Source organism: Arachis ipaensis, chromosome B10, assembly GCF_059453495.1.
Source record: "Arachis ipaensis isolate K30076 ecotype BB chromosome B10, ASM5945349v1, whole genome shotgun sequence".
Taxonomy (NCBI): Eukaryota; Viridiplantae; Streptophyta; class Magnoliopsida; order Fabales; family Fabaceae; genus Arachis; species Arachis ipaensis.
In genome coordinates this window covers 27,565,928-27,635,374 of record NC_142435.1, presented here as the reverse complement: position 1 = coordinate 27,635,374, position 69,447 = coordinate 27,565,928, and the positions used below count along the sequence as shown (strand labels likewise).

Sequence of the window (69,447 nt, the reverse complement as noted above, 5' to 3'; positions counted from 1 at the left end):
TAGTTTACTGGATATTGTTGGACCTTTTTAATTTTTTAATAAAAATTTGAATTTTTTAATTTAAAAGTTCAAAAATTAAAAATAAACAATTTTATAAAATTTTAAATTTTTATTTTTTATTCACTGAATAATGCTGGACTTCTATACTCTTAAGTTTTTTTTGTTATTTTTGGACTTATTTAATAATTTTTAATAAATTAATTTTAAAAGATTATACTTTTATTTACTAAATATTACATAATTTTTTTTATTTTACTATCTTTAGTAAAAAATTTAATTTTTAAAAGTTAAATAAAAATAATTTTAAAATGTTTTAATTTTTATTTTTTATTCACTAGATATTGCTGCCCCAGATTCTTAACTTTTTAATTGTTGAAATTTTTTAAAAATTTATAATAAATTAATTTGAAAAATTAATTTTTTATTTATTGAATATTGCTAGATTTTTTTTTATTTTTCTACTTTTAATAAAAAAATTAATTTTTTTAATGTTAAAATTAAAAAAAATAAAAAATATTTTTATAAAACTCTAATTTTTTTTTTGTGTTTGTTTTTCAGTCATCAGATCATGCAGGCCCTTGGACTTTTGATTTTTTTATTGTTGAACATTTTTTAAATTTTAGAATAAATTAATTTTAAAGATTTATTTTTTTTTCTTTACTAAATATTGGAACTTTTTTATTTTTCAACTTTTAATAAGAAAAAAAATAGTTTTTTAATTAAAATTCAAAAATTAAAAAATTACTTTTATAAAGATTTAAATTTTTTATTTTTTTTATTTCACCAAATAATGTTGACCTCGACCTTTGACTTTTTTATTGTTGGACTTATTTAAAAATTTATAATCAATTAATTTTAATTTTTTTTATTTATCGAATATTGCTGGACTTTTTTTATTTTTTACCTTTAATAAAAAGTTTAATTTTTTAATGTAAAAATTAAATAATAAAAAAATAATTTTCTAAAATTTTAAATTTTTGAATTTTTTATTCACCGGATAATGTTAAATCTCCGGATCCCTGACTTTTTTTAAAATGTAAAATAAATTAATTTTAAAGATTTAATTTTTTTGTTTATTGGATATTGTTAGACGTTTTTTTATTTTTTATTTTTTTAATAAAAAAATAATTTTTGTGGTTAAAAAATTCAAAAATTAAAAAATAATTAATTTTATAAAATTTAAAATTTAAATTTTTATTTTTAATTCACTAGATAATGTTGGACCCGGATCCTTGAGTTTTTTTATTGTTGGACTTATTTAATAATTTTGAATAGATTAACTTTGAAATTTATTTTTTATTTACTGAATAGTGTTGGACTTTTTTTTTTATTTTACTACCTTTAGTAAAAAAATTAATTTTTTATTTAAAATTAAATAATAAAAAATTAATTTTATAACATTTTAAATTTTTTTATTTTTTTATTCACCGGATAATGTTAGACTCCAGACTCTTGACTTTTTTATTCTTGGACTTTTTTAAAAATGTTGTATAAATTAATGAGGTAATGACCAAATCAGTACCCGAAAGATTCAGACGCTGACATTTTGGTACCTGACTATTGTTATTGACAAAATGATACCTGAATGTTTTAAAAATTTGCCAAGCGTGTCCTCGAGTTTGCCGGACCATGGCTCCGGCGAGTAAGATGCTTACGTATTCACCAGTTTTTGCTGACAAGAGAAGTTTATTTTGAGTTGGAATTTGTAATTAAAAATATTATTTCAAACCCTAATCCCTCCCCCTCCCTCATCGTAGCCCCCTTTCCCTTTCCCTTCCTTTCCCATCGCAGCCCCCTTCCCTCTCCCTCCCTCTCATATCATCTCATCTCATCTCATCTCATTTCTGTAATTAAAAAGAACAACAATCTAATTTCTCAAAATTCCATCCTTTCAAAGCAACTACAAACCAAAACTTTCGATTTTCTCTCTCAGATCAGAGAAGAACAGAACGAGAATCTGAGAAGAAGAAGAAGAAGAAGAATGGATCTAGCACTAGAGGAGCTACAATTCCTGTACATCCCAGAAATCTGTTACCTTTTCTTCCTCTTCGCCTTCTCTCTCCACTCCACCGCCGCCGCCGTCTTTACCGTCGCTTCCCTCTACACCAGCAAAGTTGTCTCATTTTCCTCTACTATCTCTGCAATCCCCAAAATCTTCAAGCGTTTGTTCATCACTTACCTCTGGGTCACGCTTTTGATGTTCATATGTAACTTTGTCTTTGTGATTTCTTTGGTTTTGCTTATTATAGCAATTGATACACAGAACTCGTTTCTGCAGTTTTTCACGGTTATTGTGGGTGTGTTGGTCATTGTGAATTTGGTGAGATTGTTGGTGCAGAACATTTTTTACCGTTTGCAAGAGTTACTATCACCAAGGGATTGATGAGAGTGCTTTACATGATCATCTTGGTAAGAAATTTGGGGAGTTTGTAGGTAAATTTTTCTTTTTCTTCTTTTTTTTAATGTAATTGATGGAATATTGTAATACATTTGGAAAGAAACATAAATGGTATTGGTAGATTGTAATTTGAATTGTGATTTTGTGTTCTGTTGTGCATGCTTCTCTCTGTGCCTTTATATGATCTGCGATGGGAGGGAGAGGGAAGGGGGCAACGATGGAGAGGGAGAGGGAAGGGGGCAGCGATGGAGAGACAAAGGGAAGGGGGAGTGTGTTGGGGCTGCAATGGGGATGGAGGGGGAGGGGAGGGGGGCTCCGTTGGGTAGGGGAGGGCTGCGATGGGGAGGAGATGGAGGGAGAGTCTGCATTGGGGAGGGAGGGCTAGGGTTTGGGGGTGGTTTGCCATGTCACCAAAATACGGTGGCCATGTCAGCATTGTGTTTGCCGGAGATTTGCTCCGGCGAGTTCGGGGATACGCTTGTCAAATTTTAAAATCTTTTAAGGACTATTTTGTCAATAACAAAAGTAAGATACCATTTTGTCAGCGCCAGAATCTTTCGGGTACCGATTTGGTATTTACCTCTAAATTAATTTTAAGATTTAATTTTCATGTTTACTGAATATTGGTGGACCTTTTTATTTTTCTTCATTTAATAAAAAAAATTCTTAAATGTTTTTTTATACACTGGATAATACTGGTTTTCTGGGTTTTTTATTGTTAGACTTATTAAAAATTTATAGTAAATTAATTTTAAAAAGTTAATTTTTTATTTATTGAATATTGCTGGACTTTTTTTTATTATTTTTCTACCTCTAATAAAAAATTTAATTTTTAATTTAAAAACTAAAAATTAAAAAATAAATAATTTTATAAAATTTTAAATTTTTTATTTTTATTTTTTATTCAATGGATAATGTTGGTCCAACAGACCCTTGACTTTTTTATTGTTTGACTTATTAATAAAAGAAATTACTGGACTTTTTTTAATTTTCTACTTTTAATATAAGAAAATTAATTTTTTTAATTTAAAAATTTAAAAATAAAAAAATAATTAACTTTATAAAATTTTAAATTATTTATTTTTATTTTTTATTTATTGGATAATACTGGACCATGGCCCTGGAGTTTTTTGTTATTGGACATTTTTAAAAATGTAGAATAAATTAATTTTAAAAATTTAATTTTTCTGTTTGTTGAATATTGTTGTACTTTTTTTTATTTTTTTATTTTTAATTAAAAATTAAATTTTTTTTATTTAGAAATTATAAATTAAAAAATAATTACTTTTATAAAATTTTAAATTTTTTATTTATCGAATAATGCTGGCCGCCGAACCCTTGACTTTGTTGGACATATTTAAAAATCTATAGTAAATTAATTTTAAAAAATTTAATTGTTTTTATTTACTAAATATTGTTGGTTTTTTTTTATTTTTTCTACCTTTAATAAAAAAATTAATTTTTTTATTTAAAAATAAAAAAATAAAAAAATAATTAATTATATAAAATTTTAAATTTTAATTTTTTTATTCATTGGATAATGCTAACTCAGTGATCTTTTGACTTTTTATTTTTGAACTTATTTTTAAATTTATCATAAATTAATTTTAAAATCTATTTTTTTGATTTACTGAATATTATTAGACTTTTTTTATTTTCTACTTTTAATAAAAAAATTTAATTTTTTACTGTAAAAATTTAAAAATAAAAAATAATTTTATAAAATTTTAATTTTTGAGTGAACTACCAACCCGACTCTTGACCATTTTGCACAATGACAAAGCAACCCTTGACGAATATTCTAATCCACTTCGGTTCCTATCCCATGCCTCCGTCCCACAAGCCGGTCCTTGAGGGTGAATCTCCGGTAAGAATGAACGGAAAATGCTGAGCTGGCACGGTGAGCGTATGTGAGTTGGCTGACGTGGACGATTGCTGCATACGTGGACTACTGAAATGGTCGGGGAGTTAGTTGTCCGAGTCCACGTCAACATAAAACGTGGTCGTTTTGAGGGGAGGTGCCAAAAAAGTTTAATTCATAGTGTGCCATTCCATGAAAACCCTTCATTTACCCTTCAGAATTACCAGTAAACCCTAGGAGAGAACGTTTTTACCTTTGTAATCATTGTTTACTTTGGGGAGTTAGAGAGTTGTGTTGACGTTGTTACTGGGGTGGACATTGACGAAGCTGACGTCGTTGTCGTTGACGGAGGTTGACGGTGCACTGACGGCGCTTGGAGGAGTTGACTAACGGTGCTTGTGACAGTCTAGGTAAGCCCCTTTCTCCATGGACCACTTGTTTCTTCTGCTTTATGTGGTCCTATTAACTCACTTTGACACACCACCATTGAGCTTTACAACTCAGTTGTGGCCCTGTATAAAGAAAACATGAAACCTAATTAAGAAATGTCCAACGTGATTAATCAGGGTTGATTATGTATTATTTTAAGCACACATTAGAGAAAGTTAGAAATAGATTCCACTAATTTTGACTGTGGTGAATTTAGGAAAAAATGATTCTCAGATTGTTATGCATGTTTATTTTTCGCAGATGTCTGAATATTTAATCATTCCGGTGTTTCATCATGGGGGGAGATTTTAGAATGATTCTGAGGGAGGTCTATGCTACATGCATGGAAAAGTGAAGAGGTTTCCCCCGCTGGACCTAGATTATGTGAACTTTTTTGACCTGGTGACATTGTTTAAGGAGTTGGGATATACAGGGTATAAAGAGATGTTTTGACTAGATATGAGAGCACCCAACATGGAGGTTGGTCTTCATGCTATGAAGGGGGATATGGAGATTAACCAGATGAGGGAAAATAAGCTTATGAACAGGGACATTGATGAATTGCATATTTATTTTGAACACGAAGTGGATGTGGATGAAGTAATAGAGGATGGTGTGGCCCCTGGTACTGTTGTGGTGAGTTCATCATCATCGTCCTCTGATGATGGATATGAGACAACAGAGGATGAGCCTTATAAGCCTCCTCCTCCTGGGTATGAGACAGATGACAGCAGCAATGAAGAAAGGGTAAGAGCAAAGAAAAAAAAGAGGGTACCAAAGAAATCATTGTCAAATAAGAGAAAAGTGGATGAAGAGGCTGGTAGTTATGAGACAGATGACAAGGGTAGTGATGAGGAACTTAGGACCACAGATGGTGAAGGGAGAAAAGGAGGCTCAGCTAAGAAGAAGGTTGGGGGTAATAAGGCTTCTTCATCTGCTAAGAAGAAGACATCTAAAAGGTATTCAGGTGTGAGAAGAAGACATATACTTAGGGATGGGCTGCATGATGGATCAATGGAAGGCCATAATTCTGGCTGGGCCAAATGTTGGGGCCCAAGAAGAGGTCAGGAACCAACCCCTGTAGGAGGGACAAAGGGTACTGGAAAAAATAACCTGGGGGAAGGGGTTCATCAGTCTGGCTCGGTTCCTACTAATGTGGAGATGGATAGTGATTATGAAAAGCCATATGAGTATGAGAGTGAGGCCTTCAACAGTCCAATCTCTTCAGAGGACAAGGGTAAGACGGCGTATGATCCATTTGATGAAGATACTGAATATGGTGAGGTTGAATTCAAGGTTGGACAGTTGTTTCCAACAATTGAGATTTTCAAAAAGGCACTAAAAGACTACTTCGTGCATGAGAGGAAGGGCGTGTTATACATTAAGAATGAGAAGCATAGACTGAGGGCAGCATGTGCAGCTGATAAATGTCCTTGGTTGATTTATATTTCTTGGAATTCTGCCAGTAGATGCTTCCAGGTGAAGACCTTAATTTATGAGCATTCTTGTGCTCGGGACTATGGTAGTAACATGGTTGACCGTCAATGGGTGGCATCTAAGCTAATTAAAAAACTTCTCATTCAACCTGACATGAAGCCAAGACATGCAATGGAGCATATGATAGAAGAATACAACATCCAGCTGAACCCAAGAATGATTGCTAGGGACCTTAAAGTTGCTAGGAAAGTTGTTATTGGTAATGCAAGGGACCAATATGGAAAAGTGCGTGATTACCTGAATGAACTGCATAGGAGTAATCCGGGCACAACAGCATTAGTGGAGACAATTCCCCAGCCAGTTTCTTTTCCACTGTTTGATAGGTTGTATATAAGTCTGGACGCATCTAAGAAGGGGTTTAAAGAGGGTTGCAGACCTCTTATCGGCTTAGATGGATGCTTTCTGAAAGGGTACTATGGCGGCCAGCTCTTAAGTGCGGTTGGACAAGATGCCAATAACCACTTCTTCGTCATTGCATTTGCAGTTGTCCCCAACGAATGCAAAGACACATGGAAATGGTTCTTGACACTCTTACAGGAGGACTTGGGAGAAGTGACATAGTTTGGCTGGAATTTTATTTCGGACTAGCAAAAGGTAACATGTGTATATTAACTATGTTAATTTTAGTGTTGAACTATGTTCATGGTTGGTAATCATTTGTTTACTAATTTGTATGTATGATGCTTGAAGGGTTTGGAGCTGGCTATTAAAGAAGTTATGCCTAATGCACACCACAGGAACTGTGTGCTTCATATCTGGAAGAATTTTATAAAGCATTTCAAGGATCAGCAAACGAAGAATTTGGTCTGGGAATGTGCACGATGCAGCACATTCCAAGAGTTCAACACTACTATGGAGAAAATGAAGAAAGTTAACATTGGAGCTTGGGAGTATCTTCAAAGGTTTGAGCCTGCAGTGTGGACTAAGGCTTACTTCAGCTATGGACCCAAAGTTGACAACATCACGAATAACATGTGCGAGGTATGTAACGCGAAGATTGTCGAATACCGTAGAAAACCAATTCTTACGATGTGTGAGGACTTACGTTGCTACCTGATGAGAAAAATGGCCACACATAAAAGAAAATTGGAGGCTTGTTTTGGTCTATTGGCCCCTGTGCAACAAAAAAAATTGGACGAATTTATTAAGCCTAGTGCCAATAAGTGGAGAGAAATTTGGGCCGGAGATAGCGACAGAGTTCTATTTGAGGTACATAGGGGAAACCACAAGGTAGGGGTAAATCTGTAGCAAAGAACATGTACTTGCAACGTATGGCAACTCACAGGTAATTCTATGTCCTAGCTCATTACCTCTTCGTCTTGTACACCTGATTATTGCCATAGTAAAACCCCGTACTTTGTTTCAGGAATGCCTTGCAGGCATGCAGTAGCAGCCATGTACAAGATTGGCTTGCAGCCAGAGGATTTTGTACATAAGTGGCTGACAATGGAGTCCATTAGGGCCACGTACAAACATTGCATCAAACCTGTGAACAGTGAGGAGTACTGGATTCCATTTACTGTAGTTCCATGTGATCCTCCACCAATAAAGAGACCTGCACACCGCCCAAAAATGAAAAGAAAAGTGGATCCAGTTGAGAAAGAAATGCACCCAAACAAGGCAAAGAAGACTTTTGAAGTCACATGCAGTAAGCGTGGCCAAAGTGGGCATTACTACAAGACCTGCAAAAATGAAACTAAGAACCCAAACTGGACACCCATGACCAAGAAAGAGAGAAGGGCTGCTAAGTTGCAGATTGTAGTCACCAATGTCCCTAGCCAGAACACACCGCAGGTAACTTGGGGTTTGATTTGCCATATTATAGACATGGTCAGGGTCTTAAGTGTCTGGTTTTATAATGGTCAGGGTTCGATTTGTCTTACTAAACTATTACTTATCCATGTCATTAGGATCAGCACAACAGGGAACTAGTGCAGATGCACCTCAAAGTTGTCCATTGGTAAATATTTTTTCATTTTTAGTCCTTTTCGTAATTTTTGTTATCTGATTGCAAAGTTCTTGGTCTAGGCAAAAGCAAAGAAAAATAAGAAAAAACAACCTAAAGCGATTAGAAGGTCTAATCCTTCACTTAATCATGATCATGTGGATGAGATACCCCTCTCACAAACTGCACCACAAGCAGAAGAGGTACTGTTGTGTGAATATAACTTCTCTTTATCCAATATTTTCTCAATACATAACTGCCTTCTTTTACTGTTTTAGCATGCATTAGATACAATCAACTTGAATCACAGGCCACCACAACATGCCATTTTTACTGAACATGTGAACCAGCTGCAAAGGAGGAAGCACCCTGTTGTAAGGCCCCCAGTGCCTCCCACATCTGCTCCACCAGTGGTTAACCAATCTGCTCAACCAGCAATGGGGTCAGGCCTTCTGCTCCACCAACGAAAAACCAATTTGCTCAACCACCAATGGGGATCAGGCCTTCTTTTCCACCAACACCAAATAGCATATCCACGGAGACAATGCAGGCAGCAAGTTCTGGGACTGCTTCAAGGCTTTTCAAGTTTATTCCAACTCCTGGGTTCATCCCACCAAGAAAGAAATAATCTATACAGGGATATGACAAACTCATTTCATATGTTTTGTGTGTTACTTTTGTGTTGATTTGGCTTTGTTTTGGCAACTTTAGGCCTCAAGTAGAAAACTGATAAATTATGTGTTATCTCGCTTTTGTAAAGGGGCTTTTGTAAAGGGTTATACGCTGCCCCCTGAATATTAGTTGCTACATTTTCAGAACTTTTTTTTTGTGTTGCTTGTGAATGAACCTAATATAATATATGAATTGTGTTTGCTTTTCATAAGCCTATTTTCAGCTTCATATGTCCACAATAATTAACAATAATAACATTAAACAACATCTGTGTTTGATTATCTCCAAATCAAATATCATAACAAGATAACAGTCTTAGCATCAATTCATATAGTCATCCTCTAACTTAATGTCCTAACGAAGTTTGCAACTATAATTCCACAGAAAAATGCAACAACTGCTGCACTACTAAAACACCTATGGTCACTCTGCACATGTTTGCATCTCTTAACTTGCAGTTCTAAAGCATCTACTGTATGCTCTAGCTCCCTCACTTTTCCGCCAAGCATCTCAGCTGCAGCCACGTGCTGATCTTCGGGTTGCTTTCCACTATCAAAACCAAACAATTTGGAGCCTTCAAAATCGAACAACGCCACGAAATCATCGAGCCACGCAAAGTATTTGCAGTGTGACCCTGAACTCTGCAATGTTTACAAATAATGGTAAGAACATGTTACCAGAGGCCACATCAAACGAACTTAATTAAAAATTCAAATCACCTTAAAGTTGGGACATCTATAAAACAACCTATTAGGGTTAAGCTCCGTCGAAGATAGGAACAGAATTGCATGAGTTCCACAATAGCACCGCGGAGCATTGAACCTCTTCTTCTTCGTCGTCTTCCGCGGTCCAACACTTCCAGAAGAGCCGGTGGTTGCACTCCTGCTTTCGTCGTTGACTACGTCTCTTCCAATTTCGTGAACGGACTTTGAAGTATGCTCTCTCATGCTACTCATGGCGAATTAGGGCTTCACAAATTAGTCAGACGGAGAGGGACGAATACCCACAACGAATAAGATGGCACCTCCCCTCAAAACGACCACGTTTTATGTTGACGTGGACTCGGACAACTAACCCCCTGACCATTTCAGTAGTCCATGTATGCAGCAATCGTCGACGTTAGCCAGCTCACACACGCTCACCGTGCCAGCTCAGCGTTTTCCATTCATTCTTGCCAGAGATTCACCCTCAAAGACCGGCTTGTGTGACAGAGGCATGGAATAGGGACCGAAGTGGATTACAATATTCGTCAGGGGTTGCTTTGTTATTGTGCAAAATGGTGAGGGACCAAGTTAGTAGTTCACTCTTAATTTTTTTATGTTTGTTTTTTACTTATCGAATAATGCTAATCTCCGACCCTTGATTTTTTTTAATTGCTGGACTTTTTTAAAAACGTAGAATAAATTAATTTTAAAGATTTGATCTTTTTTTTTACTGAATATTACTGTACTTTTTTTTATTTTTTTACTTTTAATAAAAATATTTAATTTTTTTAATTTAAAAATTGATAATTAAAAAATAACTAATTTTGTAAAATTTTAAATTTTTTATTTTTATTTTTTATTCATCGAATAATGCTGCTGACCCCGACTCTTAATTTTTTTATTGTTAGACTTATTTATAAATTCATAATAAATTAATTTTAAAAAATTATTTTTTTATTTACTGAATATTGCTGGACTTTTTTTTTTTTTAATTTTTCTACCTTTAATAAAAAATAATTTTATAACAAATTATCAAGTAATGTTGGTGAAGTGCAGCTTCGGCTCGACGTAGCTGAAAATCAAGTAAAGCCACATAGTGGCTTCCTTTGTGAGCCGGTTTGCTCTCAGACTGATGGGAGCCATTTTTGTGTTGTAAGTCCAATATGAACCTGGCTCACAGATCCTTTGTAGAATCGCATCCCATGGTTTCTGGTCAATTCGTAGGGACTTCAGTTTCTCACAAGCATCCTTTCCCCGTGAAGGCCGTGGAATATTGAGAAGATTTCTGATATCATCCGGCTTCACGGGAATTGCTTGACCTCGAAGAAACACTTCCTCCATGCCTGCCTCGTAATAATTTGCATAGAACTCCTTGACTAGGCGTGGGCATACGTCCTCCACTGGCCCTTGAGTCGAGAAGTCCCAGCCCCATTTCCTCACCGGCCCATTGACATACTGGCAGATTTCATCATCCACCGCCAACTGACCCTCGTAGTGGAGCTTTCTTTTGGAGTACAAGTTATCATATGACTCCACAAATCGATTTTTGAAGTGAGCAGGATCATTGGTTGAGCGCCCTTTTCCGCGACATCCACGAAAGCCTTAACGCGCTTTTCAATGGTCTCACCACTGCGATCACTTGGAGCCCGGCGACAATTAATCCTGAAAAGAAAGGATTGCGGAAAAAATCAGTCAACTTACAGCCAAAAGGGTTTTAAGGCAAAATGGACAAAGCTAAAGTCAAGCAAACAAGGAGGGAAAGTATAATCAAACAATAATCCAACTGTGCATCAATTGAGGAAGTTCAAATTCTGTGGAATGCGGTTAAAAGCACTAAAATACAGTGAATTTAAAGGTTTGTGACATTGAAGAAAGATAGTGCCACAATTAGAAAAAGAAAATGTCCAATTCACTTATTTTAGTGTGCCTAAGATGCCTTAGAGAATACTCACAAAATAAAACAAATAAAACAAGAGAGCATAAGGACATTAAGGCAATCAAAGAATTGATGCAATTGTAATGGATTGTGCAAAAGAAGAGTTTTAGCATATGATGTGCAGTGATTGAAATTCAAATTTCAAAGAAACCAACATGACATTTACACACAACACATATACTCAAAACTCAATGAGTGAGAAATTTGTTGATCCTTTATCACAAATATTCATCTCAACAATGAATCATGCCAAAGAAAATCAAACATTCTAAGTGCTTGTTTGGGCGCCGTTATTTTGATAAAAAAAGATATTTTTTTTAATGAAAAAAGATCTTTTTTTATTTTTTAGTGTGTTTGGCAAATTTCTAGTAGTAAAAGTAAAAGCACTAGAAAAATAAAAAAATATCTTTTTTGAGAAGCTGTAATTTACATATTTTTTTTAAAAGATCTTTTTCTCTTAAAAAAAGATGTTTTTCATGTAATAAATAAACAAAAAAGTACTTTTATATTGTTATACCCAAAGATAATTGATAGATAAAAAGATCTTTTTGCATGAGATACCCAAACATAGAATTACTTTTACTTTTTTATAAGATCTTTTAAAAAAAGATAACTCGAAAAAAAAATCTTTTTTTAGAAGCTCACCCAAACAAGCTCTAAATCACATGGTAGCTACAACATGCAATTCAAAATGCAAAATAGGCAGAGGCATATAATCGAACAATTGGTGCATGAGATAAAGAAGAATAATGTTAAAATCAGCAGCCTTTCACATCAATTCAGTAATTTCAGCAAGAACGACACAAATTCAGCATCAATATCCATCAAATAATCAAGAATAAACATTTACAATCACATCAATGCATACCGACGTTAATCACTTGCAAACAAACATTGATTTTCAAGCATTAAACCAAAAATTTCATTAAAAACTGAGATATTTTTTTTCGAACACTTAGTGTGCAAAGGCATAAAACAAATCAAATAGCACAACCAAATATTCGTTCAACTTCAATTTACAGAATTCAACATCAATTACACAAAACCAACAGCATATTGCAGAAATTCAGCAGCAAATCAGTCAAACAATCCAAACCAAATGAAATTCAAACACAAGAATCATGATAGCATGATTAATTATATATATAAACCAACACTAATCCTAATCAGTAAATCCTAATTCTAATCTGAATCAACCTAACAGGAACAATTTTTCAACAAAACAGTCAACAACTTAAGAATATTTCCAATTTCTCAACACAATCACACAATTAACCCAATACCTCCAGCAACATATTCATAAAAACCGAGTAGTAAAACAGTGAATCTCCACACTATCAAACAATTTTCATACAATCTCAGCAGCAAAACAACGAATCATAAATATAGTCAATCAATGCAATCAAACAATTCCAAACAGCTCCAGCAGCGATATCCATAAACAAAAAGAGATTGCAAATAATTTCAGCAGTCAATTCTCAGCAAAATCAGCCATTAACATAGCATGTCATAGAGTCAGACAATTAACCAAATGAACTCAGCAGCAATTTATCCATTAATTAACTCAGCAACTCAGAATATTTCCATACACCTTCAGCAACAATCAGAATCCAACAAACTAAATTAATCTAAAATCAACTAAAACAGAAAATTAAACTAAACTGAGCATAAAACTGGTGAAAATTAAAACTAAAATTCTAATTAAACCTAAACTAAATACTAGTTATAACTGAAACAAAGATAAAATTCCAAAGGAGAAGTTGAACTGAAACCTGTTTGAAGAACAGGGAAGGGGAATGCAGAAATAGGGGAAGCTGGGGTGTTCGGACAGGGGAAGAAGACGAACCAAAACGTGAGGAAGGATAGGAGGGTTAGTCACCGTGGCGCCGTGATTCGGCGAGGCTGACGGCGGCGATAACAGACGGAACGACGGAGCAAGAAGAGAGGAGGTGGTTCTGGTTCGAGGGGGAGAAGAAGAGAAAGGGAAGAAGAAGAAGAAGTATCGGCGGTGATGGTGTCCGGCGCGACCGACGGCGGAGGTGATGGTTGAGGCTGGGCGAAGAAGAAGATGGAGATGGGGAGGGAAGGAGGGCTGCGCGAACGCTGCAGAGGAAGAGATTACGGTTCGAACACTTTCCCTCTTTCTTTTTTTCTTTTTTTTTTTTTTTTTAATTTCAAAAATAGGGATCGCGCGCGCGAGGAATCCTAAAAATTTACAATGGACTAAAAAGTCTAATAAATCCAATAAAAAAGGATAATGAAATTAAGAAAGACTATGAATAAAAAGATTTTTTTTTTTTCAACAAAAACAACCTAAACATGCACAAGACTTCTTAACCTAAATATTTACATTTCAAAAATAAATTAAACTCCAACTTAACAATATATTTTTTAAAATTATTCCACTATTCAAACATGCAATTAGCAATGAAAATCTATTAAGGATCACTATCTTTGTTATTAACCATAACATAATAATTGTCAAGAGTTCATCCCGCTTTGTCATCCTCAAGTATTGGAAAAAAGTCAAATAGACATAATTGATTTTTAATTTACAAATCATAACTAACTTACTAATTGAGCTTAGTAAAAAGTTAGTATTAGAAAAGACAAAATCAACTAATAATTCTAAATTACCGATCCAAACTGAACATTAATGACTCAAGATCACCTAATTTTCCAACCCAAGCCAAGAATGCAAAAAGTCTACTCAATAACTAATTCAAGCATTTCATCAAACACTACGAATGCATCAACATAAAGCATCACAAATTGCATGAATTAATAAAAACTACTACTAACCAATGCAAGAATTCAATACTAACAACTCAAACATGCATTAAGAAAATATAAACATCAAATTCATTAAAGGAAATTGAGAATCCAACAATTGTTCATCAAATAACAAAATAGAGATAAGCAAACTAACGTCAAATTATAAGAGAAATATAATGCAAAAACAAGAAAACAAGATAAAAACTACAATTAAAACAAAACTAAAGCCTAAAACTAAAAAGAAAATTAAGCAAAACCTAAGGGATTCTAAAGAGAAATTAGAGCTTCTCTCTCTAGAATTCCACAAAAACCTAAGAGAAAATGTAAAAAAATGGTCTAGAGTATGAATGTGTTCCTCCCCACCATTTTCTTGGCATCCAAATACATCATAATATAGCAATTGGGGACCTTTTGGAAGCCCAAAACGAAGGTGCACATGCTTTAACTAACCAGGCACGTGGAGAATTTTCGCGCACGCGGAATTTTATCGTTCAAGCGAGAAACTTGCTAACTCGAGATTGGGTGGCTTAGGTGGTAAACTCGCCAACGCGAGAGGTTCTAGCTCAAGCGATAAACGTGCCCATGCGAGATATTTTTGCCTACGCGATACTTTAGCAAACTCCAATCCAAATTGCTTCCCAAATTCGCTTTTTCGCTCAATTCTTTTTAATTCTTTGAAGCCATTGAAGCACCTTAATCCTGAAATACTTAAAAAAAACTTATCACAGTATTGAATGGCATAAAAAAATTAAAAAAAATCACGATTAAGAGCATAAAAAGTATATTTTTCATCCATGAGTTCATTGGAAGCAATAATTGAAAAACTCCATGAATTAAGCCAAAATTGTGTGATTTAGTTGATAAACTCCATACTTTTAAGCATAATTTAGAACGATAAAATAAAATTTATCACAATGTTTTGTAAATTCATGTTATCTTGCATTTGTCTTATCATATAATTTTATATTTCACATGGAAAGTAAATATGTGAACATGCCAAAAGAGATTAAAAAACATTGCATCGTGTAGCCGCATATCTGATAAATTCCCAGATGGACAATGGTGACTATCCACAAAAGGTATTGACTTCAAAACCTCATATCTTACATTATGTATATCATTTAAATTGATACCAAAAGAAATCAATTAAATCAATGTATTGAGTTAAGAAATTAACTAAATTAATTAGTGATGACAAACATTATTTTTGGGCAAAATAAATAATTAGTGTTGATTAATTATAATTGCATATTATTAATTATTTATGGTTGCAGGCCAAAATTAAACTTTATAACCCAAATGAAATGAAAAGCAAATGGCAAGGATGGTGGGCTGAAAGCAAAAATAGAAGTCCAAGGAAAAGCAAAGAAAGAAGTCAGATGGGCCAAACGGGTTGCTTAATGGACATCCGATCCAAACCCAACTCAATTTCAAATCCCTCCAATTTGATCCCCTACCAAAGCAACGTTCTTCTCTCCTCTGTCTTAGTCAAATCACAAAACACAGAAAAGTGAGAAAGAGAAAGAGAAAGCTTCTTCCTTAAGGTGATTATCAAAGAAGCAAGAAAGAGAAAGTACAAGATTGAAACGCAGAAGTCCAATCAGAAAATCCAAACCATATCAAGCTTAGGTTAAAGGTAACCCATTTTCTTTTACATGCAACACACTTTCTTCTCTTCATCTTCAACTCTCTGTCACTCCATTTTGAGCTATATAGAAAAGAGAATTTCTGTTCTTCTCTGCTATAAATCTACGGTCTCAAACATGTCTTGGGGACCAAGTTGGTTTTCAAGGGCTCAGATCATGTTGACCATTGGAAGACTCTTGTGGATGCTGCTTTATGACTTTCGATCAAGATGGAGAAGTCAGAAGCAAAGTTTCTACTCTGAGGTAAAATGAGAAAAAGTGAGTTTGTGGGTTGGTGAAGCTCAAGACTCAAGAAGTTGACATAGGAAGAGCAACCAAGCAACATGCAAGGAAATAAAAGAGGTTTGCTGTTCATTCAGAAGCCAAGGAGAGAAAACCAGTGAATCTGAGGTGTATGTTCTGAGAAGAGCTCTTTGAAGAAGTTCATCTAACTGGACAGTGTTTCCTAGTCAAAGGTGCATTCCGTCAGTATGAAGAACTGAATCAGAGGCTTGCTAATATGATTTTTCGCATAGCACAGAGGCTGTTGATGAAGTCAATCTCCTTCATATTTTACAGATTGTATTTTGCTTTTTAATGTTTATCTTTCTATAATTTCTTGCGTGAAAAAGGTATATTGAGAGAGATAAAGAAAAATCCATGAGTGAAAAAAGATTGAGTGAAACACTTGAGAGAAAAGCGTAGAGTTTATTTCAGATTTCTTTAGGTTGATTAAGTGTCTTGTATCTTGTACCTGTTGGGTATCCATTTCTTAGTTGGGTTAGCACTAAGAGTGAAGAGTTAGGTATTACCATAGCCAATGTCAAGTTAGGTTAGAACTTGAGTGTGAAATTGGTGTATGTAATACTTTTAACTATAGTGAAAATTCCTCCATTGTTGTGGAGGAGACTGGATATAGGTTGCATAGCACAAGGCAACTGAACCAGGATATATGCTGGTGTTAGCTCTTCTTCTCTCTGCTGTGTTTTGTTTTCTGATATTCATGAGACAAAAATAAATTGTCTCATAAATTTGTGCTATTGAGTTCAAACAGAATTAGAATTGAAAGTTTGTTTTAAAAAGGGTTATTTCAATAACATAAAAAAAAGGCATAGATTCAACCCCCTTCTCTAAGCCTACCACAACCTTCAATTGGTATCAGGAGCTAAGGTCTCAAGAATCAAGCTTAACCGCTTGGAGCAAAGATCCAATGGCGAACAACTTCGGCACAACCATAGTTGTCTATACCCTCACGAAGGCCAGTCAAATAATCGGCCACCCTTCTTCAACGGGAAGAACTATGCCTACTGGAAAGAGAGGATGAGAATCTTCATCCAATCCATTGATTACAACATATGGAAGATTGTTATGAGCGGTCCCAAGATTCTAACAAAAACAAGTGCTGATGGAGTGGTGACTCCAAAAGAAGAAGCTGAATGGAATGAGGACGATAAGAAGAAGATGGAGCTGAATGCTAAAGTAATCAACCTTCTTCACTGTGCTATTAGCTTCGAAGAGTACCAGAAGGTGTCTAGATGCAAGACAGCCAAAGAAATCTGGGAAAAACTCTAGGTTACACATGAAGGCACTAAACAAGTCAAAGAAACGAGGATTGATATGCTGCGAAAAGAGTACGAGATGTTTAACATGAAGGATGGAGAAAGCATTGATGAAGCGTTTGAGAGATTCTCAATCATAATCAACAACCTTGATGCTATGGGTACAAACTATGCAGAACAAACGTTGGTGAGAAAACTTCTTAGAAGCCTCACAAAAGAATGGGAAACCACTGCCACTGTCCTAACCGAGAGCAACAACCTAAGTCCCATAACCTATGATGAGCTGAGAGGAAAACTCCTTGCCTATGAAACCACACACACAAACACAGACTCAAAGAAAAAAGGGAATAGCCCTCAAGTCACAAATAGAACCAAAAGAGAGTGAGTCTAGCTAGTGATGGTATTTCAGATGATGAGCTTTTATTTTTTGCTAGGAGATTTAGAAGGATGATGAAGAAGAAGGGCAAATACAAGGGTTCAAGCTCAAAGGAGCACAAGATCGACTTGAGCAAGGTGACGTGCCATCATCGCAAGGAGGCTAGACATTTCAAGCTAAACTGTCCAAAGCTCAAAAAGGAGGACAAAGGAAAGAAGGAAAGGAAGAGAGTGCTCATGGCAGCTTGGGAGGATCTTGAGAACGACTCAAATGAAGAAGAAGAATCTGAAGGTGAAGATAAAGACTGCTTCATGGATGGAAACAACAATCTTGATGAGGTAAATTATTATGATTTGACCATTGAGGACTTACATGCTATTATTAATAATCTCACTTTAAACACCTCAAAAATGCTTGACAAGTACAATGAATGCAGATTCGAAAGAGATGTGTTAAGAGCTGAAAATAATTTTTTAAAAGAAAAAGTGAAGAAAACTGAATGTGCTTTGGACATCATTGAAGAAAACAGATTTCTAAAATCTGAACTTGAAAAATTAAAAGGAAAGCACATTGTGGATCCTTCTCATGAGTTAATTGCTGAAAATGAAAGATTAAATGATATGATTAAAAGGCTAAATGGTGACTTAGCAAAATTTGCTCAAGGTTCTAGTAACTTGGACAAATTACTTGCAAGTCAAAGACCATTGTTTGAAAATTCTAGTTTAGGTTACATAGCCAAGGAAGATGCAGTTTCCAATGTTTCCTCTATAAAATTTGTAGCTTCTTCATCAAATACAAAATCCATACCAAACAAATCTGGCATTGGATATGTTCCAACATTTGAAGAAAATTTAATGAAGTATATACTAGTGAAACTGAGCCTTCACCAAGAACCGAACCGAGTCCAAACAGGCCAGGTTTGGGATACATTTTGAAAAATGAGGTTGTTTTCAAGAAACCACCATTTTACAACAAAACCTCATATTCGAAAAGTCCAAATGTTCAAAGAGATTCTGGTGAAAATGCTTTTGCAAAGAGGAATAATTTTAATAAAAATCAGTTTATCAAAAGAAATGCATCTCCTCTAAAAACCAGAAAATTTCAACCCTTTAATCATTTCAAGCAATATAACTCACCTCAATTTCAGCGACACATATCAGAAAATCATTGTGTTAATTGCAAAAAATTTGGTCACTCATATGCACAATGTTTCATTGAAAAAAGAGTTATAGGAAACAAAGTTTACAATGTTGTTTGTGATTTCAATGCACTTGGGCAACCAAGATGGATTAACTTCAAAGGATCCAAATTAATTTGGATACCTAAGGCTACTTGAAACTCTTCATGCAGATTTGCCTAGCATCCAAGAACAAAAAGGACATGTGGTACATGGATAGTGGATGCTCAAGGCACATGACTGGAAGGTCAACTTACTTCATCAAACTAAATAAGTATGATGGAGGTTTTGTGACCTTTGGAGATGATGGTAAAGGTAAAATTATTACTGTTGGAAAAGTAGGTAATGAACAATCAACTTTCATTGATGATGTACTTTTGGTATGTGGCTTGAAGCACAATCTTTTGAGTATAAGTCAGCTGTGTGATTTAGGATATTTTGTGACCTTCAATAGACTTAAATGCTGTGTTGTTAATGAGAAGAAAAATGAAGTGCTTTTTGTTGCCAAGCGCTTTAACAATATGTATGGACTTACTCTTGATGAACTAAAAGATCAAAATGTGGCTTGTTTTCATTCTAAAGTATCTGAAAAGTGGTTGTGGCATAAGAGATTGGGCCATGCAAGTATGTTTCAAATAAACAAACTTGTAAAGAAAGACTTAGTAAGAGGTCTTCCTTTAATTAAGTTTGAAAAAGACATCACTTGTGATGCTTGCCAAATGGGAAAACAAACAAAAAGTTTTTTTAAACCAAAGGAAGACATCTCTACTAAAAGACCACTTAAGTTGCTACACATTGATTTATTTGGTCCAACAAGAACTCAAAGCCTAGGTGGTAAACACTATGGTTTAGTAATTGTGGATGACTATACTAGGTTTGGTTGGGTTTTATTTCTTGCGCACAAAAATGAAGCCTTTTCGGCCTTTGAACCTTTTTGCAAGAAAATTCAAAATGAAAAGGATTTAAAAATCTCTTCTATAAGAAGTGATCATGGAACTGAATTTGAAAATAATTTATTTGAATCCTTTTGTGAGGAATTTGGAATATCTCATAACTTCTCTTGTCCAAGAACACCACAACAAAATGGTGTTGTGGAAAGAAGAAATAGAAGCATACAAGAGATGACAAGAGCTATGCTTTGTGAGAGTAATGTTCCAAAATTTCTTTGGGCTGAAGCGGTTAACACGGCTTGCCACATTTTGAATAGAACAATCATAAGGAAATTTTTGAAGAAAACCCCTTATGAACTTTGGAAAGGCTACCCACCAAACTTAGATTACTTGCACATCTTTGGATGCAAATATTTTATCTTAAATAACAAGAAAAATTTGGGTAAGTTTGATCCAAAGGCGTATGAGTGTTTGTTTGTAGGATATTCCACAATTAGTAAAGCATATAGGGTTTATCATCAAGATGCTAGGATTATTGAGGAGTCAATACATGTTACATTTTGTGATACTAATTTGGTGCAAAGTATTTTGGAAGATTGTGATGCAGGAAATCAAGCTCAAAAGGAAGATGAAACTACTCAAAATCATGAAAAGGAAAATTCTGGTCAAGTTGAACCAGAAACTGCAACTGTTGAAAATTCAAGAGACAATTCCATTTTGTCTCATGAATCTGAAGGAAATCCTGAAGCCAGCAGCACCCAGAATCCCTTGGTATCTGAATCTGCCTCTAAATTCACCAGACCTCGTGAATGGAGATTCTTGAAGAATTATCCTGAGGAATTTGTCATTGGGACGTCTCTCATGGAGTGCAAACACGGTCTTCCACTAGAAAGGCAAATGAAGGATCAAACATTGCCCTTCTTTCACAAGTGGAGCCTCAAAACGTCAAGGAAGCCCTTAGTGATCCCTATTGGGTTAAAGCTATGGAGGATGAGCTTCTTGAGTTTGAAAAGAACCAAGTGTGGACTTTGGTTCCTAGACCAAGTGGAAAGAAAGTGACCGGCACCAAGTGGATATTTCGGAACAAGTTGGGAGAAGATGGTAGCATTGCAAGAAACAAGGCAAGGCTAGTGGCACAAGGATATGACCAAGAAGAAGGAATAGACTTTGATGAATCCTTTGCCACTGTTGTCCGAATGGAAGCCATAAGACTTCTCTTAGCTTATGCTGCATTTTGTGGTTTTAAATTATATCAAATGGATGTGAAATGTGAATTTTTGAATGGTGTGATAGATAGAGAAGTGTATGTGGAGCAGCCTCCTGGTTTTGAAAATAAAGAGCATTCTAATCATGTTTTCAAATTATCTAAAGCTCTCTATGGTTTAAGACAAGCTCCTAGAGCTTGGTATGAGAGACTTAGCTCTTTTCTTTTGAAAAATGGTTTTCAAAGAGACACCACTGACACAACTCTATTTATCAAGAATTCTAATGATTCTTTTATTCTAGTCCAAATATATATTGATGACATTATTTTTGGATCAGCCAATTAATCCCTTTGTTTTGAATTTGGAAAACTCATGACAAGTGAATTTGACATGAGTATGATGGGTGAACTTAATTTTTTCCTTGGGCTGCGAATTAAACAAACTGAAAATGGTATTTTCATTCATCAAGAGAAGTATGCCAAGGAATTAGTTAAGAAATTTGGTATGGAAAATTCCAAACCCATGGGAACTCCCATGCATCCTAATTCAAAATTAGATAAGGGAGAAACTGAGAAAAATGTTGATGAGACTAGGTATAGAGGAATGATTGGTTCTCTTATGTACTTAACTTTCTCTAGACCCGATATTGTGCAAAGTGTTGGATTGTGTTCCAGGTTCCAATCCAAACAAAAGAGTCACATCTTTCTGCAGTTAAGAGGATCATTAGATATGTTCATGGCACATCCAATTTTGGTCTTTGGTATCTTAAGATTGATGATTTTTCTGCAGTTGGTTATTATGATGCAGATTTTGCTGCTGATAGAGTTGATAGAAGGAGTACTTCAGGCCTATGTTGCTTCCTTGGAAAGTCATTAAATGTTTGGTCAAGTAAGAAGCAACCAACAATGGCCTTATCCACTGCAGAGGCTGAGTATATAGCTGCTTCTTCTTGTTGTTCTCAGCTTTTATGGTTAAAAACTCTGCTTGCCGATTACAAGTTAAATATTAAAAATATTCCCTTATTGTGTGATAATATGAGTGCCATTAATATTTCTAAAAACCCAGTTTTGCACTCTAGAACCAAGCATATTGAAGTGAAATTTCACTCAATAAGAGAACACGTTCAAAAAGGAGATATTAGCATTCAATTGTTAAATCAGAAGAGCAATTGGCAAACATTTTTACTAAACCACTGCCTGAGGACAGATTCTGCATGCTTAGGACTAGTATAGGAATTTTGAGTTATGATTCTTTGTTTAATTGCTGATGTGCTTGCTGGAGAATTTTGTCTCATAAATAGGTATGAGACAATTCTGGGCAGATGAAGAACGTTCCCCTTCAATCAACGTGTTCTGGGCGTGTTACAAGTGAAGATTAATCTGGCCAACCTCAAAATTCAGATCATGAGTGGTCCAACGTGTTTCCTTAAATCCAACCATTTCTGGGCCCAAATATGAATGTTACATTTTTGTTTGGTTAATGTTTTTGTTGGCTTGTGTGTTTAAATTCTTTAAAGGGCTTTCTTTTAATGTTTTCTGGTCCAAAAAGATTTTCGGTGTGATTTATTTTTTAAAGGGGTTTTCGAAATTTAAAATTTATTTCCTTCCTTTTAATAATAAAATCAAATCTTTCTTTTATGAGGTCATGTCTTTTCAAGTCTTTTCAAAAGTAATGCAGTTGCATTGTTTGTGAAAAACTGCTTTTGGGTATGGTTACCAACACTCCCTCTCTTCCCTCTATTAACTTCTCCTCAACTCCTCGGTTTCTTCCACTCTCTTTACTGCTTCTCTTCCCTCAAAAGCCTGAATATTACCAAATGAGGAAGAAAACCATTAATAAAAGGCCTCCTCGTGAAAAAATCTACAAGCCTCCCACAAAGCCTTCAACTCGCTCTCACGATCGAACCTTCACACCCTCTCCTTCTCCTCCTACCTCTCCTCCAAGAACTGCTCCCATGGCGCGGACCAAGACCACACCAAGATTCTCTGCCTCTGCCAAGCCGACGCCACCACCAAAGGCTATGCCTTCCAAACCAGGCTCCTCAAAACCTGGTTCTTCAAAACCAAGCTCCTCCAAAGGCAAACATCTGGCGGCTGAGGAACCAGTTCCCGAGCCAACTCAGCCCAAATCCAGGTCGGTTCCTGTGCGCTCTCAACGAGGTAAAGGTCGAGTTCCTCTTAAACCAGTTAAAGAACTAGATATTGGACCTTTTGATCACAAAGCTCATTTTTTGACCTCTCATTCGAACTATAACCTATATAGATTCAAATCTTCCATGAATAATGACTTTTATGAGGGGGTTATCCAGTATCGTACCTTGTGTCCATCTTTTCTAGCCGATTTGCCATCTTTGAAAAGAAAAGGTTTTCCATTTATTGATAACTTGATTTTTCTGGACTGGAATAATCTTTTTGACATCAAAAAGCCTGTTTATCCCTTATTGGTCAAAGAATTTTATGCCAACATGACTTATCATGAAGGCACTGCTCACTCATATGTAAAGGACTGAGACATAGTTTTAAACAATAAAACTATCAATGATGATTTGAAGTATACTGATGTTGGGCCTTGTGCTTACACTTCAGTTAAGTGGGATGATGGTGTTGGTATTTCCTACAATGATGCATTGGCTCATATCTGTGAACATGTTTCTTTAATTGATGGCATCACACCCACTCACAAAGCCCTGGGATATGAGCGTGCTCAGTTGCACCGAATGGTCAACCACATTATACTTCCTCAAAGTGGTTCATATCAAAGGGTTTCCTACACTGATACTCTTGTTTTATATGCCCTTCTCACCAAAACTAAAATTTCATTTGCATATTTGATGGTTAGATACATGTTTGACTATGTTAGGAGTGAAAAAGACAAAGCACTTCCTTATAGTATGTTTCTAACTTGCATATTTGAGTATTTTGGTGTTGACTTGACCAATAAGGATTATCAAAATAGACATTCATACCTAAAAGGGGGTGGTTCAGTGAAACAGCCCAAAGGACCTACTCGATCTGAAAGGGTGGTCTTAGATGATGAAGATAATGACTTTGTTCCTGAGGAATCTCCTTCTCTTTCCACTGAGGGTACATCCATCTCTACTGGGAAGAAATCCGCTCTGTTGAATGTGGTCAAAGATGTTGTTCAGGAGTTTGTTTCCCAATCAAATCACATGATTGCTATGAGCAAAGAGCAAAGGAAATTAGCAAGCAAACATGAAAATTTCCTAAGGAAATCAAGGGATAGAGTGGCGGTTTTTATGACATTCATTGATAACCTTCAAAAGGATGAAGATCCAGCCACTGATGTTGAAGAAGAAGTTGATTCGGAGGGGGATGGTTCTGATGCCTAGGACTGTTACATGAAGCTGATGTGATCTTATTTTTTGTCTCATGAATTCTGCTCATTGTGCTACTTTTGAACTACTTCTATTCTCTTGGATGACTGTAATAACTTTGATACTGCTGCACTTAAGTTTATTTTCCTTTATTTGATGGACTGTGCACTAACTCTTTCTTGCAGGATTTACAGTAGATGTTTTTGTTGGTCTTACCTCTTATCCGCTCTTGATGACAAAAGGGGGAGTAATAGGTTGCTGGGCTGAATTGCATTTGAATTGATTGATTTTCACTGCTGCTGAATGAACTGTATTAACATAACAAATTGAAACTTGCTATTATATGTGTTGTTGGTTATGTAGTATCCCTTAGTCAAGTTACATATTGTACAGTTCTCTTTGTAAGTTTAATGTAAACAGGAACAAAGAGAAAAGCCTAAATCCAGGGGGAGCTACTCTTGAAAAGGAAAGGGGGAGCAACACTAAAGCAAATAACATCAAAGGGAAGTTCTCTAACTTTATTAAAATTTAATTCCTTTTGGGTTATTGCTTGATTATGTTTGTCATCAAGGGGGAGATTGTTGAGTTAAGAAATTAAATAAATTAATTAGTGATGACAAACATTATTTTTGGGCAAAATAAATAATTAGTGTTGATTAATTATAATTGTATATTACTAATTATTTATGGTTGCAGGCCAAAATTAAACTTTATAGCCCAAATGAAATGAAAAGCAAATGGAAAGGATGGTGGGCTGAAAGCAAAAATAGAAGTCTAAGGAAAAGCAAAGAAAGAAGTCAGATGGGTCAAACGGGTTGCTTAATGGACATCCGATCCAAACCCAACTCAATTTCAAATCCCTCTAATTTGATCCCCTACCAAAGCAACGTTCTTCTCTCCCTTGTCTTAGTCAAATCACAAAACATAGAAAAGTGAGAAAGAGAAAGAGAAAGCTTCTTCCCTAAGGTGATTATCAAAGAAGCAAGAAAGAGAAAGTCTAAGCTTGAAACGCAGAAGTCCAATCAGAAAATTCAAACCATATCAAGCTTAGGTTAAAGGTAACCCATTTCCTTTTACATGCAACACACTTTCTTCTCTTCATATTCAACTCTCTGTCACTCCGTTTTGAGCTATATGGAAAAGAGGATTTCTGTTCTTCTCTGCTGTAAATTCACGGTCTCAAACATGTCTTGGGGACTAACTTAGTTTTCAAGGGCTCAGATCATGTTGACCATTGGAAGACTCTTGTGGATGCTGCTTTATGGCTTTCGGTCAAGATGGAGAAGTCAGAAGCAAAGTTTCTACTCTGAGGTAAAATGAGAAAAAGTGAGTTTGTGGGTTGGTGAAGCTCATGGCTCAAGAAGTTGACCTAGGAAGAGCAACCAAGCAACATGCAAGGAGATAAAAGAGGTTTGCTGTTCATTCAGAAGCCAAGGAGAGAAAATCAGTGAATCTGAGGTGTATGTTCTGAGAAGAGCTCTTTGAAGAAGTTCATCTAACTGGACAGTGTTTCCTAGTCAAAGGTGCATTCCGCCAGTATGAAGAACTGAATCAGAGGCTTGCTAATTTGGTTTTTCGCATAGCACAGAGGCTGTTGATGAAGTCAATCTTCTTCATGTTTTACAGATTGTATTTTGATTTTTAATGTTTATCTTTCTGTAATTTCTTGAGTGAAAAGGCATATTGAGAGAGATAAAGAAAAAGCCATGAGTGAAAAAAGGTTGAGTGAAACACTTGAGAGAAAAGCGTAGAGTTTATTTCAGATTTCTTTAGGTTGATTAAGTGTCTTATATCTTGTACCTGTTGGGTATCCCTTTCTTAGTTGGGTTAGCACTAAGAGTGAAGAGTTAGGTATTAGCATAGCCAATGTTATGTTAGGTTAGAACTTGAGTGTGAAATTGGTGTATGTAATACTTTTAACTATAGTGGAAATTTCTCCATTGTTGTGGAGGAGACTGGATATAGGTTGCATAGCACAAGACAACTGAACCAGGATATATGCTGGCGTTGGCTCTTCTTCTCTCTACTATGTTCTGTTTTCTGATATTCATGAGACAAAAATAAATTGTCTCATAAATTTTTGCTGCAGAGTTCAAACAGAATCAGAATTAAAAGTTTGTTTTAAAAAGGGTTATTTCAGTAACATAAAAGAAAGCCATAGATTCAACCCCCCTTCTCTAAGCCTACCACAACCTTCATCAATGTTTCTTTTCCCTCATGTTAGGAAATCATGGTGGTGTTCAACAGGGCTTATATGATCACTTATGTTGCATACTGAAACATATTCTCTATCTGGGCATTGGGCGAATACCGATTTAATGTGTTGCAGGCTCGTTAATCTTTCTATATTCGGATGATGTCTAAATTGTTTTAGTCTTAGATCTAACTTGTTTCCATGATTCCCTTCTTGAACACTTCATGACTAAATTAGTTTGGTAGTGAGCTAAACAAAGAGCTGACTTGTAAAGTATTGCAATGTTAAATAAATAGAGTTAACTAAATATAGGATAATATATTTTTGCCAGAGTTCAAATGTTAGAACAATAATGATACAACAGAAATTTTGACTAAAACCTTAGTTGAATGTGGGTTCTTCCATCGGTTAGCTTGAAAGATGCAATTGCAAACTACGCTCCAACAACAAGATCAAGTTCGTGTTTAAGTTGAAAGGAGTTCTCACTATCATAGTGCAATTTGCTCTATTCTTCGGGTTAAAAGTCCAACTAATATACAAAAGTTAATCATATCAGAAACTTGATTCATTTGTAAACATCCTAACAAGAAACACTCAACTGTAAAGCATGAAAGAAAAATGAACTCTTAGAGACAATCTATCATTTAAGTAACAGCTAATTAACATCGATAACCACTTAAGTAGATAGTTGTTCCTAAACTAAAAATATTTTTACCCATCCATTAGTTTATGTATTCTTTCTGAGAAGATTAATGGATAAACAACTAGAATAAAGCACAATAAACTGAATAAAATGGGAGCAAGTATGGAAGTAGCCATATCTCAATGGACATGGGATTATTTCTTACTATTCAAGTGCTTCGAGCACCTAAAATCAGAAAGTAGAAAATAAACAAGTACACCATATACATTAGTAAATTCTTTAAAAATGTCTTAATATTCATATGATGAAAATTTAAAATAAAAAATAAAGAGACTCAAAGGTAGGCTAAGATTTTAACTGAAAGCCACATCTTCTCCCATGATATTATCTAAGTAGCATCACTATGTGATTGAATCCAGTTATGTGCCTTCTCCATGTCCCCTCCTCCATCACTAGGTCCCTCACCAAGAAATTTTAGAACAACATAATTCAAGATAGAGCCAAATATGGTGCTTGGACCTTCAATATACAAATCCCATCCATAATCCTTGTTCTGTAGTTACAGTTAACTAATGAGAATAACTTATGGGACAAGCCTAAAGATTAGGGGGAAGGATGGGACGAAGCTTTTACCTATAGATTATAGAGATATCGGCATATGTCCTTTTTATGTTCTTCTGTTAAGACTGCATTCAGTGCCCCAGTGACAGAAAGTGTAATTATCTGTTTGATTGGATATTCTAAACAGTATTAGATATCCACAATTATCAGGTCAGAGGGAAGACAATGTTAAACATAATTTTAAAGGCAAAAAGTTGCAGTATTTTAAAAAACAGTGTTTCAAGGCCAAAATATGTATAATATAGCAATTAACCCAAACATTATTTGAGTTCCACAGTTATCAGTTGGGAGGAAAGACAATTTCAAACACAATTTTAAAGGCTGAAGTTTTAGTATTGTCAAAAAGCATGCGTTTCAATGTCAGAATATGTGGAATATAGCAATTAACAGAGAAAAGCTTTCACACAGGAAAAAAGATCAAGTGTTCAAAATAAAACTTACCAAGCCAGGCATAAGAAACATGGGACCTCCGTAATCTCTAGGCTAGTGTCCATCGTCACTCTGGAAGGTTGAATGAAAAGTAATGACCCTTTTTAATGTTCTTGTCATAGTCTCTTCAGTAACATCTTCAATATCTTTCACTCTGACTTTGGGTTAGACCTCACTAATTGGGTTCGTTTTTGCAAACTACAATATTTTGTAAGAAACATCATTGAACTTAAAAAGATTGAATTTCTAATATCAGAATCTTATAGCTTTGAGCATGGCACCATCTCTGTCGTCGACGTCTTATCCGATCAATCGCAGTGTCACATAGTTCAAAGTTGTGCTTAGCATTGTTATGATATCAAAGCTATAAGTTTCTAATATCAAAAATTCAATTCTTTTAAGTTCAATGATATTTCTTACAAAACATTGCAGTTGGCAAAATAGGACCCAATTAGTGAAGTCTTACCCAAAGTCAGAGTGAAAGATATTGAAGATGTTACTGAAGAGACTGTGACAAGAACATTAAAAATGGCCATTACTTTCCATTCAACCTTCCAAAGTGATGATTGACATTGGCCTGGAGATTATGGAGGTCCTACATTTCTTATGCCTGTCTTGGTAAGTTTTATTTTGAACATTTGATCTTTTTTCTTGTGTGAAAATTTTCTCTGTTAATTACTATATTCCACATATTCTGACCTTGAAATGCATGCTTTTTGACAATACTGAAACTTCAGCCTTCAAAATAGTGTTTGAAATTGTCTTCCTTTCCAACCGATAACTTTGGAACTCAAATAATGTTTGGGTTAATTGCTATATTATGCATATTTTGGCCTTGAAACATATTGTTTTTGGCAATACTGCAGCTTTTTTCCTTCAAAATTATGTTTGATATTGTTGATGAGCGGATATTTTATACGTTTTTTGGCATCATTTTCATATAGTTTTTAGCAGGTTTTGTTTAAGTTTTATTATATTTTCATAGGTTTTAGTGTACAATTCACATTTTTAGATTCTATTATGAGTTCGTATGTTTTTATGCAATTTCAGGTATTTTCTGGCTGAAATTGAGGAGCTGGAGCAAAAGTCTGATTCAAAGGCAAAGAAAGCACTGCAGATACTATCAGGATCTGATCTCTGTGCACTCGAAGGAGCTTTTTTGGAGCTACAAAAGTCCAAATGGAGCGTTCTCAACGGCTATGGAAAGCTAACCTCTAGGGCTTTTCAGAAATGTATAATAGTCCATACTTTACTTCAGAATTAAAGGTCCAAAACTGGTATTCAACGCCAGCCACCTACCCCAGTCTAGGCGTCCAACGTTGATGAGCGGATAATTTATACGCTTTTTGGCATTGTTTTTAGTATGTTTTTAGTAGAATCTAGTTACTTTTAGGGATGTTTTCATTAGTTTTTATGTTAAATTCATATTTTTGGACTTTACTATGAGTTTGTGTGTTTTTCTGTGATTTCAGGTATTTTCTGGCTGAAATTGAGGGACTTGAGCAAAAATCAGATTCAGAGGTTGAAGAAGGACTGCTGATGCTGTTGGATTCTGACCTCCCTGCACTCAAAGTGGATTTTCTGGAGCTACAGAACTCAAAATGGCGCGCTTCCAATTGCGTTGGAAAGTAGACATCCAGGGCTTTCCAGAAATATATAATAGTCCATACTTTGCCCAAGTTTAGATGACGCAAACTGGCGTTCAACGCCAGCTCTCTGCCCAATTCTGGCGTCCAGCGCCAGAAACAAGTTGCAAAGTGGAGTTCAACGCCCAAACTGGCACAAAAGCTGGCGTTCAACTCCAAGAATGACCTCTCCACGTGTAGACTTCAAGCTCAGCCCAAGCACACACTAAGTGGGCCCCGGAAGTGGATTTATGCATCAATTACTTATTTCTGTAAACCCTAGTAGCTAGTTTATTATAAATAGGACTTTTTACTATTGTATTAGACATCTTTGATCAGTTGTATGCTATCTTAGATCACGTTTGAGGGCTGGCCTCCCGACCATGCCTGGACCTTCATCACTTATGTATTTTCAAACGGTAGAGTTTCTACACTCCATAGATTAAGGTGTGGAGCTCTACTGTTCCTCAAATATTAATGCAAAGTACTACTGTTTTTCTATTCAATTCATCTTATTTCGCTTCTAAGATATTCATTCGCACTTCAACCTGAATGTGATGAACGTGACAATTATCATCATTCTCTATGAACGCGTGCCTGACAACCACTTCCGTTCTACCTTCGACTGAATGATTATCTCTTGGATTTCTTAATCGGAATCTTCGTGGTATAAGCTAGATTGATGGCGGCATTCATGAGAGTCTGGAAAGTCTAAACCTTGTCTGTGGTATTCCGAGTAGGATTCGAGGATTGAATGACTGTGACGAGCTTCAAACTCGCGAGTGCTGGGCGTAGTGACAGACGCAAAAGGACAGTAAATCCTATTCCAGTATGATCGAGAACATCCAGATGATTAGCCATACAGTGACAGCGCATCGGACCATTTTCACAGAGAGGAATAGGATGCAGCCATCGACAAGGGTGATGCCTCCAGACGATTAGCCGTGTTGTGACAGAGCATTTGGACCATTTTCCCGAGAGGATTAAAAGTAGCCATTGACAACGGTGACATCCTTACATAAAGCCAGCCATGGAAAGGAGTAGGACTGATTGGATGAAGACAGCAGGAAAGTAGAGGTTCAGAGGAACGAAAGCATCTCCATGCGCTTATCTGAAATTCTCACCAATGAATTACATAAGTATTTCTATCTTTACCTTCCTTTATTATTAATTTTCAAAAACTCCATAACTATTTTATATCCGCCTGACTGAGATTTACAAGGTGACCATAGCTTGCTTCATACCAACAATCTCCGTGGGATCGACCCTTACTCACGTAAGGTTTATTACTTGGACGACCCATTGCACTTGCTGGTTAGTTGTATCGAAGTTGTGACAAATTATGAATTGAGATTAGAGCACCAAGTTCTTGGAGCCATTACCAGATATCACAATTTCGTGCACCAAATGCCCACAAAGGAGTGACCAGCGTCCAACGCCTAAAAAGGTGCCCCTAGCCAGTGTTCAACGCCCTATAGTCCTACTAGCACGTGGGAGACACTAAAGCTCAGCCCAAACACTCACCAACTGGGCCCCGAAAGTAGATTTTCGCACTACAAGCCTAAGCCTATCATATTTATGTAATCCTTAGTCATTAGTTTAGTATTTAAAGGAGAAGATCACCCTTTTGTTAGACTCATTCGAACTCCTGGCATTTTTGGAACTTTTCATTGTATTTTTCTATCAGTATGAGTCTCTAAACCTCCTAGGTTATGGGGAGGAGCTCTACTGAGTTTTATGGATTAATAAAAGCATTACTGTTCTATCTCAATTCGTGTTTGGTTCTCTTTTCTAAGATGTATCTTCGTTCTTCATCCTTATGAATGAGTTGAACTGGCACAAGGTTATCTCTATTCTACATGGGTTCAAAGAGCGTCTTTCTTCGGATATCAATGAACTACTAGCTTGATTATACATCTCTTAGATGGCTAATCCACGACTTCGTTGGGAACTTCTCGAGACACCAGTTCAGCCGAAGTATGGGGGAGATTAGGGTCCTTATGGTAAAGGCTAGAACCAAAGGTGCATCATTCTTTGTTCCGGAAGATTTGACCTTGTCTGTGACGTTTTGAGTAGGATCATCAAGGGGAATGGACTGTAGGAGCCTCACCCTCAATCAGACTGGATGCGCACTAACCCTGGTGTTTAGCCTGGAGGAGAATCGGCGACCTCTCAAGAAAAGCATTGATCACATACAGCCTGCCATAGAAGAAATCATTCACAATTGGCATAGACAGTGAGACCGAATTAATCCATAAGAACAAAGCATCTCCAAAGCCTTAACCATCTTCTTATTATTACATTCATCTTCAATTGAGTAACGTTATCTTTATTTTAATTTTATGCGCTTTAAACAAAAAAATAACTTTTCTATCCGCCTGACTAAGATCTACAAAATAACCACAGCTTAATTCAAGCCAACAATCCTCATGGGATTGACCCTGACTCACTCAGGTATTACTTGGATGACCCAGTGCACTTGCTGGTTCAGTTGTACGAAGTATAATTTTGCACACCAATTGTCTTACCTCTGACTTGATAACTGTGGGTATGTAATTCTGTTTGGGATATCCAATCAAATAAATAATTACATTTTTTGTCACTGGGGCACCGAATGTAGTCTTAACAGAAGAACATAAAAAGAAAATATGCCGATATCTCTATAATCTACAGGTAAGAGCTTCGTCCCATCCTTTCCCCTAATCTTTGGGTTTGTCCTAGAAATTATTCTCATTAGTTAACTGTAACTACAGAACAAGGATGGTGGATGGGATTTGCATATTGAAGGTCCAAGCACCATGTTTACATCTGTCTTGAATTATGTTGTTTTGAGATTGCTTGGTGAGGAACCTAATGATGGAGGATGGGACATGGAGAAGGCATGCAGCTGGATTCAATCACATGGTGATGCTACTTATATAACATCATGGGAGAAGATGTGACTTTTCAGTTAAAATCATAGCCTACCTTTGAGTCTCTTTATTTTTTTATTTTAAATTTTTATCATATGAATATTATGATATTTTTAATGATTTTACTAATATATATGGTGTACTTGTTTATTTTCTACTTTCTGATTTTAGGTGCTCGAGGCACATGAATGGTTAGGAAATAATCCCATGCCCACTGAGATCTGGCTACTTCTATACTTGCTCCCATTTCATCCAGGTTATTGTGCTTTATTCTAGTTGTTTATCCATCAATATTCTCAGAGAGAATACATGAACTAATGGATGGGTAAAAATATTTTTAGTTTAGGAACAACTATCCACTTAAGTGGTTATCGATGTTAATGAGCTGTTACTTAAATGATAGATTGTCTCCAAGAGTTCATTTTTCTTTCATGCTTTACAGTTGAGTGTTTCTTGTTACGATGTTTATAAATGGATCAAGTTTCTGATATAATCATTTTTTGTATATTAGTTGGACTTTTTACCCCAGGAATAGTGAAAATTGCACTATGATAGTGAGAACTCCTTTCAACCTAAACACGAAACCTAATCTTGTTACTGGAGCGTAGTTTGCAATTGCATCTTTCAGGCTAACCGATGGAAGAACCCACATCCAACCAATGTTTTAGTCAAATTTCTCGTTGTATCATTATTGTTCTAACATCTAAACTCTGGCAAAATATTCTTATCCTATATTTAGTTAACTCTATTTATTTAACATTGTAATACTCCCTAAGTCAGCTCTTTGTTTAGCTCACTACTAAACTAATTTAGTCATGAAGTGTTCAAGAAGGGAATCATGGAAACAAATTAGATCTTAGACTGAAACAATTCAGACAGCATCCGGATGGAGAAAGATTAACGAGCCTGCAACACATTACATCAGTATTCGCCCAGTGCCTAGATAGGGAATATGTTTCTATACGCAGCATAAGTGATCATGCAATGCCTGTTGAACACCCCCATGATTTTGTAATAGGAGAGAAAAGAAACATTGATTTAGTTAATTATTTTTAGTATTTTAACAATTTAAATGATATATAGAATGCAAGATATGGGGTTTTGTAGTCAATACCTCTTGTGGATAGTTACTATTGTCCATCTGGGAATTTATCATACGGCTGCACGGTGCGATGATTTTGGATCTATTTTGGCTTGTTCACACATTTATATTCCACGTGAAATATAAAATTATATGATAAGACAAATGCAAGGTAATATGAATTTACAAAGCATTGCCATGGGTTTTATATAATACATACATCAACACAGGTGGGATATGTATAAGCTATTTAAGATTCTTAAAAACTCTTGAAGTGATAAATTATCCTACCTCAATGAAGAATGGATTTGGTGCAATAATAAAATAATAAGTTTAAAACCATGGCAGCAACACAAAAGTATCAAATATTTTGCTGTATATATACCTGTCCGGTAGTAATGAGAGCCAGTAAGGCCCACAATGTGTTTACGAGATGAGCCCTGTTGTTTTCAAGATTTGAGTACACTTGAAAAACAGACATTGGAAGAAACATAACTATAACTCTCATCCTTTAGATTTCTGAAAGTATTAGAATATTCTAACTGAATGTTACTTAAAAACAAAATACAACACGTTATATCAAAATTGTATTAGTTTCATAAAATTCTTCGTCTTATACTCTCCTTTCCTTCCTACACACTTCTTAGAAAGTTATAATATCGGCAACTTCTTTAGCATGTTTATGAATGCACTACTCGGAAAAGATTCTCCCACCAGAAAATGCGTAGTAGTTTTAGGGATTTTTAAGAAGAAAAATAAATGATATTGGCATTTAAAAATAGTAAAATTAATCTTGTTTTGACAAGACAAATAACTCTCCCCAGCCACCATTTGAAAGCTTCTTAGACAGTAGAAATTCACAAGCTTTGCAGATGGCTGGGGAATCAATGTAACTATTTCCAGCAACAATCAACCTATTTATCCCAAACCATGTGGCATAGGTAAAGCAAACTCTCCATGAACCATACCTGTTAAGCAGATTTGAGTGGTTTAGAGGTCTACTAAACTAATAAAGTTCCATTCATCCTAAAAGCAAGAGAGTGAAACCAAAACATGCATAAATTAACTATGAAATCAATAGAAAAAAATTGAAAATAGTGGTTTCCAAAAAGAGAGTAGCCAACCATGAACCATCCGAAGCTTGAACGCTTTCAATATATACAGTGGATTTTTTAATACATCAGCTTATTTCTTCTGGGCGATGCATGGGATATAATTTTCAAACTGATACCAATGCTTGCAGAGAGGCTAATGTACATTCCACATAACTATAGCACATAACACATAGAAATATTAAAAGATTCAAATGATGGGTTAAGGGATAGAAAGAGGAATGCAAAAATTTATACTGAACAAGCATTTGACAACTTAGCAATAATCAATAACTATATCGCCAAAAGTTTCCGCTGGATTTATTATCTGACAAAAGAGAAAGCATTCATCTAAGTATGTATCTAATCTTAATCCAAAATTAACTTCCTAAATTTTCAGGATCAACTCATCAGCTGTAATTCCAAAATCTAGAGGAAAGGCCAAAAATTTTTGTTCACAAACAATAATTTCAAAGTTCTAGCTTTTGTGGCATAACTTCAAATACATGTGCTTGACGAATTGAGAAATGAGTTTTAGGAGAATATGGCAGAGGGAGAATTGACTACATTGTAGCAGATTTTCATACTTTATTGTTCACATGGTGTAATTCAAATAAGCTAATTTCTAATTATTCATAAAAAAAAGTTACTGCCAGCCATCTATATGATCGTGTGAGTTCATATGTTGCAAAGCCACTATCGTTATTCTGAAGAGTTAAGAAAATTCAATAAATAAATAAATACATTTCTAGATAATAACATTGATTTTTCAAAGAGATTCAACAAATTTTAAGAAAACTATTTGCTCATACACCGTGGATCATAGTCAGACACACAAGATATTTAAAATAAATAAATAAATAAAAATTGTTAGAAAAATGAACAAATTAATGAGAAAGAAAAGGTTAAATAAAGAGAGGATACGGTATTTTTACAAGAAAGAAAAAGATAAAATGAAGATCTTCTACCAATCTATCAATGATTTATTTGCTCAAACTACTTAGAATCAGATATTCTAGCTTCAGCCATGATGAGTCTATTACCTGCAATGAGAGCACGATATTAACAGCATCATATAGCCTCTCTGCTTCGATTGGCTCACCAGCAATCTTTGGTGAAGTTTGGAAAGTAATAGAGCAGCCTGAAAAGTAGCATATTTATCAAAGTGCCAGAATAAATTAAACAAGTACAATTTTTTCTACTTTTTTCAATCAATAATTACTTTTAGTTCTTCAGATGTGCAGTCAGATATCGGCCATCCATGATCTTTAGTTGAAAAAGGCCAAGCACCTTTGGAAATGTGACAGTACCAATAATTAAGATCATCTAGACAATCTTCTAAAATCTTTTGGAAGAAAAAGAAGAAAAATGTTGATCAACAAGGGTGAACCGATGCAATAATAGTAATAAAAATGTAAAAGTTACATATGATTTTTTAATAAACGAATGAGCTTTTCTAATAGTTTGGCCATATTCTTCAAGGAGGTTAGATGAAATAATTGCTTGGACAGCAAATACAACATCTTGTAGTTGACTTCCATTGTATCCCTGCAACAAAAATTGGTTACAAGTAAATTTTGTGATGTAAGCTTTAATAGACACTATTATATGACCTTAAGAAATACTCAATAATGCTGCAACAATAGTTTCACATATTATTTTGCACCATATAAATATCAATTTTAAGTTTATATCATTCTTAATCATCTGTGAATATGTCCAATTATATCAAAAACATCTTCTAATCACTCTAATAAGAGAGAATAGGTTGACTAATATGTGGACCTACATTTTCATGCCATCTTCAGCAATCTACAAATAATCATTAAGCCTTGGAAGATGCAACTTGAAGTCCTCTAAATTTGGATCTTCTATCCAACAGCAGAGCATATTCAACACCTGATTGAGAACCATGCAGAATAACATGAACAAGATAATTAGTATTTCATTTTTATCCCCAAAAATAAATGAATAAAAATTGTCAGTATTTTTGCTAATCAAGTCCCTCTCAAGAATTACCTTGTTTACAGGACCTATGCAAATATACCGAGTATTCTCATCTTCATAGTGTATATGCTTCATTACAGTCATTAGAGCCCTTTCTCTCAACTTTTTTCCAGGCCAATGCATCATAATGGGATCAAGATCTCGTGTAAAAGTGGCCCAAAGAACATCTTAAATGAATGGACGAGGATAGTACAAGTCTGCCTACATGAAAACAAAAACAATCTTCTTGTAACATTATCTTTAGCACAATTAAATTGGTAGTTAGCAATTTTAGAAATCAAATGCTAATTTGCTATGCCCCATTGACGAAGTTTCCAACAGTCTGACACTTCTCACTTACATTCTTTCACACAGTTTAATTTCATCACAAAAGGAATTAGCCTCTGCATTGCTCAAGCTTCAAGCCAAGAAAAATTTCAAATTTCAAACAATAGAGGACATTAAATATATAAAAACTATTATTGCATTATCACCTATCAGTTAAAGCTTTTGGGAGAATCAATGCTTTAAAATGGAGATAACATGCTATAATGGTGGTTTACAATGACATTATTCTAAGGACAATGATAAGCATATAAGAAGTATCCTAGTAATTACTTGATTGATAACGGGGTGGCAAACAAAGTAGCCAGTAATAATAATGACATGATGGTTGCCATTGTAGTTTGTAGATGGGTATTATCTGAGCATAAACAATAGTAACCGGTTTTGCTTGGATATAAGTTTTGGTATTAATTTAACAAGATAATTAACATATGATTTTGACGAGAAAAAGAAGCCAATACGAGGAACAAAGTGCAGATTCTATTTCCATGCAATTTTTAACTACAAACGAAAATTCTAAGGGTAGAGGCTTAAAATGTTTTCACAACTTACTAGCATCACTAACCTTAGCACACAAATTGAGAGCTTTATCCCAGTCTATATCATAATATGGTGTGTTATAGAGCTCTTTTCTCAAAGATAACACTGTTGGTATGACTGAACCAACAAACCTCTTGTCAAATAAGTAGGACATGGGCAAATAGACCATTCGGCAACGACACCACATCCTTCCTGTACATCACAAAAAATATACCTCAAAGTAAAAAATACATATAACATTAAACAGTGTTAAAGATAATTCACCCAAAAATAAATTACAATAAACATAGACAACTAATTAAGTAATCAATAATAGAAGTCATTCTTAAGGAATAAGGACCGCATATACCGCATGAACTCATGAACACATACCACTATACCAGCCTTTTATTCAGTAACCATGATATATAGTACTTGATCACAACACAAAGGTTTCCAGATTGAACAACAATAAACTCCAACACAAAGTTTACATCAGAATTCTTTTGTAAAACTTTATGTTAAGTCATCTTGTTCAACTGAAAATGATATATGTATCTCTCCTGCAACAAGATCAGCTTTCGTGTTTAGGTTGAAAGGAGTTCTCACTATCATAGGGTAATTTGCTCTATTCCTGGGTTAAAAAGTCTAACTAATATACAAAAGTTGATCATATCATAAGCTTGATCCATTTGTAAACATCTTAACAAGAAACACTCAACTGTAAAGCATGAAATAAAAATGAACTCTTGGAGACAATCTATCATTTAAGTAACAGCTCATTAACATCGATAACAAGTTAAGTGAATAGTTGTTAAAAATATTTTTACCCATTCATTAGTTCATGTATTCTCTTTGAGAAGACTGATGGAAAAATAACTAGAATAAAGTACAATAATCTAGATGAAATGGAAGAAAGTATGGAAATAGCCATATCTCAAGGGGCATGGAATTATTTCCTATCATTCACATGACCCGAGCACCTATAATCAAAATGTAGAAAATAAACAAGTATACCTCTTAATATTTATATAATGAAAATTTAAAATAAAAAATAAAGAGACTCAAAGATAGGCTAAGATTTTAACTGAAAGCCACATTCCCCTTCCCCCCTCCCCATAATGTTATGTGAGTAACACCTTCATGTGATTAAATCCAGTTATGTGCCTTCTCCATGTCCCTTCCTCTATCATTAGGTCCCTCACCAAGCAATCTCAGAACAACATAATTAAAGACAACATGGTGCTTAGACCTTTAATACTGAAACCCCATGCACCATCCTTATTCTGTAGTTACAGTTAACTAATGAGAATAATTTTTGGGACAAGCCCAGAGATTAGGAAAAAGGATAGGACGAAGCTCTTACCTGTTGATTATAGAGATTCAGAATATTTCTTTTTTATGTTCTTCTGTTAAGATTACATTCAGTGCTCCAGTGACGGAAAGTGTAATTATCTGTTTGATTGGATATCCCATACAGTATTACATATTCATAGTTATCAGGTCAGAGGGAAGACAATGTCAAACATAATTTTGAAGGCAAAAGTTGTAGTATTGTCAAAAACAATGTGTTTCAAGGCCAGAATATGCATAATATATGAATTAACCCAAATATTATCTGAGTTCCACAGTTATCATTTCAAAGAAAAGACAATTTTAAACACAATTTTGAAGGCTAAAATTTCAGTATTGTAAAAAAGCATGCGTTTCAAGGTCAGAATATGTGGAATATAGCAATTAATAAAGAAAAAATTTCACATAGGAGAAAAGATCAACTGTTCAAAATAAAACTTATCAAGCCAAGCATAAGCAACATGTGACCTCCATAACTCCAGTCCAGTGTCCATCGTCACTCTGGAGGGTTGAATGAAAAGTAATGGCCCTTTTTATAAGAAACATCATTAAACTTAAAAGGATTGAGTTTCTGATATCAGAAACTTATAGCTTTGATACCATAACAAAGCACAAAATATAATATACAACCTCCCAGTATAATAATATGATAAAATAATTATCTAAAATATTCTCATTTTAAAGATTTAAAAAATACTTCTGAATTGATTTCCACGTTTGAAGAAGGAACAAGTATAAAACAAGGACACAATATAGTAATATTTGCTTCAATTTTCTAAGAAATTAATGAACTAGCTCAGTGTTTGACCGATTAAAAGCAAATAAAACCATAATTAAAATAAGAATTTCTATAAGAGGGGATTATTATGCCAATAGCAATAAACTTTGTAGACAAGGCTAAGAAAACACCTGCATAAGGATTAGTTTTGCACCCAAATATAATAGAGAAAACAACTCATGATCTTACCACCCTAGACCCACCTATTCAAACTTAACATATGCTGTCACTTTTCCTTTACGTAAAGTTTGAATCATTGATAACTCCAATCTTTAAAATTTTTCAAATAGGGACCACTAATCTAATCAAATGCTCTTGCAACTTTTGATACTTTATTTAAAAATAAAAAAGAATAAAAAATAAAAAGAAATTTAAAAATTATAAATTATAAATAAATAAAACATATTTACTTTAACATGATCATTCCAAAAGAATAGAGTGATACATAAAACATGAAAGAGACAAACAATGCAAAGTCACTAGCAGTGTATTCATCGAAAAAGCATAAAAATGCATCACTCAAGGCATCACCACATTTAAAATAAAAATAAAAATAAAATTTAACAAATTGCTAGTGACCAACAATATCAAATTAGTCCTGGAATCTCGAAGAATAAATATGCACAGTTTTACACAAGAACAACTCAACTTGCAAATTAAATTAAGATACAAAAATGCACGGTGCAATTATAATTATGACTATAATCACAATTATAATTCCTATTATAGGTTTTACCAAGCATCATCATTATTATAATCACTAATCATTTTGTCTTTATTGTCTTCGACAATGACATCAGAAAATGAGGAAAAAACAAACTCAAACACGCAAAGATAGACTTTAAAAACAAAAATTGAAAGAAACTAAACTAAAAAAAAAAAGAAAAATTGTCAAAACTTAAATAGAAATTAACCTAAAAGAGAAAAAGAGTACCTGAACGTACATGAGGAGATCAGCGCTATGCTTGTGTTCGAAGCAATTCTTGCGGAAACTCTTGCGAGCGGCTTCAATCTGAGCGAGCTCTTTCGGTGATCCGAGATTAGGATCAAACTCCCAAATCTGCTAGCCAACATGATCGTTAAGTGTCCGAAGCCATGGGCTTCTGCCATCGGAAACCTTAAGCTTTCACATTTTCTTTGGTCTAAACAAAATAAGAATGGAAAGAAATTTAAAAGTGACAAAGATAAAATGCAAATGCAAATGCGAAGGTAAAAATGGAAAAGAAAATGGATGTGACGGAAGGTATGTAGGAACAAGAGTAAGTAGATGCCACAGGGTTAAGAAGAAGTCATACGAGGTTGTAGAAACTGACCTGGTTCTGATGGTGGTTATTTGCTGTTGATACCTCTTATGCAATACTTATATGAATATCATACACTGAAAATGTGACTCACGATAAGTCTATGATGCCATGAATGCTTGTATTAAATATTTGGTTTAGCTAATGCTTTGAAAAAAATTTAAGTTTTAATATATTTATTAGAGGAATGTTGGTTATCAAACCTGATTCGACCCCACCGGTTTGCCTGATCACCTGGCCGGGTCGAGCCACTCATCGAACTGGACAAGTATCAGACCCGGTGAAAACTGGTTCGACCTGGATGATTTTTAGTAAAATCGATGATCCGGCTGGTTAGTTTAACCCGGTCTAGGCCATGCTTTTTTTTTAACCTGAAAATGATGCCATTTCAGGGTATTCCTCCCCCCTATTTCCCCCTTTTGTATGTTGATGAAACCCTATGCCTAACCTGAATGGTGAACCCCCAACCCTCGTCTTTTCCCTCATCTCGTCCGTCCATTTAGTCGTCACTCTTATTCTCTCATGGTCTCACCTTGTTACTCTCTCAGTCTCACCTCGTCATTCTCTCGGTCTCGCACTCATCTGAGATTGAAGCTTGTTGACGCAATCTCGTGCCCAGTGCATTTGCGACAGCAGAAGTAGATGGAACCAGCCAAGCAGCATCTGCTCCCTTGGGTAGTGGTGGTCGTTGTCTTCTTATCTTGTCACAGTCTCAGAACCAGTCAACCAAGTGAACTCCCTTCGAATCTTCGACCTTATTCTTTCATTGGTTCAGTGTCAATTTTGATGGAATTAGAATTGTTGTTGAACTTGAACAAATTTTAATTAGAATTGTTATTGAATCTGGTGGTTGTTGTTGTTGTATTTGGTATTTTAGTATTGTTACTGAATCTGAATTTGTTGAATTTGTTGTTGATTATGAATTGTTGTTGAACCTGAACAAATTTTAGTTAAAATTGTTGTTGAATCTGGTGGTTGTTGTTGTTGTTGTATTTGATTTTTTGGGAGTGTTATTGAACTTGAATTTGTTGTTGATTATGAATTGTTGTTGAACTTGAGCAAATTTTAATTAAAATTATTATTGAATATGATGGTTGTTGTTGTATTTGGTTTTTTAGAATTGTTACTGAACCTAAATTTGTTGTTGATTATGAATTATTGTTGAATGTGAGCAAATTTTAGTTAAAATTGTTGTTGAATCTGGTGGTTGTTGTTGTCGTATTTGATTTTTAATGATTGTTACTGAACCTGAATTTGTTGAATTTGTTGTTGATTATGAATTGTTATTGAACCTGAGCAAATTTTAGTTAAAATTATTGTTGAATATGGTGGTTGTTATTGTTGTATTTGGTTTTTAGAATTGTTACTAAACCTAAATTTTTTAAATTTGTTATTGATTATGAGTTGTTAAACCTAAGCAAATTTTAATTAAAATTATTGTTGAATCTGGTGGTGGTTGTTGTTGTATTTGGTTTTTTAGAATGGTTACCGAACCTAAATTTGTTGAATTTGTTGTTGATTATGGTCACTAAACTTTGATCTTATTGTTGGATAATATTATTGAGTTGAATTTTGTTGTTGGATAACAAAGTTGAATACTCGAATAGTTGAATTTGTTGTTGATTATCACGACTGAACGTTGAGCATTGTTGTTGTGTTGTTTGTTGCTGAAATTAAAATAATAAAAATGTTGATCAAGCTCCAAATTTGTTCTATGAAGATATTAATGTCGACTTTGAGATTATCTCTTGGACTTAATTTATTGATTATGTTATCTTTTGATCGCTCTTGTTCATTTAAATTGAGAAAGTATTTTGTACTAGAGACTAGTTTATTATCTCTTTTTACATAATTAGTTATATCTAAAAATTGATATTTGACTATTAACATGTTTGTAAAGACTTGAATTTTAAGTTTTAAAACATAATTTTAATTTATTTATATAATTTTATATTTTTAATTAAGACCGGATTAACCGAGTGAATCAGTGACCCGGTCATATGAATAGATTGATTACCGGTTCGGTTCTGATAGCTATGTTCTTAACCTTGTGCCTCTACTTACTCTTATTCCTACATACCTTCCTTCACATCCATTTTCATTTCTATTTTCACTTTTGCATTTGCATTTCATCTCTGTCACTTTCAAACTTCTTTCCATTCTTGTTTTATTTAGACCGAAGAGAATGTGGAGGCTCAAGATTTTCGATGGCGGAAGCCTATGGCTTCGGACACTTAACGATTACGTTGGCCGGTAGATTTGGGAGTTCGATCCTAATCTTGGATCACCGGAAGAGCTCGCTCAGATTGAAGCTTCTCGCAAGAGTTTTTGCGGGAAATGCTTCAAACACAAGCATAGTGATCTCCTCAAGCGCATTCAAGTACTCTTTTTCTCTTTTAGGTTAATTTTCATTCAAGTTTTGATAATTTTTCTTTTTCTTTTTAGTTTAGTTTCTTTCTATTTTTGTTTTTAAAGTCTATCATTGCGTGTTGGAGTTTGTGTTTTTTCTCATTTTCTGATGTCATTGTCAAAGATAGTAAAAACGGAAGGATTAGTGATTATAATAATGATGATGATGCTTGGTAAAACTTATTATAGTGATTGTAATTGTGATTATAATCATAATTATAATGGTACCATGCATTTTTGTAACATTTTTCTGTTTGGCGTTGTTTAGTAGGTATTTTATTGGTATCTTAATTTAATTTGCAAGTTGAGTTATTTTTGTATGAACTGTGAATCTTTGTTCTTCTTTGAGATTCCATGACAAATTTAACACTGCTGGTCACCGGCCATTTGTTAAATTTTATTTTTATTTTAAATGTAGTGATGTGTTGAGTGATGTATATTTATACTTTTTTGATGAATACACTGCTAATGACTTTGCATTGTTTGTCTCTCTCATATTTTATGTATCACTCAATTCTTTTGTTATAATCATATCGAAGTAAATTTGTTTTATTTATTTATAATTTATACTTTGTAAATTTCTTTTTATTTTTTATTCTTTTTTATTTTTAAATAAAGTATCAAATGTTGCAAGAGCATTTGATTAGATAAGTGGCCCCTATTTGAACAATTTTAAGGATTAGGGTTATCAATGATTCATATTTTATGTAGAGGAGAAGTGACAATATATGTTAAGTTTGAATATGTGGGTCTAGGGCGAAAACATCATGAGTTGTTTTCTCTACTACATTTGGGTGCGAAACTAATCCTTGTGCAGGTGCTTTCTTAGCCTTGTCTACAAAGTTGGTTATTATTGGCATAACAATCTCCTCTTATAGAAATTCTGCTTTTAGTTGTGGTTTTATTTGCTGTTAATCAATCAGACACTGAACTAGTTCAATAATTTTTAAAAAATTGCAGCAATTATTACTATACTGTGTACTTGTTTGATACTTGTTCCTTCTTCGAATGTGGAAATCAATTCAGAAGTATTTTTTAAATTTTTAAAAGGGATAAGTATGATTTTGGTCCCCAAAGTAGAGGCTGAAAATTTATTTCGTCCCCCAACTTTTTTTCGCTCTAAAATGGTCCCCAAAGTTTCAGTTTATTTTAAAATCGTCCTTCGGACGAAAATACCCTCCCTTCCCATCTTCTTCCTCAACACCCCTCTTCTTCCTCAACATTAACGGAAGCAGAAGCAGATGCACAAACGCAGAAAAAAAAAAACCAACAATGGATAACAACAACAACAATGACAAATTGAAAATCAGAACCATCAACAAATTGAGAATCAGAAGAACAGCAAGCAGAAGCGGAAGAACAGCAGCAAGCGAAGCTGAACCCAGAAGCTGAAGCTGAACCCAAAACTCAAACAAACAACAATTAAACTCAGAATCACTGAACTCAGAATTTGGAAAAATCATCATCATCAAAACTCAGAAAATCATAATCTGAACTCAAACGAACAACAATAAAACTCAGAATCATCTGAACTCAAACAAACAACAATATAAGAACAACAACCCAGAACACAAAATCATCGTCATCATCAAAACTCAGAACCCAAAATCAGAAAAACAAAAACCCATAACTTAGAACTCAATCGATAATGGAATCAAAAGAACAATCAAGCAGAACCACCACCACCACCAGTATCATCATAGTCATCATCATCATCAGCAGAAAAATCAAGCAACATGCACTTTAAACAATAATCAACAACCAGAAATTTCACAAAAAATCCAGTTCAGAAGAAGAAGAAGAAGAAGAAATGGTGGTGCTGCTGGTGCAGGGCGGCGTGGCGGCGAGAAAGAAGAAGAAGAAGAAATGGTGGTGGTGCGGTGGTGCAGGGCGGCGAGGCGGCGGGGCGGCGGGGAAGAAAAAGAAGAAGAAGAAGAAATGGAAATGGTGGTGGTGCAGGGCGGCAGCGGCGGGGCGGTGGTGCGACGGCGGTAGTGCAGCGGCGGTCCCCCTTCTCCCCCTCCTCCCCCCTCCTCCCCTCCCCCTTTTCTGCGCCCCCCTCCCCTTTTCTGCGCCCCCTTTCTTTCTTTCCCCACTTCTCTGTATCCCTTTCTTTCTTCTGGTGGTGGTGCGGTGGTGCAGGGCGGCAGGGCGGCGGAGCGGTGGTGCGACGGCGGTGGTGCAGCGGCGGTCCCCCTTTTCTTTCCCCTCCTCCTCCCCCTTCCTCCCCCCTCCTTTTCTGCCCCCCCTTCTGCGCGCCCCCTTCCTTCTCGTATCCCTTTCTTTCTTCTTTTTATTTTTTTTATTTTATAATTATTTTATATTTATTTTATTTTATAATTTTTTAATGAAGGGTAATTTGGTAATAAAAAAAATAAAATTGGTAAAAAGGACGATTTTAAAACAAACTGAAACTTTGGGGACCATTTTAGAGCGAAAAAAAGTTGGGGGACGAAATAAATTTTCAGCCTCTACCTTGGGGACTAAAATCATACTTATCCCTTTTTAAAATGAGGACATTTTAGATAATCATTTTATCGTATAGTTATACTAGAAGGTTGTATATTATATTTTTTGCTTTGTTGTGGTATCAAAGCTATAAGTTTATGATTTCAAAAATTCAATTCTTTTAAGTTCAATGATGTTTCTTACAAAATATTGCAGTTTGCAAAAGAGAACCCAATTAGTCAAGTCCTACCCAAAGTCAGAGTGAAAGATTGAAGATGTTACAAAAGAAACTGTGACAAGAACATTAAAAAGGGCCATTACTTTCCATTTAACCCTCTAGAGTGACGATGGACACTGGCCTCGAGATTATGGAGGTCTCTTGTTTCTTATGTCTGGCTTGGTAACTTTTATTTTGAACACTTGATCTTTTCTCCTGCATGAAATTTTTTCCCTGTTAATTGCTATATTTCACATATTCTAGCCTTAAAACGCATGCTTTTTGACAATACTACAACCTTTTTCCTTTAAAATTATGTTTGACATTGTCTTCCTTCTGACTTGATAACTATGGATATCTAATACTATTTGGGATATCCAATCAAATAGATAATTACACTTTCTGTCACTGGGGCATTGGATGTAGTCTTAACCGAAGAACATAAAAAGCAAATATGGCGATGTCTCTATAATCAATAGGTACGTGCGTCATCCCATCATTTCCCCTAATCTTTGGGCTTGTCTTAGAAATTATTCTCATTAGTTTACTGTAACTACAGAACAAGGATGGTGAATGAGATTTGCATATTGAAGGTCCAAGCACCATGTTTGGCTTTATCTTGAATTATGTTGTTCTGAGATTGCTTAGTGATGGACCTAATGATGGAGGAGGAGACATGGAGAAGGCACCTAACTGGATTCAATCACATGGTGGTGTTACTTACATAACATCATAGGAGAAGATGTGGCGTTTAGTTAAAATTTTAGCCTACCTTAGAATCTCTTTATTTTTTATTTTAAATTTTCATCATATGAATATTAAGACATTTTTAATGATTTTACTAATGTATATGGTATACATGTTTATTTTCTACTTTCTGATTATAGGTGCTCGGGATGCATGAATGGTCAAGAAATAAAGCCATGCCCCTTGAGATATGGCTACTCAAAGAGAATACGTGAACTAATGGACGAGTAAAAATATTTTCAGTTTAGGAACAACTATCCACTTAAGTGGTTATCAATGTTAAGTAGCTATTACTTAAATGATAGATTGTTTCTAAGTGTTCATTTTTCTTTCATGCTTTACAGTTGAGTGTTTCTTGTTAGGATGTTTACAAATGGATCAAGTTTCTGGTATGATCAGCTTTTGTATATTAGTTGGATTTTTTACCCCAGGAATAGAGCAAATTGCACTATGATAGTGAGAAATCCTTTCAACCTAAACACGAAAGCTGATCTTGTTGCTGGAGAGATACATATATTATTTTGAGTTGAATAAGATGACTTAACATAAAGTTTTACAAAAGACTTCTGCTGTAAACTTTATGCTGGAATGTATTTGTTGTTCAATCTGAAAACCTGTGTCGTGATTAAATACTGTATATCATGGTTACTGAATAAAAGGCTGGTATAGTGGTATGTGTTCATTAGTTCATGCGGTGTATGCAATCCTTATTCCTTAAGAATGACTTCTATTTTTGATTACTTATACAGCGAATCATTTTAAAATTCGTTGTCTATGTTTATTGTAATTTGTTTTTAGGTGAATTATCTTAAACATTGTTTAATGTTATATTTTTCACTTTGAGTTATATTTTTTGTGCTGTACAAGAAGGATGTGGTGTCATTGTCAGATAGTCTATTTGCCCATGTCCTACTTATATGGCAAGAGGTTTGTTGGTCCAATCACACCATCAATGTTATCTTTGAGAAAAAAGCTCTATAACACACCATATCATGATATAGACTGGGATAAAGCTTGCAATTTGTGTGCTAAGGTTAGTGATGCTTGTAAGTTGTAAAAACATTTTGAGCCTCCACACTTGGAATTTTCTCTTGTAGTTAACAATTGCATGGAAATAGAATCTGCACTTTGTTCCTCTTATTGGCCTCTTTTGCATTTGCATTTAATCTTTGTCACTTTTAAATTTCTTTCCATTATTATTTTGTTTAGACCGAAGAGAATGTGAAGCTTAAGGTTTTCGATGGCAGAAGCCCATGGCTTCGGACACTTAACGATCACGTTGGCTGGCAGATTTGGGAGTTCGAGCCTAATCTCGGATCACTGAAAGAGCTCGCTCAGATTGAAGCCGCTCGCTAGAGTTTACGCGAGAATTGCTTCGAACACAAGCATAGCGTTGATCTCCTCATGCGTATTCAGGTACTCTTTTTCTCTTTTAGGTTAATTTCTATTCAAGTTTTGACAATTTTTCTTTTTTTTTAGTTTAGTTTCTTTCAGTTTTTGTTTTTAAAGTCTATCTTTGCGTGTTTGAGTTTGTGTTTTTCTCATTTTCTGATGTCATTGTCGAAGACAGTAAAGACAAAATGATTAGTGATTATAATAATGATGATGTTTGGTAAAACTTATAATAGGAATTATAATTGTGATTATAGTCATAATTATAATTGCACCGTGCAGTTTTGTAATATTTTTCTATTTGGCATTGTTTAGGTAGCATTTTATTAGTATCTTAATTTAATTTGCAAGTTGAGTTGTTCTTGTGTAAAACTATGCATCTTTGTTCTTCTTCGAGATTCCAGGACAAATTTGACACTGTTGGTCACTAGCAATTTGTTAAATTTTATTTTTATTTTAAATGTGGTGATATCTTGAGTGATGCATTTTTATGCTTTTTCGATGAATACACTACTAGTGACTTTGCATTGTTTATCTCTTTCATGTTTTATGTATCACTCTATTCTTTTGGAATGATCATATTGAAGTAAATTTGTTTTATTTATTTATAATTTATACTTTGTAATTTCTTTTTATTTTTTATTCTTTTTTATTTTTAAATAAAGTATCAAAAGTTGTAAAAGCATTTGATTAGATTAGTGGTCCCTGTTTAAAAATTTTAAAGATTGGAGTTATCAATGGTTCAAACTTTACGTAAAGGAAAAGTGACAGCATATGTTAAGTTTGAATAGGTGGGTCTAGGGTGGTAAGATCATGAGTTGTTTTCTCTATTATATTTGGGTGCAAAACTAATCCTTATGCAGGTGTTTTCTTAGCCTTGTCTACAAAGTTTATTGCTATTGGCATAATAATCCCCTTTTATAGAAATTCTTATTTTAGTTGTAGTTTTATTTGCTTTTAATCGGTCAAACACTGAGCTAGTTCATTAATTTCTTAGAAAATTGAAGCAATTATTATTATATTGTGTCCTTGTTTCATACTTGTTCCTTCTTCAAACGTGAAAATCAATTCAGAAGTATTTTTTAAATCTTTAAAATGAGGATATTTTAGATAATCATTTTATCATATTGTTATACTGGGAGGTTGTATATTATATTTTGTGCTTTGTTATGGTATCAAAGCTATAAGTTTCTGATATCAGAAATTCAATCCTTTTAAGTTCAATGATGTTTCTTATAAAAAGGACCATTACTTTTCATTCAACCCTCCAGAGTGACGATGGACACTGGCCTGGAGATTATGGAGGTCCCATGTTTCTTATGCTTGGCTTGATAAGTTTTATTTTGAACACTTGATCTTTTCTTCTATGTGAAATTTTTTCTTTGTTAATTGCTATATTCCACATATTCTGACCTTGAAACGCATGCTTTCTGATAATACTGAAATTTTAGCCTTCAAAATTGTGTCTGAAATTGTCTTTTCTCTGAACGGATAACTGTGGAACTCAAATAATATTTGGGTTAATTGCTATATTATGCATATTCTGGCCTTGAAACACATTATTTTTGACAATACTACAACTTTTTGCCTTCAAAATTATGTTTGACATTGTCTTCCCTCTGACCTGATAACTATGGATATGTAATACTGTATGGGATATCCAATCAAACAGATAATTACATTTTTCGTCACTGGGGCACTGAATGCAATCTTAATAGAAGAACATAAAAAGGAAATATTCTGAATCTCTATAATTAAAAGGTAAGAGCTTTGTCCTATCCTTTTTCCTAATCTCTGGGCTTGTTCCAGAAATTATTCTCATTAGTTAACTGTAACTACAGAACAAGGATGGTGGATGGGATTTCAGTATTGAAGGTCTAAGCACCATGTTTAGCTCTATCTTAAATTATGTTGTTCTAAGATTGCTTGGTGGGGGACCTAATGATGGAGGAAGGGACATGGAGAAGGCACATAACTGGATTTAATCACATGATGGTGCTACTTACATAATATTTTGGGGGGAAAATGTAGCTTTCAGTTAAAATCTTAGCCTATCTTTGAGTCTCTTTATTTTTTATTTTAAATTTTCATTATATAAATATTAAGACATTTTTAATGATTTTACTAATGTATATGGTATACTTGTTTATTTTCTATGTTTTGATTATAAGTGCTCGGGGCACTTGAATGATAGGAAATAATTCTATGTGCTCTGAGATATGGCCACTTCCATACTTGATTCCATTTCATCCAGTACTTTATTCTATTATTTATCCATCAATCTTCTCAAAGAGAATACATGAACTAATGAATGGGTAAAAATATTTTTAACAACTATTTACTTAATTTGTTATCGATGTTAATGAGCTGTTACTTAAATAATAGATTGTCTCGAAGAGTTCATTTTTATTTCATGCTTTACAGTAGAGTGTTTCTTATTAGGATGTTTACAAATTGATCAAGTTTATGATATGATCAGCTTTTGTATATTAGTTAGACTTTTTAACCCAGGAATAGATCAAATTGCCCTATCATAATGAGAACTCCTTTCAACCTAAACACGAAAGTTGATCATGTTGCTGGACAGATATATATATCATTTTGAGTTGAACAAGATGACTTTACATAAAGTTTTACAAAAGACTTCTGATGTAAACTTTGTGCTGGAATTTATTTCTTGTTCAATCTGAAAACCTTTGTGTTGTGATCAAGTACTGTATATCATGGTTACTGAATAAAAGACTGGTATAGTGGTATGTGTTCATGAGTTCATGCAGTGTATGTAGTCCTTATTCCTTAAGAATGACTTCTATTATTGATTACTTATATAGATAATCATTTTAAAATTAGTTGTCTATGTTTATTATAATTTGTTTTTTGGTGAATTATCTTTAACACTGTTTAATGTTATATGTATTTTTTTACTTTGAGTTATATTTTTTGTGATGTACAGGAAGAATGTGGTGTCATTGTCGGATGGTCTATTTGCCCATGTCCTACTTATATGACAAGAGGTTTGTTGGTTCAATCACACCAACAGTGTTATCTTTGAGAAAAGAGCTCTATAACACACCATATTATGACATAGACTGGGATAAAGCTCGCAATTTGGTGCTAAGGTTAGTGATGCTTGTAAGTTGTGAAAACATTTTGAGCCTCCACCCTTGGAATTTTCGTTTGTAGTTAACAATTGCATGGAAATAGAATCTGCACTTTGTTCCTCGTATTGGCTTTTTTTCTCGTCAAAATCATATGTTAATTATCTTGTTAAATTCATACTAGAACTTATATCTAAGCAAAACCGGTTACTATTGTTTATGCCAACATAATACCCATCTACAAACTACAATGGCAACCATCATGTTATCAGTGACCCTGTTTTTACCCATGACTAGCACACTTTCCAAGCCGACAACCACTGGCGCCACACCTCTCACGATCTCAGGCCTCGAACGAGGACGAGGACCCCACTACTCCTCTCTGTAGCCCCTAACTTCAACGACGATGACCACTTCCCAGTCTCCTCTCCTCAACTAAGCCCAATGCAAAACTGGACATCAGAACTTTAACACCCTATCACACAGAGCTTTACGCCTAGGAGGTAAATCAAAGGTGGCGAGGCGCTACGACCTTTCTCTCTCTCTCTCTCTCTCTATATATATATATATATCAAGGATAATATAGCTAGGATCCTTGAAGAAAGGGGTACGATCAAAACCAAATCGAAGATGTATCACTCACGGAAAATGATATGGTCGAAAGATTATACAGAAAACCAAAAGGCAGATATATATAGAGTTCCAACAGGTAAATATAATTCAAGTCCTAGACTCGACCTGTGAAGCAAAGGCCGGCCAGAGTATAAATATATATATACATAACCTATAAAGTATAACCCAAAAAGAAACACCTATTTCTCCAAATCTCTAAGAGGGACAAAATATAACATATACAAGGCAGAGAATCTATTTATATATATAAACATAAACAAAATATAAACACTAAGTCCAACAATTGTTCTTCGCTTCCAAAGTGTTTCTAGAATGCTTACTGAGGTGCCCTACGTCCTGCATCTGAAAATAACAACATATGTATGAAATGAGAACCGAAGGTTCTCAGTATGATAAAGGTGTCCACATAGATAATATATAAGATTCCGAAAAAGCCAGAGCTATTCCTAGAACTCTGACACTCAGAATTAAACTTAAGAAGTATACTAGACCAAAAATTTGGTAAGTTATTTAAGGTATCCAAATTCTAGATCTAACTTTAACCTAACAATTTATTTTTTGTCTCCTCCAACCCTCGGAATCACTGGTGGAACTACCCTCAGCGTCACCTCCGCCAGCATGAGGGACCTCTCAGTTACAAAGACATACAAAACAATAAAGGAAAACACAATTATGGATAACAAGTACAACATATAGGACAAGTAGCAATTAATTACAGTAAAACAATTGGGCAAGCCAAGACAAAACATTCTCAAACAAATCACACAAATGCACATTGATAAACCCCATTTTTAGGGTTTATCTTGTGTTGATTTTAGGGGATTTTATCACCTGTTTTTCCACATTTATTCAATGAAACAGCATGGTTTCATGACTTTCTCCTTAAGTGTGCTTAAGTGTAAAAACATGCTTTTTAGGCCTTAAAATTGCTAAATTTAATTCATCTTGATTCCACTAGATGCTTTGATATGTTTGTTAAGTGAATTCAGGTTGGAAAGACTAGGAATGGATCAAAGAACTGAAGAGAAAAGCATGCAAAGAGGAGAATGCATAGAAAATCAAGGATTTGGGATACACTCATCGACGCGCACGCGTGAAGGACGCGTACGCGTGAATGTGAAGTCGCATGGCAACGCGTACGCGTGATATGACGCGTACGCGTGGAAGGAAAATGCCATCGACGCATACGCGTGACCCATGCGTATGCGTCGGTGCTCGCACATGATCCACTTAAAGTGAATCCGCTGGGGGCGATTTCTGAGCTTCCCAGGCCCAGATCCAACTCATTTATGAGCCTATTACATGCAGAACACATGAAGGGGTCAACACCAATCAAGTCATTCACACACTTTAGCTTAGTTTTAGTTAGATGTAGAATTCTAGAGAGAGAAGCTCTCTCTTCTCTCTAGATTAGAATTAGGTTTAGATCTAGATCTACTCTTTCTTCTTCTTCCTTTCCTTTAATTTTCCTTTTCCATCTCTAATGGTTCTCTTGTAGATGTAGCATTCTACTTCTCTTGTACTTCTCTTGTATTGTTAGTTGTAGTTTATGAATTCCTTTTGTAGATCTATATTTCTTTGAATTCAATTTGTGATTTCTTTGTTGTTTCATAATTGCTTTGCTTTTCTATTGTTGATCTCTTGTTTTTGTAGTTGTAGATCCCTTTAATTCTTGTAATTGATGTTGTTTGTTTGTATTGTTCACTAGGTGTTTGATGAAATGTTTCTTCTAGTTACGAGGTAGATTTTTCTCCTCTTGGCTTGTGTTGAGTAATTAGTGACTCTTGAGTTATCAAATTCTTTTGTTGATTGATAATTGGAAGTTGCTGATTGACTTGAATGTCACTAAAGCTAGTCTTTCATCTAGATTTGGCTAGGACTTGTGATATCAAGTTAATTCATCTACTTGACTTTTCTTCATGGTTAGAGGTTAACTAAGTGGGAGCAATGTACAATTCTCATCACAATTGATGATGATAATGAGGATATGACTTCCAATTCTCATACCTTGCCAAGAGCTTTCTTAGTTGTTAGTTTATTTCTTTTGCCATTTACATTTCTTGTTTCTTATTCAAAACCCCAAAAAAAAAACATGTCCCTAACCAATAACAAGAACACTACCCTGCAATTCCTTGAGAGACGACCCGAAATTTGAATACTTCGGTTATTAGTTTTATTAGGGGTTTGTTACTTGTGACAACTAAATGTTTGATTGAAGATTTTGTTTGTTGGTAAAGAACTATACTTACGATGAGATTTTATTCATTCTTTGCCATCGACAATTTCTCTTCATCACATATGATGCATGTCTATTCTATGACCGATGAGTCTTATCTGTCGGTTATATAGCCAAACCCGACATGTCCAGTAGCAAACCCTGGACAGAACATCAAACACAGTTCAAGTGAGACCCAACCGCAACCCTTGCATTTTACCCACGTACCTAGAGCAAGGGGACAACCTCACCCTTGTCTCTTACCCAGGCAGTGTCACAGTTCTTAACCCAGAGCAAGTGACAACAAAACTCAGCCCATGCATCTTACCTGGAGTCTCGAACTCTTACCCAAAGCAAGTGAACAACACCACTGCATCTTACCCGGCCTCTCGACTCTTATGCAAAGCAAGTGGATAAAACCACCCAGAGTCTCAACTCTTACCCGAAGCAAGTGGATCACGCCACTGCCTCTTACTCGGTGACATATCACAATCAAATTCAATCTCATTTTCAATATCACTTTAATTCATTCATATTCATTAAAATTCATAATTAAACTCAGTTCTCATCATTCCTCTCTCGGAGCAAGTGAACAATGCTACTGCCTCTTATTCGATCACATATATCTCAATCATAATCTATCATCATCATCTCAATCAAACTTATTCATCATTATCTCATAATATCACAACCATTCTCATCATATCTCATTCATCACTTTCAACATCTCATCGAATTAATCATTCACTTCTCAAATCTCCTTTGATACCAAAACTAGCACCATCAACATCCTTACCCCTATTTCATAACCTAAAACCTAGCTATCTGACCTTAAACAGAGTTTTCAAAGGTTTAGAAAACTTAAAAGAAAGGTTAATAGTTCAAAAATAGTAAATTTCCATCAAAACAATAGTTTTAGAGGTTTACAGGCTTACCGGGAAGGTCAAATAGTGAAAAACAGGATTTTAGTGTAAAACAGGGTACTGTGCATATGCATCATGTATGCATGTACATGCACTACCAAATTTTTTTAAAGTGTGCGTACGCACTGCACCGTGCGTATGCACACAATAGAGAGACCTTCCTAACCTGTGCGTACGTAACACTTGAAAAATCCTCAGAGTGTGCATATACATTCCCCCTCGTGCGTACACACGACCTCAACCACACGCTCTGATCCGTGCATGCGCACGACAGCATACGTACGTACGCACACCAGAATTTCAGTTTTTCTACAACTTAGCCAAGTTCAATTTTCTGTACCCAACTTCTGACGTTCATAACTTCCTCTACCAAACTTTGATTTCCTAAATCTTTAAATTGTTTTAAAGCTCTTAAAATTATCTTTAATTTGAAATAAATTTTATTCAAATTCAAAACCCGAGGCTCAAGTTATAGCCCCCTGAAGTTGGTTAAAAATTAAGTTTTACCAAAAATCACTAAACCTTTATATTTCCAAAACCTCAATTTTTATACCATTATTTTACATCCAAAACTGCTCCAATGCTCCCAAAATCATATTCACCTATTTTCTAAATACTTCTCATCATCAATACATACAATCTCATAATCTCAACACCTAAATTCATCAACCAAAACCATAGTTCCTACTCATAATCACCACCAACATCAACATCAAATATCAACAATTCATGATACATGTACATACCACCTCTAAGCAATCTAACCAACCATTTCATATTCAGAGTCAATACCAAATACCTCTAACCCCTTCCTCATGTCACTCAATTATTCCATCACATATCAACATACAAACCCTTTTTGTTATTCACCAATCCCATGCATAATTTTTCACCAAACTCAACATTTATATAAACAATTTTCAATTATCATCAACTCATTATATTAACAATTTAATTTCACAATACTGCCACTAATGTCATACATACATATACAAATACTCATTTACTAACCACATTACTCAATCAACTCATACCGTTCAACCTATCTTACGGATAACTAGCCCAAGTTTTCACGCAACATTATATATTAACTACGAGAAATTAAAATCATACTTTGGCCGATTCCTCCCTAAGCTCAAAACACCAAACGTCAAGGTTCTAAGACTCCAAATCGATTCCAACAAGCTCCAATTTGCCAATTCAACATCAAATTCAACAGAGTTCAATCTATTTCCTTGAAATTCACCAAATTAATAACTAGAGTTCACATAATTGGACAAACCACAAGGGTTTAGAGTTTTCTTACCTTACCCATGGATTAATTGGACAAAGCCCAACAATTATCCACTGCTAGAGTACCCCTAAATCATCAAAATCACAAAATCTCTTAATACCAAAATCCAAATTTGAAAAAATGAAAAGAAGGAAGAACTGCACACAGAATTTACAGTTTCTTACCACAATGTTTAGTTAGAATTGAAGAGGACTTTGAGACGAATGTGTGGCTACTGACAGCTCGTCAATCGGAGCTCCGGATTAAAAGTTACGTGATATTAAAGTTGAGGAAGGAATGAGGGCTAGGGTTCCACGTTTTCCCTCTTCTCCTCAGCATGATTTCAATGAGGAAGAAGACCAAGTGTGACTTCTTATATATTGGGCCTTGGGCCCAGTTTGGACTCGGTCCAACCGATTCGACACGTCGGCCTAACTTTGGGTCAAAACCTTTAAAATTAGTATTGAAATTCGTGTTTTAATTATTTTTACTCTTTTAACTTATCAAATTTAATTTTCTAATCTCTTTGAATAATAATTAATTTATTAACAAATTATTCACTAATTACTCAGAGTTTACAAGAGCTTCCAGTTCTCCACCCTCCGGTGTTTAGGCACCAATCATAGTTGGAACCTAATTCTTCATCCCCTTTATACAGAACCAATCATTCTACTCATTGATTTGGGAATTTTGTGATTTCTTCGACCTGCCTTTATCAATTTTACTATTTTCAATTTTTGGCATTTAATAAATATCTCTGTAATAATTCACCCACATCATCGAATGCTTAATTACATTAGTTTTAGTGTTAGCGTATTTTTACCGTCATTAATTTGAGAAATTGTTGTTGTTACAAAGGTCAAATTATGCTTCAATTTTGATCAAACTTTGTACGTGTCAATTTTGGGTTGGCTACTTCACTTTGGCTATCTTAGCCCCCGAAAAAAGAAACCACCATAGATCATGTATGTGTATGTGAGGGTAAAGTATATTTTTTTACTGTATATTTTTGCAGTCTATTAAAATTATCTCTAATATTTAATTTGATCAATTATGTCCCTAACGTCTAGGGGTGAATCCGGATCGAATATGGCCAAAATATTGATCCGATCCTCACTAAAATCATCGGATCGGATCCAATATTCGCAGTTTTTAAGTTTGGATCGGATCGGATATCGGATATATCCAAAAAATACAAAATTATTTTTAAAAGGTTATTTTTATTAAAAAATATCAATAAAATTTACTTTTTCTATTCTTTAAAATATGTTTACTCTTAAAATAATATTAAACATACTTTTTCAAATAATAAATTAAAATAATATAACATATATGATAATTATTAGTTGAAATAAAATATAAAAATAATATTTACTTATTTATTTCTTTATTTTTGCGGATATGCGGATATCTACACAAAATCTGCAATCCATTAGTGTGTGGATCGGATCCGATCGGATTCAGATAAACACTATGGATATGCGGATTAGATCCGATCCATGAACACCCTTACTAACGTCTAAAATAAATTTTAATTTTTTTACTATTAATATTTTTAACAGTTAATAATGAGTCAAATTATTCTATTTTTTTAAATTTTACCCTCATTTATAATCATAATCCAACTCCAACCTAACCTTTACTCGTACCCCTATCATTTAATCATTATAAACAATATTAGTCTATAATGTTATCACTATTATTTTTATTAAATCAAATAATTTAAAGTAATAATTTATATAATTAAGATGGTTAAGATAATTAATAATGTAAAGCTCATGACAATTAAGATCTTTTATTTTAAGCCTCTTAGGCATTGTATGTGGTGTTCTTGATGAAAGAAGAAGATCTTTTTCTCTGAGTTTTGAAAAAGAGAGTGTTGGTGGCTTTGGCTTTTAGAGAGTAAGAGTGTAAGAGGGAAATTTTTGTTGAAAGAAATGTGAGAGAGGGCATGGGTGAGTAATAAACCCCATTTTTAGGGTTTATCTTGTATGAATTTTAGGGGTTTTATCGATATTCTTTCACACTTATTCATTCAAAATGCATGGTTTTGTGTTTCCTTTCTAATTTTGCTTCATGGTTGAAAATATGCTTCTTTGGCCTCAATTATGCCACATTTTAATCCTCTTCTATTACCATTCGATGCTGTGATCTGTTTGTTAAGTGATTTTAGAAGTTTACAAGGCAAGAATGGCCTAGAAGAGAGGAAGGAAGCATGCATAAGTGAAAGAAACATGGAAAATGGAGTTTTGGAGCTTTGGCATCGACGCGCACGCGTACATCACGTGCACGCGTGGATGCGTGTTGCTGGATTGGCGCGCAAGCAAAAATGCGTGTTCGCGTAGCTGGGCGGATTCTCCATCGATACATACGCATGCCTTGCGCGTACGCGTGGATCACAAAATGCAAAGGACGCGTACGCGTGACGCTCAGCACGTGACATTTTAAGTGAAATCGTGGCTGGCGAATTCACGTGACCTTCAGGGCTCAATCTGAAGCAATTTTGGCGCCAAAAGACTTAAAGAGGACCAAGGGATGAGGGGGATAGACACCATTCACACTTTTACACACTTTTAGTTAGTTTTGGAAGTTAGGTTCTAGAGAGAGAAACTCTAGCTTCTTTCTAGGTTTTGGCTTTCTCAATTTGGATCTCTCATCTTTCTCAGTTTCAATTCCTCTTGGATCATTGGTTAGATCTATTGTTGATGAGCGGATATTTTATACGCTTTTTGGGGTTAATTTCATATAGCTTTTAGTATGTTTTAGTTAGTTTTTAGTTTATTTTCATTAGTTTTTAGGAAAAATTCATATTTCTGGACTTTACTATGAGTTGTGTGTTTTTCTGTAATTTCAGGTATTTTTCTGGCTGAAATTGAGGGAGCTGAGCAAAAATCTGATTCAGGCTGAAAAAGGACTGCTGATGCTGTTGGATTCTGACCTCCCTGCACTCAAAGTGGATTTTTTGGAGCTACAGAACTCGAAATGGCGTGCTTCCAATTACGATGGAAAGTAGACATCCAGGGCTTTCCAGCAATATATAATAGTCCATACTTTGCTCAAGGATAGATGACGTAAACTGGCGTTCAACGCCAGTTCTCTGCCCAATTCTGGCGTCCAGCGCCAGAAAAGGATCAAAAGTTGGAGTTCAACGCCAGAAATGGATCCAATCCTGGCGTTGAACGCCCAAAATGGCCTTATGCACGTGAATTGCTTAAGTCTCAGCCCCAGCACACACCAAGTGGGCCCTAGAAGTGGATCTCTATACCATCTGTTATAGTTTACTCAATTTCTGTAAACCTAGGCTACTAGTTTAGTATTTAAACGACTTTTAGAGACTTATTTTGGATCTCATGACATTTTAGATCTGAACTTTGTACTCTTTGATGGCATGAGTCTCTAAACTCCATTGTTGGGGGTGAGGAGCTCTGCTGTGTCTCGATGAATTAATGCAAGTATTTATGTTTTCTATTCAAACACGCTTGTTCTTATCTAAGATGTTCATTCGCGCTTAATTGTGATGAAGGTGATGATCCGTGACACTCATCACCTTCCTCAAACCATGAACGTGTGCCTGACAACCACCTCCGTTCTATATCCGATTGAATGAGTATCTCTTAGATCTCTTAATCAGAATCTTCGTGGTATAAGCTAGAACTGATGGCAGCATTCATGAGAATCCGGAAAGTCTAAACCTTGTCTGTGGTATTCCGAGTAGGATTCAATGATTGAGTGACTGTGACGAACCTCAAACTCACGAGTGCTGGGCGTAGTGACAGACGCAAAAGGATAGCAGATCCTATTCCGGCATGATTGAGAACCTGCAGATGATTAGCCGTGCGGTGACAGCGCATTGGGAATCTTTTCACTGGAAGGATGGATGGTAGCCATTGACAATGGTGATCCACCTACACACAGCTTGCCATAGGAGGACGTGCGTGCGTGAATTTGAAGACAGAGGAAAGCAGAGATTCAGAAGACAAAGCATCTCCAAAACTCCAACACATTCTCCATTACTGCATAGCAGTAACCTTTTATTTATGCTCTCTTGTTTATTTGCAAATCAACTGATAAATATAATTGACTTCTTGAATAAGATTTACAAGATAACCATAGATTGCTTCAAACCAACAATCTCCGTGGGATTCGACCCTTACTCACGTGAGGTATTACTTGGACGACCCAGTGCACTTGCTGGTCAGTGTACGAGTTGTGAAAAGTGTGATTCACAATTCGTGCACCAATTGTCAATTTAATTTTACATTGCTTCAATTTGTAGATCTAATTCTTCTACTCTCAATTTAGTGTTCTTGTTGCTCATGTTACTTTGGATCTTAGATTTGGATCTTGTTACTTTGATTTCTATTAATGCATTGAGGAATTTCATTTTCATTGTTGTTAATTGTTTGATTATTGTTAATTGTTTGTAGTAGATAACTTTGATTTGGATTTTCTCCTCAATTTCATAATGTCTTTCAATTTTGCTCACCAAGTGTTTGAAGAAATGTTCACTATAGCTATGGAGTAGATTTCTCATTCTTGGCTTGGAGATTGGGTAATTAGAGACACTTGAATTGTCAATATCTCTTGTTGATTTACAATTGGAAATTGCTAGTTACTTTGCATGCCACTAAAGCTAGGCTTTCCTTTGGATTTAACTAGGACTTGTGGATCCAAATTAACTATCTCCACTTGACTTAGCTTCATAGTTAGAGGTTGACTAAGTAGAGCAATAACCAATTCTTATCACAATTGATAGAGATTATGATGATAGGACTTCTAATTCTCACCCCTAGTCAAGGCTTTTACATTGATTGATTGTTTCAATTCACTTCTGTTTTCGTTTACTTCCCTTATACTCAATTTCAAACACCAAAAGAACTCCTAACCAACGATGTGCACCTTAGAGCAACTCCTAGGGAGAACGACTCGAGACTCTACTCCCGGTTATTGATTTTGAATTGTGGTGACACATTCTTTAAGTTTGATGTGGAATTGCTTGTCGGTTTAGACTATAATCACAACGGAATTTTATTGGTAAATTCTATACCGGCATAAAATCTCGCATCAGTGAGACACAGTCCGTTACATGCGAGACAGGTTACCTTGGTACATAGATTAGATCGTCTGATTTGCATACCAAAATCGGACCATCCAATTATTTCACTGACAACTCAGATCGTTCGATTTGCTTTATGCAGTCATCACAATAGTGTTAAGCACCATACTCTCTAATAACGTTGTATTACATGATTCTTACATCTATTTTAAAATTAAAAATTGAGAATACAACCAATTTCCATATTCACACCATCTGACTTTTTTACTGAAATTTTCACATTATTAGCTTTTATTAATTATGTGGTTGGACTGTAGGATCTACAACCACATGCGCCAAAACACTGCACAAAAATAATAAAATTAGAAGTATGACATAATATATTTGAACTTTATGATTAAATATAATTTTAAATTAATAAAAATAATGAATAAGATTTTGAATTAATTAAATTTATTTAAATATTAACAAAAATATCACTATTTTGTATTAGAATAATTATGGTTAGTTTTAATTATTTTTTAATATTTAAAAATAAAAAATTTTAAGTTATCTATTATTTTTTAAAAACATCAAAAAGTAAAAATTTAACATTTTTTATTTACAAATTAAAGAATAATTAGAAAATGAGTTAGTATTCTTAACATTTTCTTGTTATATTATTTATCATACACAATAGCAAAAATGACAAATAAGTTCTTAACGTTTTGATTTGCGGATATTTAAGTTCTCGAACATTTAAAAATACATTTAAATCTCTGACATTTTCAAAATCAGGATATATTGATCCCTCATGTTCACTTGGGTCTGTCAGATCCAACAAAAAAATCAAACGTGATTCCCATATTACTGACCTGGTTGATATGGATGGACACGTGCAAGAATTTTTAAAATGGGACAAATTAGATATAGGAATCGATGTGTCCAAATTTTAAAAAAGTTAGAATTTAAATATATTTTAAAATCTTTAAAAACTTAAATGTCTGTAAACCAAAAAGTTAGAAATTAATTTGCCATTTTCTCACAATATTATTTATTTAATTTCTAGTTTTCTACTCTATTTCCTCAGAAACTCCACCCAAAACCACCGGGATTGTTCTTCACAGTTTGGAGAGCTAAGCCTCAAAGTGGTCCTTGAAGTTACACTCCTGCCTCGTAGTAGTCCCTAAACTTAATAGTTACCCATATTTGTCCTTGAAGTTGCACTCCGACACTTAGATTTGTCCTTCAGGCAAATTTCGTCTATCTGTCGCCACCGGAAATGTTGATCTGGACTAGAGGCTGACACGCTGGCAAAGCTAAAGGTTAGCTGACGTGGATGAGTAAACTTTTTTTATTCAATTTTGTCCCTAAATTGAAGTTAAAAAACCATAATCTCTAATTTTGAAGATCACTCTCTGCATTGCCCACTCTCGTCTCTTCACTCTTTGGTGCACGAATTGTGAATCACACTTTTCACAACTCGTACCACTAACCAGCAAGTGCACTGGGTCGTCCAAGTAATACCTTACGTGAGTAAGGGTCGAATCCCACGGAGATTGTTGGTTTGAAGCAATCTATGGTTATCTTGTAAATCTTAGTCAGGAAATCAATTATGTTTATCAGTTGAATTGTGAATAACCAAGAGAGCATAAATTATAGGTTACTTGTTATGCAGTAATGGAGAATATGTTGGAGTTTTGGAGATGCTTTGTCTTCTGAATCTCGCTTTCCTCTGTCTTCTAATTCATGCACGCACGTTGTCCTATGGCAAGCTGTATGTAGGGGATCACCGTTGTCAATGGCTACATCCCATCCTCTCAGTGAAGAATATGCTCACATGCTCTGTCACAGCACGGCTAATCATCTGTCGGTTCTCGATCATACTGGAATAGAATTCTTCATCCTTTTGCGTCTGTCACTAACGCCCAGCACTCGCGAGTTTGAAGCTCGTCACAGTCATTCGATCATTGAATCCTACTCGGAATACCACAGACAAGGTTTAGACTTTCCGGATTCTCATGAATGCCGCCATCAGTTCTAGTTTATACCACGGAGATTCTGATTAAGGAATCTAAGAGATACTCATTCAATCAGATATAGAACGGAGGTGGTTGTCAGGCACACGTTCATGGTTTGAGGAAGGTGATGAATGTCACGGATCATCACCTTCATCACAGTTAAGCGCGAATGAACATCTTAGATAGGAACAAGCGTGTTTGAATGGAAAACAGAAATACTTGCATTAATTCATCGAGACACAGCAGAGCTCCTCACCCCCAACAATGGGGTTTAGAGACTCATGCCGTCAGAGAATACAAAGTTTTGATCTAAAAATGTTATGAGATGCAAAATAAGTCTCCAAAAGTTGTTTAAATACTAAACTAGTAGACTAGGTTTACAAAAAATGAGTAAACTATGATGGATGATGCAGAGATCCACTTCTAGGGCCCACTTGGTGTGTGCTGGGCTGAGACTTAAGTAATTCACGTGCAGAGGCCATTTGTGGAGTTGAACGCCAGTTTTTATGCCAGTTTGGGCGTTCAACTCCAGCTTTTGATCCTTTTCTGGCGCTGGATGCCAGAATTGGGCAGAGAACTGGCGTTGAACGCCAGTTTACGTCATCTATCCTTGTGCAAAGTATGGACTATTATATATTTCTGGAAAGCCCTGGATGTCTACTTTACAATGCAATTGGAAGCATGCCATTTCGAGTTCTGTAGCTCCATAAAATTCACTTTGAGTGCAGGGAGGTCAGAATCCAACAGCATCAGCAGTCCTTTTTCAGCCTGAATCAGATTTTTGCTCAGCTCCTTCAATTTCAGTCAGAAAAGTACCTGAAATTACAGAAAAACACACAACTCATAGTAAAGTCCAGAAATATGAATTTTTCCTAAAAACTAATGAAAAGAGACTAAAAACTAACTAAAACATACTCAAAACTATATGAAATTAACCCCAAAAAGCGTATAAAATATCCGCTCATCACAACACCGAACTTAAACTGTTGCTTGTCCTCAAGCAACTAGATAAATAAAATAGAAGACTAATAGGTTGAGAAGCAATAATATCTCAGAGTTTTTGATTGAAGCTCAGATTCTAATTAGATAAGCGGGACTAGTAGCTTTTTGCTTCTGAACAGTTTTGGCATCTCACTTTATCCATTGAAGCTCAGAGTGATTGGCATCTATAGGAATTTAGAATTCAGATAGTGTTATTGATTCTCTTAGTTCAGTGTGATGATTCTTGAACACAGCTTCTTTATGAGTCTTGGCCGTGGCCCTAAGCACTCTGTTTTCCAGTATTACCACCGGATACATAAATGCCACAGACACATAACTGGGTGAACCTTTTCAGATTGTGACTCAGCTTTGCTAAAGTCCCCAATTAGAGGTGTCCAGAGTTCTTAAGCACACTCTTCTTTTTGCTTTGGACCTTGACTTTAACCGCTCAGTCTCAAGTTTTCACTTGACACCTTCACGCCACAAGCACATGGTTAGGGACAGCTTGGTTTAGCCGCTTAGACCAGGATTTTAGTCCTTTAGGCCCTCCTATCCATTGATGCTCAAAGCCTTGGGATCCTTTTCATTTGCCCTTGCCTTTTGGTTTTAAGGGTTATTGGCTTTTTCTGCTTGCTTTTTCTCTCTTTTTTTTTTCTGCAAGCTTTGTTCTTTGCTGCTTTTTCTTGCTTCAAGAATCATTTTTATGATTTTTCAGATTATCAATAACATGTCTCATGTTCATCATTCTTTCAAGAGCCAACATATTTAACAGTCTTAAACAATAAATTCAAAAGACATATGCACTGTTCAAGCATTCATTCAGAAGACAGAAAGCATTGCCACCACATTTAACTAATTAGAATTTCTCTTATTAAAACTCGAAATTTTATTGCCTCTTATTCAAAAGATCTACTACTTTATTCATGTTTGCTGATGATGAGAGAAATAAACTATAGCTTAATTGGAGATAAAATCAAAATAGATACTAATTACTACTATATGACTCCTAAGGTAAACTTCTATAAGGACACTGTCACAGAGTTAAGGCAGAAATTGGAAATTAACAACCTTTATTCTGGGGGAACGGGGGTTCCTCTGATCCTTGGGGTGCTTGGTCCTACAAGAGAAGACTTTTGGCGCTTCAATTCCCTTAAGTCACGCCCTTGCTCCTCTTGTTCTTTAAACATATAGGTCAGCATTTGACTGTGTTCCTTCTGTTCTTTTATTATTTACTCCATAGCTTCCCGTATCTTGGTAACAGACGTCTCAAGATACTCCCAGTATTCAGATTGAGGGATCTCTGGGAGGAATTTATGTGCTCTCTTCTTGATGGGATCCTCCTGTGCTTGTTGTTTTTCCATTGATGTTTTGATAATAGGCTTCTCAATTGGGATATACTCAGTTATTCCCATCCTTACTCTAGCGTCCTTGCAGAGCAAAGAAATCACGCTTGGATAAGCCAACCTGGCCTCTTTAGAATTTTTATTAGCAATTTTGTAGAGTTCAATTGAAATCAGCTGATGAACATCCACTTCCTTTCCCATCATGATGCAATGGATCATCACTGCTCTTTTAACTGTGACTTCAGAACGGTTGCTAGTGGGCAACAGAGAACGCCCAATGAAGTCCAGCCATCCTCTGGCGACTGGTTTGAGATCCTCTCTCTTGAGTTGATTTGGGACACCCTTTGTGTTGGTGGTCCACCTGGCTCCAGGGATACATATGTCCTCTAGAATCTTATCCAGGTCAATGTCTGCTCTCATCATCCTCCTGTTGAAGAAGTCTGGATCATCCTTTAGCTGAGGTAGCTTTAAGATCTCTCTGATCTTGTCAGGGGTGGTATGAACAATCTTTCCTCTAACCATGGTCCGAAATTCATAGAAGGCAGTTCCAGATAGTTTTTGCTTGTCAGTCTGCCAAATATTAGCATAGAACTCCTGGACCATGTTCCTTCCTACTTTCGTTTCAGGATTAGCTAGGACTTCCCAGTTCCTGATTCGAATTTGCTCCTGGATCTCCGGATATTCATCTTCTTTCAGATCGAATCTAACTTCCGGGATCACTGATCTCAGACCCATTACTTTAAGATAATGGTCTGAATGTTCTTTAGATAAGAACTTCCCTTGATTCCAAAGTGGTTTTGGAACGCTCTCTTTCTTGCCTCTTGGAGTGGGTTGTTTTCCTTTAGGAGTCATGATCTTAGTGATCTCAGATAAACACACCAAACTTAGAGGTTTGCTTGTCCTCAAGCAAAAGAAAAGAAAGGAGAGGGATAGAAGGAGAGCTAGGTGCAATTGTTAATGGAGGAGGAGGGAGGCCGAACCCAAATTTAAAGGGATGGGGGGTGGGTTTTCGAAAAATTGGAAAAGATAAGATAAAAAGATTGAGTTGAAAAAGATAAGATAGAAGATATAGTTTAATTTTGAAAAGATATGATAGATTTTTGAAAAAGATAAATCTGAATTTTGAAAAAGATAATATGAAGATTTGAAAAAGATATGGATTAGTTGAAAAGATTTTAGAGTGAAAAAGATAGATTTGTTTTTAGAAAAGATTTGAAAAGAGTTGGATTGAATTTGGAAAAATGGATTTTTAGAAATTAAGGATTTTAGAAATCAGGGTTCTTAACATGTTCATGTAAAAATCATGCATTGAAACATAAAATTTGAAATTAGAATGGAAATACGTGTGAAAAAATGGATTTGGCTCCTCCTTGCTATCTTGGCGTTTGAATGCCCAAACACTGCCTATTTTGGGCGTTCAGCGCCCAAATGCTGCTCTCCTGGGCGTTCAACACCCAACTATTGCCATTACTGGCGTTCAACGCCCAGTGGGTGCCCCTTTCTGGCGTTGAACGCCCAGATTGCTACCATTACTGGCGTTCAACGCCCAGTGGATGCCCATTTTGGGCGTTGAACGCCCAAAGTATACCTTTACTGGCGTTTTCTTGCCAGTGAGCTCTTTTTCTCTGTTTTGTGTGCCGAGGTCTTCTGTAAATGATTATTTACCTTGTTATCAATGAACTCTACATAAACAAATAAAAATAAAAATAGAAATAAGGCAACATGCTTAGAGGATTGTTGCCCCATGGCTGGGTTGCCTCCCAGCAAGCGCTTCTTTATTGTCTTTAGCTGGACCTTGCTGAGCTTTTAATCTAGCTTCAGCCTTGAGCATTCTTGCTCAATGTTGCCTTCAAGATAATGCTTGATTCTCTGTCCATTGACAATGAACTTCTTATCAGAATCAATATCTTGAAGCTCCACATAACCATATGGTGATACACTTGTAATCACGTATGGTCCCCTCCACTGGGATTTCAATTTCCCGGGGAATAGCCTGAGTCTAGAGTTAAACAACAGAACCTTCTGTCCTGGTTCAAAGATTCTAGATGACAGCTTTCTGTCATGCCACTTTTTTTATTTTTCTTTATAAAGCTTGGCATTTTCGAAAGCTGTGAATCTGAATTCCTCTAGCTCATTTAGCTGGAGCAATCATTTTTCTCCTGCTAGTTTGGCATCAAAGTTTAGGAATCTGGTTGCCCAGTAGGCCTTATGTTCCAGTTCCACGGGCAGGTGACATGCCTTACCATACACGAGTTGGTATGGAGATGTTCCTATAGGGGTCTTGAATGCTGTCCTGTAAGCCCACAGAGCATCATCCAAGCTTCGTGCCCAATCCTTTCTACGGGTACTTACTGTCCGTTCCAGGATTCTCTTTAATTCTCTATTAGAGACTTCAGCTTGCCCATTGGTTTGTGGATGATATGGAGTGGCTATCTTGTGGCAAATTCCATACCGAACCATGGCAGAGTAAAGCTGTTTATTGCAGAAGTGAGTGCCCCCATCACTGATTAGTACTCTAGGGACATCAAACCTGCTAAAGATATGTTTCTAGAAGAACTTCAGCACTGTTTTAGTATCATTGTTGGGTGTGGCAATAGCCTCAACCCATTTTGATACATAGTCAACTGCCACTAGAATATAAGTGTTTGAGTATGATGGTGGGAAAGGTCCCATGAAGTCAATTCCCTAAACGTCAAACAACTCAATTTCCAAGATTCCTTGTTGAGGCATGGCGTAACCATGAGGCAGATTACTAGCTCTTTGGCAACTGTCATAATTACGTACAAACTCTCGGGAATCTTTATAGAGTGTGGGCCAATAGAAGCCACATTGGAGGACCTTGGTGGCTGTTCGCTCACCTCCGAAATGGCCTCCATATTGAGATCTGTGGCAATGCCACAGGATCCTCTGAGCTTCTTCTCTAGGCACACACCTACGGATAATTCCGTCTGCACATCTCTTAAAGAGATAAGGTTCATCCCACAAGTAGTACTTTGCATCAGTAATTAATTTCTTCTTTTGTATCCTGTTGTAATTCTTGGGTATGAACCTTGCAGCTTTATAGTTTGCGATATCGGCAAACCATGGTGCTTCTTGAATGGCAAATAAATGCTCATCAGGAAACGTCTCAGAGATCTCAAGAAAGGGGAGGGACGTCCCTTCCACTGGCTCTATCCGGGACAGATGATCAGCCACTTGGTTCTCTGTCCCTTTTCTGTCTCTTATTTCTATATCAAATTCTTGCAGAAGCAATACCCATCTAATGAGCCTGGGTTTTGAATCCTGCTTTGTGAATAGATATTTAAGAGCATCATGGTCAGTATACACAATCACTTTTGATCCTACTAAGTATGATCTGAGCTTGTTAATGGCGTAAACCACTGCAAGTAGTTCTTTTTCTGTGGTTGTGTAATTTTTCTGGGCATCATTTAGAACGCGACTGGCATAATAA

The 69,447-nt window shown here is 35.3% G+C and overlaps 1 protein-coding gene and 1 pseudogene across 1 annotated transcript; both read right to left on the bottom strand.

Annotated features, from left to right (window-relative positions):
- Positions 1–9,143: 9,143 nt before the first annotated feature.
- Positions 9,144–9,758, bottom strand: LOC148579493 (uncharacterized). Its single transcript, XM_088501782.1, has 2 exons — positions 9,522–9,758; positions 9,144–9,443 (listed from the first exon to the last, which is right to left on the bottom strand). Exons 1-2 carry the CDS (start codon positions 9,756–9,758, stop codon positions 9,144–9,146), a joined length of 537 nt encoding a protein of 178 aa, XP_088357908.1.
- A 23,946-nt stretch (positions 9,759–33,704) lies between these two features.
- LOC107620350 (cycloartenol synthase-like) lies at positions 33,705–41,092 on the bottom strand (annotated as a pseudogene).
- Between the last annotated feature and the right edge of the window lie 28,355 nt (positions 41,093–69,447).

What these genes read in the sequence shown, in the direction of transcription:
- LOC148579493 (XM_088501782.1), bottom strand. Translation starts at nt 9,758, where the DNA reads ATGAGTAGCATGAGAGAGCATACTTCAAAGTCCGTTCACGAAATTGGA. An exon ending in ATAGATGTCCCAACTTTAAG is followed by an intron (nt 9,444 to 9,521) that starts GTGATTTGAATT and finishes TAAACATTGCAG; the next exon opens with AGTTCAGGGTCACACTGCAA.